The sequence below is a fragment of the Cavia porcellus genome, unplaced genomic scaffold (assembly GCF_034190915.1).
Source record: "Cavia porcellus strain 051 isolate PalLab524CR breed Dunkin Hartley unplaced genomic scaffold, mCavPor4.1 scaffold_16, whole genome shotgun sequence".
Lineage (NCBI taxonomy): Eukaryota > Metazoa > Chordata > Mammalia > Rodentia > Caviidae > Cavia > Cavia porcellus.
In genome coordinates, this window is record NW_026947499.1 from 17,482,308 (window position 1) to 17,554,396 (window position 72,089).

The following is a 72,089-nucleotide window of genomic DNA, read 5'->3' on the forward strand; positions in this document are numbered from 1 at the left end:
TCAAGTTCAAGTCCAACCTGCACAATTTAGCGAGACCCTGTTTCAAACAAATTGTTGAGGATGTAACTCAGTGCAAAGGGCTTGTGTCCGATCTCCCGTAACACATACTAACAAGACTCCACATACCTTAATGCTTACAAATCACAGGGAACAGTGAATCTACTGCTAGAGATCTGTGCTAAGGAGATGATTATGGCTCCACGTAGGCTTGAATCCAAGGATGGTCACGGCAGCTGCACTTAGTTACACTGGCCTCAGCAGGGATGTGCTTAAAGTTAGTAAGTGGTAAGGTCACCTGGATGATTAATAGATGAGAGGCACGGTGGGCAGGAAGCAGGGAGAGCTGACTCCCCACTCCCATTCCAAGAAACTTCGGAGCATCTCTGAGCCCAGCAGGTGGCGCTCAAGGCCCAGTTAATCAGGTGGGCGTGGCACTGGAGCCACAGCAAGGATAAAACTAAAGGAGAGGGTGCTGAGGGTCTGGCATCAGCCCACTAAAGGTGCAGTGCATCTTGCTGAGAGGCCAGGCTGGTTCTTCCGTTCCCCAACCCCTTTTGTGGCTGTTTCTTGATACAGGGAGAAGTTTTCTGGAGGAGTTTGGCTGTTACAAAAAGTTTTGCGCCTCCAGCTCTGTGACTGTGAGATCAGTGAAGACCTAAACAGTTACCTGGCTGAGGAGGTGAGCTTTGGGGGCAAAGGCTAAGAACTGTAGAGAAGTCAGGTCTCAGTGGCTCAGGCATGGGTATAGAGTGCTATTTGGGTCCAGGAATTCTGTGCTGTGTGAATGCATGTTACGTGGGAAGCACTCAGTTGTTTATCTGACTTACAGTAGTAACCCGACTGTCTGAGTCTATACAGGGGGAGAAGAACAAGAGTCGACAATTTCTCACATTTTGGGGGACAACTTTACCACAACTGTGGCTTTTTCTACAGAGATGCTCTTGTGTCATCACACAGGCAGTCAATCCTGTTGATGTGGTTGGAAAAGGTGTTTCATTAGTAACCTTTTTCCTTATTGAAGTAGTGGTTGAAAGACTTACCAGGGAACCTGTGTTCCTTAAGGGTTTCCTCTCTGCAGGTCATCGTCTTTAGCACTGCAATGTCTGGCAGAGCCAGGACTCGAGCCCGGGGCCGAGCGCGCCATTGGAACATTGCCCAAGCTGAGGCGCCTGGAGCAGCGGCAGCGAGCCCTGTAATGTTTCTGCTTGCTTTATGCAAAATTTTCCACTGAGAACAAAAATGCCTAAGTACACTTCATTCTTCCTTGAATGTTCTGACCTGCTCCCATCTATGGCTTGTGGAACTTTGCCGATTCACTCATCTCCTTCAGGCCGGTTCCACGTCTGTGCCTCACTCTACTTGTCCATTGCCCCTATTAACTAATTGGTGCAACCTGGTCCCTTTACAAGCCACCTTCCCAGTCACTCCTGGTTCTCTTTGTTCTATGTTCTACTTTTTTCCATTTCCCTACCAATTACCACACAAGATGAAATGTCCTTTCTTTTAAAAAGCTTATCAACACATTTTATTTTTAGTACGTTTGGGATGCATAATGAATACACTCATTGTATGCAGTTGGGACACGTATATCATATCACACCTTAATCCTTTTCACGTCCCTCCCTCCACCTCTAGATCTCTACCATTTGCAAGATATCTATTTCTTTGTTTCCTGCTATCATTTATTTTGCTCTGTAAATTATATATACTTTAGGTTTCTCTAAACAGAAAGGAGCTCAGTCATAAAGTTCTAAGTTGGGTTTATTTGTAGGAAAATACGAATCTTGAAGCCACAATGCTAAGTGAATTAACTAGACATTGAAGCTTAAGTGCTACATTATTGTTATCTTTATTTTTATTTGTTTTTGTGAGAGAGGGTCTCACTCTATGGTTCAGGCTGGCCTTGAACTCGCTGTGTAGCTCATGCTGGCCTCAAACTCACTGCGATGCCCCCGCCTCAGCCTCCCCAGTGTGGAATTGCAGGCGTGTGCCACAGTGCCCAGCTACAATGTTATTTTTAAAAGTTGACTTTTTGTCACCGGAATGTGAGCATTTCCAAGGGAGATCCTTTGCTTTATTGTTTGGTGGTACAGTCTGGATGCTGATTGAACACACAGGGGACACATCTTTATCTTTGCAACACGCAGGCTCAGCAGGCTGCTTCGCCGCAGCCTAGACGCCAGCCACCCCGAGAGGAAGGCCGAGTAGCTGCACCTGAGCAGCCTAGAGGAGCAGAGGGAGGAGTCCAGCCTCCAGGTGAGAGTAGAGAAGATGTTATGAGGGGCAGGGAAGAGACGGCACAGCATAGAAAATTCTAGGCAGAGAGCCTCACTATTTCCATGATGGTGGTGGGATGGGCAACATGCTCCACTTGCAACCATTTCCCTTTTTGTTATGTGACTGTCGATGTTTTATCCGCATACATCTGTAATGTTTACAAAAAGACCACATTGCTGCAAGCGCAGCAGGCGGCTGCTTCATTCCCCTGGCCCACTGGTGACCTTTGGCTGCAGGCAACAGGTCCATCCTCGGTAGTTAGGACCGCAAGCCTGGCAGTGGTGCGCACTTTGTAGCGGTCTTTTGCACAGGGCCCTTCATTGAGGTGTCTTAGTAGCTGCATGTGAACTTCTTATTTTTCCATGTCAGGGGCGCGGTGATACTCAAACATGTGCTTGCAGGTCCACATTTAGAGGGGATGAAGCAACGCCGGGCACTAACACAGTAGCGTGCAAGGAGCTCCGAAATCTCGCGAGTGTCGGGGCTCTATGTACGCCTGCGCACTACCCTCCGCGCCTGCGCACTAGTCATGCTCTTCCGACAGTGGTGGGAAAGCTGCTGGACTAGGAGGCGGGAACCCGCGGCTTTGGGAATTTACCTTTCCGTGAAAGCTGAGGAACAGTCTTTATTTAAACTTCCTCAAAACAAATTCTCCACGAATTTTAGGTTGTGACAAAGGGCATAGAATACCTTATGAAAAAGGAAGGCTAAATTTTAAACGGACAAAACCCTTTAGATGTACAATAAACTCGTGGGGTGTATTAAAATTAAGAAATCAATAAATAAGCCGGCCCTGTGACACAAGGTTGTAATTCAGCCCGCTGGAGGCTGAGGCAGTTGGGTCACAAATTTGAGCCTAGCCCTGGAGATCTGGCAACTGAGCAATATCCTGTGCCTGTTTTATTTATTTTTAATAGAGCTCGGCATATATAGTTAAATGTGAAGGCTCTTAAATCTCCAGTACCGCACAAAACAACCCAGTAAGATTCAGAAATACTGAATTTGATTGATTGTAAACAAGACATTGAATAAAAAGTTGATCGTAGTCTTTTTTTTTTTTTTTTTTAGATCTAGCTAAATTTTCAAATTTGTCCATGTTGGGCTTGAACTTTCCATCCTTCTGCCTCAGTCTCCAAGAGTGCTGGCATTATAGGTGTGTGCTATCATGCTGGCTAGTATGTGATATTTTAATTCCACAAGAGAAAACTCTGAAACTTTAATGCTGCAGAATTTTGAACCAATAGTGGGAGTGTAAGAAGATAGATTCTACTTCAGTGTGCCTTAAGTATCTACTTTAGTCTTGTGGTCTTAGGTTTGAGTCCATTGTAATCTTTTAAACTTGTTCAACTGTTAATGGAAGTAAGAATACTCACCTTGCAAATTAGCTTAAGAATTAGAAATAAGCCTGCCCTGATATGTACATAATAGTATTTTTTTTGTAATGCAAAAAAGAAATGGTGGTCATTATTCATTAGCCCATTCAATATCATTGTTTCTCAAATTTAGATAATATATTTGTATATGATAAGCCTAAACTAACTAGGAATCCTGGGATGTTATTTTTATGGCTTCTTAAATTGCATTTAAAAGCTGCTTGACCATCTCAGAGCTTTCCTATCTTGTGGTGTTCTTACAGGTGACAGGGGCTTTAGGATCAGATGAGTACTTTGGCTCAGCTGTTGTAATTTGCCAAGGGCTTGGATAATATGAAACTTTTGCTCTCACCTTTCTTCTTACAGGAAAACATGTAATAGAACAAAACTTTAAGAAAAATGTAGGCAAGTATTTTAATAATCAACTGATACAAAACCCAGAACCCATGAATGCATAACTTCAAACATACGTTCATCACTTTTTTCAGAGCTGTGATTAAATACTGTCAGAAAGTACATAATGTGTAGCAAATGCCAATAAATGACTCTAATTTTCTTTCACTGGAATTTTAATATGACTGATTTTGATTGCAGGATGTATGAGGAACTAGGTGAGAATTTGATATAATTATTTTAAATGTAGTTAGTTTTTCTATTGTAGAAACTCACATTTTTAGTGTGGTATAAGATCATTACATGCTAGGAATAATAGCTTTCAGAAGTAACATTTTAAGGAAAACCGTGTTTGTAATCCAATCCATGACTCTTAGCCATTCAGGGATAGGAATTTGTAGATATATATTTGCTTTCACAATGCTTTGCACACACACTCAGATATTTTCTCTTAGAATAAATATTTAAGCCTGTGTAAACATTAAAATAGAGTGCAATGAAATAGAATGAGTTTTTCGCAGTTAATTCTCAGTATAAAGCGTAGATCGGTCCTTCTACAAGGAAGGACAGCTTCATGGCACTTTTTGAGATTTGTTAATCATTGGTGCTTTCTAATGCATGTGAGTGAGCGGTATGGTGCTGTGGAAATGGGCTTATGACGATGGAGACCCAGCACCCTGGTTTTTAAGAATCTTGTACTGCGAGCAACTCGTGGTGAAACAGGACAAATACAGCAGCAGGAATGGATGAAGGGCCAAGGCATCCCTTGATGCAGCCTGCAGGTTGCTTGGGAAAGGTTTTTTGGTAACACCCCCTTTGCTGGTGACCCATCACTGAAACGTTTGGATCTTTTGGTGTTGTCTTTTCTCTTTCAAATGACTTTGCTCGGTTTTCTTTAATAGTTGGAATTTCATGTTCATTCTATTTTTTTTTTTAAACTGTATAACTTTGTGGCTTGTATGTTCTATGTAGGAGGGCTTTCACTTGCAGCTAATTTGCAGGCATTATCTGTGAGGCCGGGGACTCCAGCTGGAATTTTTCAGGACCTTGTGGTGAATACGAGGGAGAAACTGAGACATGTTAGGCACTCAAAAACAGGTATGCTGGCCTTCGTCAAACTTTATGAAGCTATTCACTATAAACTTCTGACTTAAAAATAACTAGAGATTCTGTAAAGCTTCATATCATTGTGCGCAGAGGTACCTCATTCTGCACGTTTTTGTAAAAACATTCTGTTTTGTAGAAGTTATAATTTGTTATAGAGTTATAGATGGACTACATATTTCTTTGCCTTTTACAGGCCCTCAAATAGAATAACCCAGTTCTTTGGTTGCCCTGGGATTTTTTTTTTTAGAAAAATAAACTTTGTCACACATAGTGTTTTGTTTTGTTTTGTTTTGTTTTTTCTTCAGAGGGCTTGGATTTTTGAGCTACTCTTAGGGTTAAAAACATTTTAATCTTGTGTTTAAACCCTCTTAATGTATGCTTGCATCTGAGTGCAGCTAAATTTATAGACATTCTAGCTGTCTGATACGTGCAAAATGTTAATTCGTTGTCTATCTCCGTATTTGATTTGTCATTGGCTGTCAGTATGTGTCCAAATTGTTTTGGCTATCATCACTCACTGTTACTGACATGTACTTCAATTTCTCAGGTTCTGAAGGCAGCATGATAGAACTGCTTGCAAACCATTTTCAAGTTAGTGATACCTCAAGGATGGCATATAAGTACAACATTGTCTATAAACCATTCATAAAAGACAGAGATCTCCGTGAAAAGTTACTTTTTCAACATGCATCAATATTTGGAGAATATCACATATTTGATGGGAACTCTTTATTGTTACCTAGAAAGCTTCAGCATTCTGTTAAGTAATGTTGTTTGACATTTTCTTTCCTTTGTTAACGTCTCACCTACACATTTTGTGAGAAAGCCTGCTCCCCCGTGGTGATGGGTTGGATAACCAAGTGCATGGTGATTTATAATTGAGTAGAATTTGTTTTCTTGGAAGAACATTTGGACCTTTTTTGTTTTAATTTTAGAATATGGAACTCATCAGCCGAACCAAAGAAGGTGGCATTGTGAAGATTACAGTCTGTTTTTCCAGAGAGCTTGGGACTACGCACCCAGATTGCATACGCTATTACAATATTTTCCTTAGAAGGTGTGTTAGTAAACTCTGGTTCCCTTGAGATATCATTGTATTTCATGATGTTTATGCTTTTTTATAGTCTCTGTGTTGAGAGTGAAGGGGTTTTGAGATGAAATGATATTTGGGTGATGTACAGATTATTGTGCAGTGGGCTTATGCAGTGGTTTGTCCCCAGGATTTATCCACTCTGCTCACCTGTACTTCCTGCAGCCCGTACCATTGGGAAGGAGTAGCAGATGTCAGCTATGATCAAATGTGTAAAATTTAAAAGTAGGACATGTGATTTGCAAGGGCTATCTTAAATTAGTTCTGGGAAAAGTATAAAGTATGCATTCTGTTAATCTTTACCTTTTTTATTTTATATTATGAGAAAAAGACAGATAAATTGAGGTAAAATGAACCTTTGTAGATTATCAAATAACTTATCAGGTACTTTGTTAATTGACAATATAAAAACAGTTATTGACAGACTGTTTTCCTAGTGTGTGCTTTATATGTGTTAACAAATGCTTTATAATAGTCACTGTCCTTTTAATGAATCTCAGTCTTTGAATTTCTAGAATTCTGAAGCTGATGAATTTGAAACAAATTGGTCGCAACTATTATAACGACGCTAACACACGGACATTCTTCAGCAGCAGGTTTGTATGTGGAAAATGCAACATCCTACAGGCTTAATTGTGTAATATTTGAGAAAGTTAATCCTTTGGAGTGGCATGATGTGCAGATGATGAAATGCTATGCTTCAGCCATAAACAATGATAGTTCAGTTTATTGTAAATTTAAAAAGATGAACCTTAAAAACTCTACAAGAAACTTAAACCTTAAAGTATTCACTTTTTGTGTAAAACATTAGGTTTTTCAGTCTTTGCCCAAAAATATTTTAGTAGTAATTAAATATAGGTATCTATATTACTTTTTCATCTATATATTACATATAAAAGTTATAGGTATGTATATGTATGATATATTAAGCCTGTGGGTAATAGGAAAGAGTTTAGCAAAGATGATGTACTACTTATAAGTAGTCTTTATTTGAGGATTTTTCAAAGATCAATTATTACTTAAATAAGGAATTGTAATCAGTTGGCTGTTTAAGTACTGATTTTAGAGCCAGAGCTCAGGACCTAAAACATTTGATTTTATGTTAAGATCTTGGACTTTAAATATTCTCAGGTAATTTATTTTGTTGTAGCTTGGAAACCATACCTGGTTATGTGACTTCTATCCTTCCATATGAGCAGAGTCTTACCCTGTGTTCTGATACTTGCTTTAAACTGCTCCAATCAAGAACTGTTTTTGATGTGATACGAAAGAAATTTGCAAGAATCCCTCGAGATAGATATCAGCAAGAGAAAATATCTCAAGAATTAATTGGGTTAGTTGTTTTTACAAGGTAAGTCAGCTTTAAAAAACTACTGATTTACTCCCACCTTCTCCCCCCAGAAAGATATTCCTGGAATCACTAAATGTGGAAGTTGAAGACTGTAGGTACTGTGAATATGGCAGAAATCATTTGATAATCTCATCTACTTGAAATATTTGAGAGAGGAATTTGTGTTTGGTTGTGGGCTGTTATCCTTACAGTCTGTAATGTTTGTTCCTGTATTCTGAACCATTGCTTGCATGTGACAATGTGTTTTGAATTTCCTTTCCTTCTCTTATTGTTGGTATCTAGCTATTTTAAAAAATCAGTGCTTTCTTTCAAACCGTTAGTAACTTTACGCTTGGAGAATTTTTTACATTTAGTTTCTCTTCTATACCAGAAACCTTAACTTGTTTATTAATAACCAGTTACCTAGTCAAAGCAATCTTAAAAGAACAGAGTTAGTTATTTTCTAACTTCAGATTTTATTACAGTACTATAGTAATCAAGGCAGGGTGATATTGGCATAAAAATAGACAAAGACCAATGTAGTGAAGAGTATGCTCTTGGAGGCATTTAATATATATGTACATATATATAAAATGTATATATATATGTACATATCTGCAGTACATAATGACTGCTTTCATTGTGGGTTTTTGGTTTATGTATATGACAAATTTTTAAATGTACCCTTCTCTTCTTCCTCCCTCTCCCCTCCCTTCCTCTTGGTCCCATTCCCCTCCAGAAGATTTATCTCCATTTTTAGTTTATCCATTTTTTATTTTGCTCTTTAATTTGGTTTTGTACTTTTATATGTCTCACATAAGAGAAACCATACAGCATTTAAGCTTGTGTGTCTGATTCATTTCACTTAACGCTGATGTTAATGTGCATTCATTTTCCTACAAATCCTTTGTAGCCGAGTAGTACTACTCTGTGTATAAATATCACATTAAAAAAATCCATTTGACTGTTGCTGGACGTATAGGCAACTTCCAGGACTTAGCTATTATGAGTTGTGATTCTATAAACCTGGATATACATGTTTCCTCTGCCATGCAGAAACTTTTTAATCTGATATGATCCCATTTGTTGATTTCTGGTGTTATTTCATATACAGTTGGGGTTCTATTTGGAACCCTGCCTATGCCTATTTCTTTAAGAATTTTACCAATTTTGTCTTCTAGCAAAGTAAGTGTTTCTTTTCTAATATTTAGATCTTTAATCCATTCTGACTTCAGTATTTTGTGGGAGATAATGGGTCTAGACTCAATCACCTGCTTGTGGATAGCTGGTTTTCCTAGTTTCATTTGATAAAGAGGCAGTTTTTTCTCCAGCATGTATTTTTTGCCCCAAAGATTAGGTGGCCAAATGTGTCTGAAGTTGTTACTGTATCTTGTATTTTGTTTCAGTGATCTTTGTAATGTAATTTCATGTCCAGGATTGTGATGCCTCTTCCTTTGCTCTTGTTACTCGGGATTGCATTTGCTATTGTGGGTCTTTTCTGGTGTGTATGAATTTAGGGCTTTTTTCTAGTTCTATAGGAAATGCTTTTGGAATTTTGACTGAGATTGCATTAAATCCATATAATAATTTTGGAAGTATGGGCATTCTGACAATATAGGTTCTGCTTATCTGGGAAAAGAGGAACTCTTTTCATTTCAGTACCCTCTTTGATCTCCTTTTTTAGAGTTCCATAGTTTTTGAAGAGATCTTTCATTTCTTTAGTTTAATTCCTAAGTAGTAAATGTTTTCTTGATGCTATTGAGAATGGTATTTTCCTAATTTCTTAATGAGTTCACTATTGATGTAGAGTAACGCTACTATTTTCGTGTGTTGATTTTGTAATCTGATACATTGCTGAATTCAGTTATTGTAGTTTTTGGGGTCTTCTATGTAAAGAATCATGTCATATACAAATAATAATTTGTCTTTCTTTCCTATCCATATCTTTTTTATTTATTTCTCTTGCCCGATTCTTTTTCTGGGTAATTTTTCACATACTGTATTGAGCAAGAGTGGTGATAGAGTAATCTTTGTCTTGATCCTGATTTTAGAGGGAAGGCTTTCAGGCTCTCCCATTTAATATGATGTTAGCCATTACTTTGTCATAAATGGCCTTTATTAGGTTGAGGTCAAGTCCTTCAATATATATATATATATTCTTCAGGGCTTTATTTTTTAATCACAAATGAGCGCTCAAGTTTGTCAAAGGCTTTTTCTCTATTGGGCTGATCATATAATTGCCTTGCTTCTTTTTGTGTGGATTGTTACATTTGTGCATATTCATGTGCTGAACTATCATTGAATCCATGGAGAAAAAACTGACTTGCTCATATGATCTCTTTGCTGTGTTCTTTTGGTTAATATCTTGCTGAGAACTTTTTTCCATCTATGTTGAGTAATGAGATTGGCCTGTAGTTCATTTTTTTTGTTTTGTTTGTTTTTTGATTGGAATCATGTTTGGTTTTGGAATTAGAATGATGCTGACTTTCAGGAGTGACTTTGGAAGTATTCCTTTCCTTTTGAGAAATTTCTATGGTTTCTTTCGCCACTGATTTGTAGTTTCAATGTACAATGATCTGATAGTATACATGGAATCATTTTGATTCTTTTGTATTTATTTAAGCAGGCTTTTTGGAACTAGTATATGGTTTATTTTGGAGAAAGTTCCTTTTGTTGCTGAAAAGAATGTACTCTTTTGGGTAGAACACTCTGAAAATATTAAGTTCATTTGTTTGAAGGTGTGATTCACCTCTGATATTTGTTAATTTTAAAAATTGATCTATTTGTGATAGTGGGACATTGCAGTCATCCACTATAATTGTTTTTGTTGTATATGTGATCTTATATGTCCAGCAGTGTGTACTTTATGAAGTTGGATGCCCAGAATTTGAATTGTATATGTTTATAATTATTACTACTTCCTGTTGAGTTGCTCCCTTGCCTAATGTGTAGTAACCTTTGTTGTCTCTCCTGATCAGTTTTAGCTAGATTATTTTGTCTGAAGAGAAAATTGCTACCCCTGCTGGATTTTTTTTTTGGGGGGTCCTGGTGCATGGAATATTGTTTTTTCTATCTTAGTCTTTTGGGGCTAGAGAACTATCTTTAATACAACAGACTTTTTAAAATTTATTTTTGAGACAGGATTTCACCATGCAGTTCAGGCTGGTATTCATTTCACTCTGTAGCACAGGGTGACCTTGAACTTGCTGTGACCCATCCTGCTTCAGCTTCCCGAGTGCTGGAGTTACAGGTATGAGCCGCCACACCTGGCTAATGCAACACATTGTTGGATTCTGTTATTTGATCCAGTCTTCAATCTGTGCCTTTAACTAGGGAGATGAGGCCAGTTAGATTGAGAATTAAAACTAGAAGCTGTCGACATACTCCCGTTATTGTGTTACTCTCTGTAGTTGACTCCTTGTATTTTTCCTTCCTTAACTACCACTTTATCTTGCCTCATGTATTCATTCTATCTGACTTTTTGGCTTCACTGACTTCATTGTCTCCGTGTAGGATATTCCTGGATATTCTTTTGGAGCACTGGGTTAGTGTCTATGTACTCTTAAGGAGTACGTTGTCCTGGAATGTCCTTATTTCTCCATCAATTTGGAAAGATACTTTTGTAGGATATGTTAAAATCCGTGGAGTTTGTTTACTTTTAGGGTTTGAAACATTTCACTCCAAGCTCTTTTGGCCTTTAAAGTTTGTGTTGAAGCCTGCTGTAACCCTAATGGACTAACCTTTATATATGATTTTTTGCTTGTCTCTTACAGCTTTTAAATTACTGACATTTACAGTGAGGTCATAATTTGTATGTCTCACCACTGGGTGGTGCCTACTGGCTTGAACCACTGGTGATTCACTCATCAGGTGGCGTGTGATAGTCCTGTCGGGTACGTCAGCGTGCATGTAGCGCTGGTGGTTCAAGCCAGTGGGAATGTGTTAAGATTGTCCTTTTGTTGGACATCTGGGATTTGACTGTGATGTGTCGTAGGGAGCTTTTAATTTTAATTTTATTTTTTGGAGACAGAATCTTACTATATAATTCTGGCTATGTAACCCAGGCTGGGTTCGAACTCAGTGATCCTCCTGCCTCAAGCTCCTAAGTACTGGGATATAGGCATATATCTCCTGGCTGGGAGCTTTTTTATTGTAATTATTTTGTATTCAGGAAGTCTGGCTTACCTGTATACTGAGATCATTCCTCAGATTTGGGAAGTTTTCTGCTATGATTTCTGTAAACAGTTTTTGTTTTGTCTTGTTTCTTTGAGATAAGGTCTTGCTGTGTAGTTCAGGTTGGCCTTGAATTCACTGCGTAGCCAGGGCCAGCCTTGAACTTGCTGTCATCCTCTGCTTTAGCCTCCTAAGTTCTGGGATTACAGGTATACACCACCGTGCCCAGCTGTTGACAGATTTTCATGTCCCATGTATGCTGTCTTCTAATTTCTAACTCTAATTAGCCTTATGTTATTCTTATTGTTATCTAGTAGCTGTTAGGTGACTTTTTTTGTTATTTGCCTTCAGTTTCTGAAACTCTGTCTTTACATTGGTCATTGCTTATGAATTAAAAATCTTTATGGGATTTCTGTGGGGTTCTATACCTCTGCTGCTTATTCATGTTTTGAACTGTTTTAATCAGTTCTTCCTTTTTTTTCTCCCATAACCCACATTTATCAGTTTGTATGTTACACTCACTGTCTTTTGTGTTATATTCCCTTTGAACTCAGTTTCTTTACTTCCTCTTTAATCATTTCACATAGTTTGGCTGTCTAGTGTTTGATTTCCTTTGTTTGGTGCCCTTGGATCTGCTTTCGGAGAGTTGGGATCTTTGGGGACATATCATTGTCTTATTTTTCATGTTCATGTTCATGTTTTTGATGTCGAGGGTTGAGGTCAAATGAGTTTTTTTGTTACTTGGTTCTGTTTTCCAGTGATGTGTTATTGGCTTTATTGGTCCACAGATATTATTCACCCCTCAACATGTTCAACTTAATTGGGTTTGACCCTGTCACTGTGTAGCATGAAAAGAGTTTTTATTGGTTATAACACCAGCAGGTCTGACCATACATTGATCATGTGTGTGAGGCCCTGTTTTCACACTTTTACCCTTTATCAGTGCCTCTTGCAGTCTAATATACTGTTATTGGCATTTAGTCTGTGATAGGGAGAAGGGAAGGGAAAAAGAGGAGGATGGAACAAAAGGGGTAAGCATAATAGGAGGACAGGCAGATAGAAATATTAATAGGTAAAAAATAGATGGGGGCCGGGCACAGATGTGCACACCTGTAATTCCAGCACTTGGGAGGCTCAGGTAGGAGGATAACTGCAAGTTCAAAGCTAGCCTAGGCTACACAATGAGTTCAAGGCCAGCCGGGACTGCATCATGTGTTCTTTTTCGTCTTCCTCTTGGTCATCTTCATCTTCTTCATGTTTGTTCTTTTGAGGCAGGGTCTCATTATGTGGCTCAGGCTGGCCTCAAACTTGTAGCTATCCTCCTGCCTCAGCTTCTGAAGTGCTGGAATTACTACCTAGCACAGTTTTCTCAGAAAATATAGGAGTAAACTGTCTTGATTTTGGGTTAAATGGAATCTTCTTAGGTTGGACACAAAAAAGCATACATGTGACAAAAGAAAAATTACATAAATTTGATTTTACCAAATTAAAACTTTTGTTTTAAGTTACACTGTCAGAGGACAACTGACAGAAAAGGAGAAAATTCTTGCAAGTCTCTAAAGAAACTTGTATCTAGAATATAAAAAGATCACAATTCAATAATTAAAAGAATTCCATTTTAAAGAATGGGCAAAGGATCTGACTAGATTAACTCCACAGACCCTTCTCATAAGGAAATACTAATGACCAATGAGAACACTTAAAAATAGCCAGTAGGGAAATGCAAATGAAAATCAAAGGAGATTCCATTTCACATCCATTCAGATAGTTAAAATAAATAAAGAGCTATTAACAAGTTGATGGGGGCTGGGGGCTTAGCTCAGCAGCATAAGCACCTGCCTTGCAAGTAGGCGATCGTGAGTTCGATCCCCATTACCAATAAAAAGGAAAAAGACGGAAAAAAAAAAGTTGAGGATGTGGGAAAAGTGGAACCAACCCTCATATACTACCAGTTGGAATATAAAGTAAAGTTTCTTTGGAAAACAGTTTGTGTTGATTCAGATATTCCACACCTAGGGATATATCTAAGAGAAATAAAAACTGTCTACCAATATTGGCACATGAATGTCTATAACATGATTCATAGTAACACGGAATGTAAAGAATCCCAATATCTGTCGACTGGTGAACAAAATGTAGTGTATATCCATGTAATAAAATGTTATTTGGAAACAAAAGGAATTAAATATCAACGCTTGCTACAGCGCAAATGAATCTTTAAAATGTTATGTAAATCAAAGAAGATGCAAGGTCACATGTTGTATGATCCAATTTATACTAAATGTGTGACTAGGCAAATGTATAGACACAGAAATTTGATTAGTGACTGCATTAGGGCTGGAAGGCTTGAGTAAAATGAGTGATCCTTTATGGTTATGGAGTCTTTCCTTGAAAGACAAAAAGTACTAAAACTGGGGCCAGGGATATAGCACAAGTGCCTGCCTGGCAAGTGCAAGATAATGAGTTTGATCCCCAGGACCGAAAATAAAAGTACTAAAACTGTGGTGAATGCACAACTCTGTGGATATATTAAAAACCAAGGGCTTATTCTCTTACTTGGTGAGTTATATAGTATGTAAATTACATCCAAGCAGGCTAATAGAATTTAAAACTTATTTTGTGCTTTGTTATAAGTAAGTCAGGAATAATCTTTTACACTGCAATTATACCACAGATACAACAACAAAACCCACAAGGTGGCTGCTGTTAACTGGGATCTGAGTCCTAGAGATACATTTAAAAGATCAGATAGCAGTGAAATCACCTTTGTAGACTACTACATGCAGGTATGAAATTTTGTTTAAATATATTTTGTAATCATAACCTTTTCATAGTTAGTTTAAATTCTTATGTCTTATTTAGATGCCTTCAATATGCAAGTATTAATATTTTCCTTTTGGGACTGTGGCTTGAGTTACATTTATTTGATATATATTGAGTCATGTAATTGATTGCTTTGTGTGTAGGGTGAGTGTAACATAGATGGAATGACCACTTACCATCTGAAGTGATCTCAGTTATGTTCAAAATGTTATGTATAATTCATGGCTTTTTTTTTGGTACTGGGAATCAAACTCATAATCTCATGCTTGCCAGGCAGGCACTGTGCCGCTGTGCCCTATCCCTGGCCCCATGGCTTCTTTACTATTAAATCTGAGTATTCATAGAGAAATAAGTATATTTAGATCAATAAATTAAGATGTACCAGTTGGTAAGTGATTTTCTAGTTTTGACAGATGAAAGTAAGATTATTAAAACAACAGATTGCACATGAATGATACAGCAACTTCTGTTTTTATATAGGAACCCAAATTTGGTGACTTGGAGCCCTCAAATGCCAAGCTCTGCCACATACCAAGGAGATGGTTGCAGTTAGCACCTTCTCCTCCTCTGTGTGCCATACTTTAGTACTTGTACCTTTAATGAAAAAGCATTAGTGAATGCCTCCTGTGTAATCTAGATATCCATTCTAAGACCGTTATCTCACCTCAAGGAGCTTGTATCCTTGTAGCAGGCAGCGGAGTGGCAAATAAGGAAGCTATTCTGATAACTGTAAGAGATATGATGGAAATTGTCTGGGACCAGGTGGTCAAGGAAAGCTTTTCTGTGAAGCTGATAAAGGTGTGTCTAAAGGAATGAGTGAGCTGCGTGCAGATCAAGGAGAGAAGAATCAGGGCAGTGTTTCAAGGATAGGCCTGCTCTGTCCCTGTGTCGCACAAAGCTGGTATGTCCTTTAGAGAGCAATGGCAGAGTTACAGGGGTGGGCTGCATGAACAGGGCAGGGGTTGTGCCTTTACCGGAGGGTGTGTGTGTGGGACAGCTCATTCCTTTGGACATTCCCTTATCAACTTCTCAGAGAAACTTTCCTTGATCTAGTCTAACATCCAGACAATTTCCATAATATTTCTTATAGTTATCAGCACAGTTCTCTTATTTGCCTATCTTAAGATCTTATGTAAAATTTTGTGCACTGAGTTAAACTGAATTTTATTATCAAATGGTGTGATGTAGATGACTTAAGAAGGTCTTTTACAATTATCACTTATCTAATGTAGAGAATGGGCCATGTATACGTAAAAACCGGAGGCAGGAATTCAGTGGGGAGGTTGTTAAAAGGGTTTTGGGTAGATGATACTGGTCTGGGTCTTTTGAGTGACAGTAAGAGGATAGTATAACCCTTTGGCTTCACGTGAGGGAATGAGTGGATGGTGGCATCATTTTCTGTGATGGGAGAGTCTGGAGGAGCTGGCGTGGGGGTTGTTTTGGACCTGATATGTTTTCCTGAAGTTGCAAGGTGCATATTAATAATCATATGCCACAAGAAGGCTCTAGGACAGGGAAACAGGGCTAGATCCCAGCTGCCTTTAAAAAGCTATCTCCACTATAAGAAAAAAATGCAACCTGCATTAATATCATAAGAGTAGAAGATAGTACTCAACTTAAGAAGAATAGCTGTGAACACGGGATTTGAAAGCTTCTTGTTTAAGGTGGGAACTTTTCATGTGTTTGAAGGACAAATGATGCTAGAATTCGCGTTATAAGTTATCATAGGCAAGGACCTCGTCGCAGGCAGCATGGAAGAGTCTAGGAAGGGTCACTGTTTTGTTTGGAAGGAAGGTACTTTGTTCAAGAATTGCACCCAGTTCTGTTACTTTTTTCCATCCAATAAATCATAACTTTACTAGCGATAGAAACAGGACAAATTTCAAACCAAGATGCAGTTATACTTAGGAACATCAAAACAAACAAACAAATCCCCCAAAAGCAAAACCAGAAAAAACCCAGAAGAAAAAGTCCTTTCAGATGGTTACATTGTCAGTTTTCTAATAGACTTGTAGTGTCATGACTTCAGGGCTTAGACCACCTCTGCCCTGGAAACATTTTCTTATGACATACCAATTCTATGCCATTAACTTTCACATCTGTTTCATCAACCTTTTCCTATTGTACAGTTGGAGTCTCTATGTGTTCATGAATGTTTAGACAACTTTGAATTTCTTGGCACCTGCTAACTGTACTTGCTGAGATAAATCCTAAATCTTGACTTCCCTCAAAACTGTGTAGGTATATGAAGCTGGGCTCTAGTAGACATCTGGTTTTGTGGTGACAAAAAGGATATTATGTTCGCACATATTGACTCTAGTAACCCCTGTAACCTGCTAAAGACCTAGTTTGGACTTAAGCTTCCATGAGTTCTCTTATTCTGACTTTGTTTTGATCTACTTATTGGTTCTTCATCGATTTCTGCTGTTGCTGCTAGCTGGGCTTGTTGTGTGGTTGCTCATTTGAATTTTGCTCCTCGAGCTCTGCTACTGACTCATCATGGTCAGATTCTGTTCTAGACCCTGTCTCAGTCAGGGGTGGTGGCAACTCCTGCTTTGTAGAAGGAATAGTTTCTGTGGCTTTAGTCGACACTTTATGTGGAGAATCTATTGTTGTCTTTTTTGCAAATGTCTTGTCTTGCTGGAAACAGGGACTGAAAGTAGGGACAATAATACAGGAGAAGGATCGGAATAGATGTGTAATTGGAAATTTAAAAGGTGGCTGGGTTTCTCCCTATCCCTTTGAGGTAAGAGTCCTCTTTAAAAATTTCAGTATGCTTTAGAAATTCTAAAGGCAAGCCTGGTGAGAGCCACATATTAAGTGTCTGTCACCCATCTGTATATACAATTTAGAGGAAGGTAGCACAATGACTTGAATGTTTTGTGTGACCCCTAGAGCATTTGGCTATGTACAAGAAAAACAATCGCATGATCCCTGGAACATTGATAGTAAGACAATTTTAAAAGAATATACACATTCTTATGCCTGGGGGAAAAGCTCTCACTAGCATGTGTCTGGGCCTTTATGTAATTCCCTAAGCGAGTATATGTGTCTATTTATGTGATGTTATTTTGGTTTTGCTGATGGTCATGGAAGATTTCTTGCTTCTTTCGAACAGCAATATAATCAGATTATCACTGACTTAAATCAGCCACTCTTGGTCAGCCAAGGGAAGTGGAGAAGGGGCCAGAGGAATATATCACCTGAGCCTATACTGCTGGTTCCTGAGCTCTGCTACCTGACAGGTACTGCTGACATAGGTGGTCTCTAAAGAAGGCAGCCCCTCTTCACAAATCAGATTTAGTTGTGAAAACGTTCAAGCTTTTCAAAGAGGTCTCCCTGACCCAGAATTGTATCTGCTACATTGGTTGGTTGATCTCTGCCCCACCTCTGATACCACAGTTAAGTCTTTTCAAATATAAGTTTATTCTCACCTGTGCAGCTGTATTTTTTGAATTTTTAAAGGGCTACCAGATGACGTGGAGCAAAAACCTAACGAGATGGGTAATTTGACTAAATTAATGAAGCAGCCTCCTGAGGTTAGGAAGACAGAATCAGAAAACTTTGTTAGAAACGTAAACAAGTAAGTGCTTCTTTTATGACTGTGTTTATGCCTGTGTGTCATGTTGCACTCAAGTCAAGACCTGTGTTTATCCCTTTGACGTCTCAAATTCTTCTATTAAAAATTGGCTGTTTCAAAGAAAATGGAATTCTTTTTTTGGGAGGAGGAGCAACTCTAATTTTTCAGCCATTGCAATGGTAGAGAAGTTGGGTGGGTAATGAAACAGAGGCTCAGTTGCTTGTGTGAACAGGAGAAAAAAAGACAACATTATATCAGTGTTTCAGGGAGTTTTATCTGTGGGACAAACAATAATGACCTTCTGGTTCAAGACAAATTGCCCTCAGCTAACTGCTTTTTCTTATTTAGTTTGAGCACACTGGAAATATTTTAATTTTCAGAAATTTGACAGAACAAAGTGACCTTCAATGCTGGAGTCTGAGTTTTGATACCAACTGTTTGTCCGTCTTGGGAAGAGTTTTGGGAGGTGTAAAAGTAGTCCAGCGTAAGAAATCGGTAAGAAGGATTCAAGGTTGTGTTTGTCATAGTTGGATCAAATAAGTCCTGCAAAATGAAATGGATTTGGCCATGTGAATAACTGAATCTTGCTCTCCTTTTAGACCATGTATTTTTTTCTATATGAGAGGGCAGACAGACATTGAATAATCATGTGCATAAAGTGCTCAGCATGTAATAAGCCATGATACACTATTATCTAGTTAGTATTATGGATATTTGCTCACAGATTTTTGGAAGATCAATCTTTCAAATGTACCCTTACAGATCAAATACTAGAATCAAACAATGTTAAATACAGGAATCCGGGTTAAAAGAAAAACTGTAGATGATGAAAGTCTCAACAGTATTTGAGGAAAGATAGATTCATGAATTGGTCAGTACTCAGAGCAGAAGTTCTGAGAGCTCCATGCCAGCAGTCTGGGTGGCAAGTTCACATAGGCTGACATGGAAGTAAAACAAAATATATTCAATTGGATAGGGTGGGAGGATCCTAGCTGGAGGTTAGTTGGTGGTTTCTGGTTGATACAGTTCATAGTTTATTACCTTGGGCTTTGGTTTGCCTACTTAGGAGTTAAAACTATGGGAGTTGTCCTACTCTAACAGTCTTGAAACTTCTTAACACCTATTACAGATTTCCTGTTTTACTAATTCTGTTTTAAGTATTGAATCCAGTCATTATTTGGGCTTTCAATTGGAAATAGCACAGATACACAATGGAAAAGGACCTTGAGTAATTGATTTAAAAACAATAAAATGTTTTACGTCTTGAATTCTTTTCCAGTTTGATGTTAACCAAGAGCTAGCAGAGTGGATGAGAGAATCAAGAAGTACATGGTTACTTTCAGCAAAGTCACTAAATAAGTGGGTGCTACTTTACCCCAAGGAATACGAGCTCCAAGCCAAAGCCTTACAGCACAATTTAAAAAGAGTCAATGATCCCATGGGCGTAACTGGGGACGAAGGATATTTGTAAGTAGAGCAGAAATTATTTCCAGTGTGAAGCTGAAACAATCGGATAGATGTGCTAGCAATCTAAGTGTGGAGTCACCGAAACATTAACTTTCAGGAATAATTTAATGAAGCTCTGAAACCTTGTAAATGAAGTTTAATCTTTGCCAGGCAACAAATATTAAAATGTCATTTTGTGTTCTATGATTTGTGGCTATTATGACATGTGGAAAAAGACATGAAAATTAACAATTTTTAAAAATCTTTTATTTTGAAGGTAGTAAAATGCAACAGGACAAGATGGAACAAAGCCAGTTTAGACAGTGCAGTGAAATTGGTGCAGAACCTCACAGCAGGTTACCAGAATAACAGTAATAGGTTCCATAGTATATCTCCTTATCTTCACAATAGTTGTTCTGTCAAAATAACATATCAAATAACTTATCAAAATAACATTGAATCAAGCAATACTACTAATTAGAATAAAGAAAATAGTGAAAACAACATTTGCCTTCAAAGAGATGGTAGAAAGAAATCTCCCTTATTTGCTATATTGAATATGATCAGCCTCCCAAGAGATGCTCAGATCTTTGGCTCCCATTTGCTAACCGGGGCGGGGGAGGGGGGAGATGGGATGTTTGATTCTCAGCCTGGCACTGGTAGGCTCATGGCCATGTATCAGGGAGGCGAGCTGATTGCTTGGTTTCCCAGCACCCTAAGTTTCAGCGCAGCGCCGATCTCAGGAGACGCTGGTGGTTCTCGCCCTGGGGCAGCCGCAGCCTGCCACAGCACAGCTGCTTACCAGGGGGGCTGAGAATTAACAATTTGAATGGAGAGTATAAAGAACTAGGTCCCAATCATATTTTGAAAAATTAAAATTCTTTTTTTAAAAGGAGACTTCAATTCTTAGAGCAAATTTAGGTTCAGAGCCAAATGAAGAGGAAGGTAGGGATTTCCCATATACCCCTTGCCTTTCAGGTGTGCATACGTTCTCATTATCTTCCCTTGCCTGAGTGGTACATTTATTGTCTCCACTGTTTTGCCTCCTGGAATGTCATGTACTTAGAAGTACACAGTATGTAGCCTTTTCAGATTGGCTTTTTTAGCTAATGTGCATCTAAGTTTCTTCCACCTAAGTTTCTTCACGGCTTGGCAGCTCATCTCTCCGCCTCCTGCCCTCATCCTCCACGTCCCCTTTCCTCCTCCCCCGCTTCTTCCTCCTATTCCCCTTTCCCCTCCTTCTCTCCTCTCTTCTCCCTTCCCCTTCTTTTCCCTCTCCCTAGTCCTTTTCCCTTGCCCTCCTTTTTCTTTCTTTCTCCTCCTCCTTCCTATTTAGCCTGTCTTCCTCTTCCTTCCTCTTCTTTCCTCTTTGTCCTCTTCTTCCTCTGTCTTCACTTTCATCCTCTTCCTCCTCCTTTTTCAGTCACTTTTATATATTGCTGATTGAACCCAGAGTTTCAGGTGTGTTAGGTACCTGAAGCATTCTAACGCTGTTACCCAGGCTGGTCTTGAACTTGTAGCCTCCTGCCTGAGCTTCCTGAGTAGCTGGGATTACAAGTGTGAGTCATGGTGCCCGTCCCAGCACTGTTAGTACTGAATACTATTCCACTGTCTATATATGTACTACAGTTTATCTATTCATCTACTGAAGGACATCTTGGTTACTTCTGAGTTTTCATGGTTTTGAATAAAGCTTCTGTGGATATAGGTTCTCAACACCTTTGAGTAGATACCAAGGAATGCAATTGCTTATGCCACTGAGCTATATTGCTGGTCCTGGAGCTTCTTTTCATATGTTTACTTATTTATCTTCATCTTAGTATCTTCCTTGGAAGGTGTTTGTTAAAGTGTTTGGTTCATTTAAAACCAGATTGTTGCTGGACATCATGGCAAACTCCTGTAATCTAGCACTCAAGAAACTGAGGTAGGAAGATCATCATGAGCTCAAGGCCATCTGGAATGCACAGTGAGCACGAGGCCAGCCTGAACTACAAAGTGTGAGACCCTGTCTCAAAAATACACAAAAGAATCAGGTTGTTCATTAGTTTTAAGAGTTTTTTTTTTTTGATACCAGGGATCAAATTCTTTTCTTTGTTTTTGTTTTTGTGACAGGGTCTTGTTATGTAGTTCAGGCTGGCCTTGAATTTGTGGTGAATCCCCCCTGCCTCAGCCTCCCAAGTGCTGGGATTGTGGTATGCACCATCATGCCTGATTTAAGAGTTCTTGGTATGTTTTGGATAATAGTCTTTTATCAGGTGTGACTTTTGCAAGTATTTTCTCATAGTTTGTAGCTTTTCTTCTCAGTTTCATGGCAATGTCATTTCTAGAGCAGTGATTTTTAATTTTAATGAAGTTCTACTGATATTTTTTCATGGACCATACCTTTGATATTATACCCAAAGTTCCTGCCATAACAAAATCATGGAGGTTTTCTCCTATAAAACTCCAGGAGTTCTATATTTTTGTTATATTTAGGTTTAGAGTCCATTTTGTATTAATTTTTGAGAAGTGTTTAAGGTTTGTCTAGAATTTTTATCTATTTTTTTACATAAAGTTGTTCAATGGGCACCAGGATCATTTTATTGAAAAAAAATATTTTTACTTCATTGTATCATCTTTGTTCCTTGACTCTATTTACACGAATCTGTTTTTAGCTATATTCTTTACCTCTGATCAATTTGTTTATGCTCTTACCAATACCACACACTGGGTAGTTTTCTAGCAAGTCTTGAGATTGGACAGTTTGGTCTTTGTTTTTCTTCAATATTATACTGGTCGAGTTTTTTGTTTTTTGGTACTGGGGATTGAACTCACGACCTCACAATTACCTGGCAAGTGCTTGAGCCACTGAACTAAATCCCTGGCCCTATTCTGGTTGTTTTGAGTCTTTTGCTTTTCCTTTCAATCTTTCAAAATCCTTTTGCCAATATCCACAAAGTAATTCGCTGTAGTTTTGTCTGGGTTATATTACATCTTTAGGTTAAATTCAGAAAAACTGAGATTGTGATAGTAGCATCTTTCTATTCATTAACATGGGATATTTGTCCTTTTAGTTCTTTTAAAGTATATTTCCATAGAAAGTATAGCTTCCCACACTTGATCTTATACTTATTTTGATGTATGCCTAAATATTAAATTTTGGGAATGGATGCTAATATAAATGATACTATATTTTAAATTCTTCTCAAATTCTGTTTTGTTAATTGCTGGCATAAAGAAATCAATTGATTTTTGCATATTAACATTGTATCCTGTAACCTTGCTATAATCCCCTGTTAGTTTCAGGAGTTGATTCTTTCAGATTTTTTTCATAGACATGGCATCTACAAACAAAGACAGTTTGTTTTATATACTAATCTACTTTTGACTTCTACATTACATTAATAAAATTTTCAATTTAAAAGGAGTATTGAGGAGAGGGGATACTTCTGCTTTTTAAAAAAGTTGTCTGGTTTTTCTTTTTCATAACCCCTTATCTTATTAAATTTCTGATAATTCCAACATCCTCTATTATCTGGTTCTGAAGTTTGCTCTGTCTTGTGTATTTTGTTTGTTTGGTACCAGGGATTGAGCTCACGACCATGTGCTTGCAAGGCCGGTGCTTATGCCACTGAGCTAAATTCCCAGCCCCTGACTTGTGTACTTTTTAAACTTTTGGTATGCCTTGTAATTTTCCCCATGACTAGATGTGATTTACCATGTGGGAAAAGAATGTGCTATAAATAGACCTCTAATCATGTGGCTGTAAGGTGTAGGGAACTGCAGTCCTGTAATTCTCATTTGCTTAGTGAGATTGTGTCCTGGACTGTAAACTTCATAAATGTTTTACATTTTACTCCTTTGCTATGTGGGACAGGATAACTGGTTGATACTATGTGGGTATTTCTTTTCTACCTTATAGAAGGCTGGAACTGACTAGAGTTTATATTTCCCTTTCCTCATGTGGATTAGGATTAGTTAAGTACTTTCTCCTGAAGACAGGCCTTGTTAGGAAGAAAAGAATGCTCTGGGAGTATTTCAGAAGGGAATGTTTTCTTCCCTTGGTTAGGGGCAGCAGGAAATTTTTTCTGACATCTTCTGTGAAGAACTGGTTGATTTTTTTTTTTGTAGAGCAGTGGTCCCAAGCCTTCTTGCCACCAGTGGCCAGTTTTGTGGAAGACAGCTTTCCACTGATGGGGCAGAGCAGAGGGAGGAGGGCTGGGTTGGAACGATTCAAGTGCATTACATTTATTGTACATGCTATTTCTAGTACATTGTAATATATAATGAAGTAATTATACAGACTTAGCATACTGCAGAATCAGTGGGAGCCTGGAGCATGTTTTCCTGCAACTGGGTGACCCCCTCTAAGCGTGATGGGAGACAGTGTGTTGCTTGTGTCAAGTCTACTCGGTAATCTCATTTTGGATGCTGTCCCCGCAGAAAATTCTCTTTCACAAAGGTAGGATAGTGTTTTGGAAATGAAAGATGGCTTTTTAGTGCTTTTTGTGGCAATCGTAGGCTATTTTACCTGAACTTTAATCCAGAATAAATGGAGATTTGAAGTTGTCTCAAACATTTTTCATGTGTGTGTTTAAGACTAAATCTTACTATATCATTTCAGTCTGGACTCAAACTAATGTCAGTCCTCCTGCCTCAGCCTCCCAAGTGCTGGGATTACCATGTCTCCCTCTAACATATTTTCAAGTCCATCATTTTTGATCTCTAGCAGTTGATCCTCTTCTAGCACAAAGTCAGTTCACCTGGATTATTCACAGTTGGGCAATAGGTCCATTCCTTCCCAGTTTAGGGGTCTTTTGTGCTCAAAGTCTTGTGAAAGCTAAGTAGGCATCATGCACTAGCTGGGAGAAACCTGGCTCACTCACTTTCAAAATGTCTGCTGATTTCTAGAACAGGTCAAAAATCCCAATGTCCAGTCATCATTCCCATAATTCCAATTTGACTTTGAATGAATCCATATTAGCCCCCTTGCTTCAGGTATTAGAGAGGACTTGACTGCTCCACATTCTTCTCAGAGCTGTGCCAACAGATACGAGTTCAGGGCATGCACTTTAATGTGGTTATAACTTCACATTTTAAAGGATATGCTTTAAATTAAGGTGATATTTTTCTGCTAGCCAATATTTCTCAATGGATGATAGTGTGTAGACTCACATTTGGAAGCAATCTCTTGGACTTAAGTAGTAAAATAAAAAAGCTGTCCAGTCATGGCAACCACTCTGTCTATGCATACTCCAACATAAAAGGCTAATTCAGTTTTCCTGACTTGTAATCATTTAGAGACTTGAACAGTTTTGCAACTGTGGTTGTGTTTGGCAACAAAAGTACACACAATTTATCCTCATGTGTGTCCTGAAAATTATATTGCACAAAAACAACTATTTTGTCAACACTGATAAGACTCAACTTGGGTTACATACCGTAGTGATTCATTAATTCTAACAATTGTGCCTCAGTGTCTTCTGTTTCAATTCATCTAGTTATAGTAAAAAGAGAAACACGTACCACCTCTTGAACCACAGGCTCTCCTACTTGTTAATGACAAATGTCCTTAGCAGCAGGTGGAATCAACTCTTTACCCAGAGTGAAGGGCTTAACTCGGCAACACGGCTATTAAGAATAGTCTGTTAGAGCAGAGACTTCACCAAGAGGTAGCCTTCAGTAATTGCTTCTGTTTTTTGTGTTCACATTTTTCTTTTGCACAGCTCCAAATGACTATCTTTTAATGCAGGGTACTTGGTCTTCATGCAGCAAAACAGTTTTGAAAGTTTTATGGGTTCGTTGGGTATCTCTTCACTGCACATTACACAAATAGGCTTGGAGAATGTGTATCACTTGTTGCAGTGAACCTATAATTTAAGAAAGACTCTTGGTACTTTAAATCAACCTCCGTCCCTTCCTTCCTTCCTTTCTTCCTTCCTTCCTTCCTTCTTTCCCCCTCCTTCCCTCTTTCTTTTACTCTGTCTCTCTGTCTCTCTCTCTCTCTCTCTCTCCCCGCTTTCTTTCTTTTTTTGAGACAGGGTCTCATACATAGTTCAGGCAGGCCTTGAACTCACTGTGTAGCCTAAACTGGGCTCAAACTCATGGCAGGCCTCCTGCCTCAGCCTCCTGAGTGCTGGGATTACAGGCATATGCACCCACACCATGCTTTAAATGCCACTTTCTTTTTGTTGGCAGTGTTAGGGTCTTTTACTGTATCACCTTTGGGTCTTTCTCCTTATTCAGAGAAGCTCTTCAGGGACATTTGACTTTTTTTTTTTTTTCTTTTGGCTAAGGTTAGCCTGTGGGCTTACCAGAACTGTGACTGAGACAAGTGTACAGTGGGGGATTGAGGCACAGATGGAAGTGGTAAATAAAATAATGGGCAGGCCATGCACAGACTGAAATAAGCACTGGATTCTGACTTTGAGATGCCAGCAGGTGCAACTGTATAGTTGAAATACATCTCATTAGCTCTACTAAATAGCCTGCCAACAGGTATAATTTGTCACTTGCCATTCACTAATAGGGTTTTGGTATGAGTCTGCAAGCAATTGACTTACTATACTTTCTGTGTAGTCCCACTGCTCCATTAACTCTCATCTGTATTTGTGGCCACTCCCCAGGACTAGCATTACCCCTTCAGCTCTCGCTCGGATCACCGGCCATTTGATTCTCATAAGGATCATGCAACCTAGATCCCTTGAGTGTAGTTCACACTAGCATTTGTATTCCCTGTGGGAGTCTAAGACCACAGCTGATCTGACAGGTGGCGACAGGCGGCGACAGGCAGTAATGCAGCTGATGGGGAGTGGCTGTGAATACAGATGAAGATTCACTTGCTTGCCCTCTGCTTGCTTCTTGCTGGCTGGCTTGGACCTCTGTCCTACAGGTAAATCTTGCCAAACTGTGGAGGCCTCTTGGTGACTGTCAGGATTAAAAACCTGGCGTTTTTAATCCTCACAGTTGTATACTTGGAGCCTCCAGGGTGTCGATCACAGTTTAAGTTGGTTGGTTTGGTCCTGGAACCATTTCCCTGGGAGCTTTTCTCCGAGTCTTCCTGCTCAGGTGAGATGTTCCTCCCCATGTTCACCTGTTTTTCCTATCTTGGAGGCAACAGTTTGCCCTGTGTCCTCACCACTATTAGGGATACTAGAAGAATTGTTCAATTTTTTTTTTGTCAGTCTGTTGGGCTTTTTACTTGGTATTGTGACTGAGTGGTGACTTCTAAGCCCCTTACAAAGGGAACATGAATCTAAAAGTCTCTTTTTTTTCTTTAAATAAACTTCTAGTTTTATTTAACATCTTGACATCTTATATTTCATTCATTATGGTAAAGATTTGTGTTTCTTTATTCATTCTCTTGTGAATATTGAGAATAAATTTATTTTCTAGGCAAGCAGTAGATGACCCTAACTCTTATATATCTACATTACAAAGATGTGTTACCTCACAAACGACCATGGTAAGTGTCTGCTTATTATTTGTGCATTCAGTAATGGTTGTTTTAAAACTACATTTTTTATGTATCTTAGAATTTAGGATGCTTCCATTGGTTTACTAAACTTGTAGTAAATGCAGATATACCTCTATAACATAGTGAATTTCATCTGTGAGACTGTCATTCTCTTTAAATCCTCTCGCCTTATTCACTGGGATGGATAAATAACCACGAGAAAATACAGCCTCAGTGGCTGGCATCATTTGAGTCCTCAGTTCCCTCTTGCCATAATCCCTGTGATTATTGCCTTCTTAGACCCATTGAGTCTTAGGCAGGAATATTTCTATGCTGTCATCCAGCTTGACTGTGTCTTCCCAGGAGATGAGATTATGTTATCCCAGAAGCTGAAACTTTAGGTGGTTCCTAGGCAGTAACTGGTAGAATAATATTAAGGAGAAAAAGAAAACAAGTCCTCAGAAGTAAGGATTATGAAAGTACTATATATGCATCAAAATTTATATGAATCAAGTAGATAATGGGCTTATACACTCTGAACATGCCAAGATTCTTGAATTTAAAACACTCAGAACAGGGGAAACCACAATATGGATGCAACAAATAAAAGGAACAAAGCAAAATCAGAGGCAATATGGAAAACAACAAGTTTAAAACTGGTTCTTTGAAAATATTAACTTTTACATCCTCAAGAATGAAGAAATGAAAGACTAAGGTTAAACATTAGGAGCCAGTAGAGTTCATTAGTGTAGTCACTGGAGATGAAAGAAACGTGCAAAGAACACACAGTTACTGTGTCTTAGTAAACTGAAATATTGAAATAACTTACAGGAAAATACAAATAACTGATATAATGAAATATGGGGAAATAGTTCTCTTAATAAGTGCAGATCATATACAATTGAAATTTCACACCTTTTCTAGTGAAAGTAAGAAAACTTAATATGTTGTGAGAAGTTCTTTAATCTGATAAAGAACGTCTACCAGAAATTTCTTACAGGCATCGTGTTAATTACATTTTGCTGAGGTGTCTATTGAAGTCAGGGTCAGGCCACGTGGGAACCATCTTTCCTAACTGCTTGGTGGGCTTGCTGGAGGTCCTTCCCAATCTTTGAAGCCTTATAAGTCAGGTGGTTTCCAAGCCTGTTCTCTCAGCAGTAAAATGGGCAGAATAGTAGCTGTATCAGTGGGTGCTTGAAAGAATTAACTGAGTAAAGTAAGATACTAGCAAGTACCCTACATATAATGATCACCCTGCAAGTGATGACTATCCTGATACTGTATCTTTCTATGTCCCTAATACACCCTTGTCACCCCCTGGGTAAGTTCCCTAAATGGAATACTCAGGAAAAAGTATTTTTCAATTGAAGCAATTGGTGCACATTACTGAATTGACTGTTTGCAGCATTTTTCTTGTACACACCTTCACCCTCTAATGTAACTCTAGACCCTCCACCCTCTTAGACTCCAGTATTATCTTAAATAGACTTTAGTTTGTTGGCACTGTACCTTGAGATGGTCTTAAGACTTTAACATTTGCTTGCTTTCAAGGTAGTTTGTGTACTGCCTGACAATGAGAAATACAGGTATGATGCAATAAAAAAATATCTGTGTATCAAATGCCCGACTCCAAGCCAGTGTGTACTAGCAGAGACCTTAGAGTTTAAGAAAACTTATATGACCATTATTACAAAGATTGCCCAGCAGATGAACTGCAAGATGGGAGGAGCCCTCTGGAAGGTGCAAACAAATGTATGTATGATTTCATTATACTCTCTTAATTTATGTTTAGTGGAATTTAATAGTCTGTGTTTGATCTAATGATTAAGTTTTGTTTATATTCTAACTCAATTCACTACCTTTTTCTTTAAAATGAAGTTACGGAAAACAATGTTCGTTGGTATCGATTGTTTCCATGATATTATAAACCGGCAGAACTCCATTGCGGGATTTGTGGCAAGCATCAATGAGGAATTAACCCAGTGAGTAAGCTTTGGCAGATACGCGTTGCTAAAGTGATTGTCTTACAGTATTTGGCAGACATTTAGTTGGTATCTGTTTAGTTTAGTTGATTCTTAGATAGGTAGTCTCCTGACTTCCTGGCAAAGTGATGTTTCCAAAACATTTTGCATAGCTAGATGGCTGCAGATCATTTTCTTTGATTCCCAACAGACCACAAATGTGGCAACCAAAAATCCTAAAAACTTACCTGTTTCTGTGTATTTCTTTGGGTCATACAATTGGCACCACGTTGTCTCCTGGACTGTCTTCTTCCAAGTCTGTGTAAGTGTGGCAGTATCTATTTCTTTGTGATTGTAGCACAGAGGTCCTTGTGATTTGCTGGCTGTTGGCTTCTGGCGAGTCTCAGCTCATACTGTTTTCCATGTACCCCTCCACCTTCTTACCACCCAGAGGCCCACCGGTACTGGACCTTGGTATCGTGATACATTTCTATGTAATGCACCTACAAATAGAGACATGCCTCTATATTCTACACTTCTTTTTTCTTCCAGAGCCCTTCTCTCTTTCTGCTCTTAGAGCAGAAACCATGTTGATATCTTTAAATGAGTCTGTACCCTTTTGAAGTTTGTAGACCTTGTGTATTACATGACATGTAACTCTGGAAAATCATTGTTAATGATGTTTGTAGCCTACTAGGGTATAATTTTAGAGTGTTCCTTTTTTCCAGGCATGAAGTAACTTTTATTTGTTATAGACTCTGAGAGAAATAGAAACCTTTCATTTTCCTTGGCCCTGCTGCTGATTCACAGGTTTTTATGTGGCTTTTTAGAATGTATTTCTGGGTTACAGAGTTGTGCATTCTTGTATAAATGTTTCTCTATATAAAAGCAGTATTTTAATATGTTGTTATAACTGAAGGTAATAACTAGTAGTCATCATCTCTCAGTAAACTATAAAGGCAAAAAATTCACAATAAATCTCAAATAGGTTGGTAATTTCCCAGATGGCTTTTTAGAAAAGTTGACAAAAATTTATCATCGTGAAATACACTAATGGCTATTTTATTTCCATGAAGTTTCAAAAGATTGTCAGTATATTTGCCTATAATTATGCACAAGATCTGAGTCTTCATAAATGAAACATATTATAAGCCAGAATTATTATAAATTATACTGGCTTTATCTTGTCTTCCTCTTCTGGCCCATTAGTATTGGTTATTAAGCCCACAGTAAGGATATTTTTATTTTCTTATTTCCTGTGTGCCTATTTCTTTAAAAATTTTCAGGAAATACTATTTTTATTGAATTTTACAAAAAATTGCCAAATAAAGGGATTTTGTTGGGTTCTGGAGTTCTTGAAAGACGAAGTAGATAATGGAGGAAATTTTAATGTTTTCATAATTTCTAATTATTGCATTAGATCATGCCTTTAAGTGTTTTTGGCAACAATTATTCATAAATTTACTGTCACATTTTTGGTAGTGAATGGGTTGCTCAAAATCATGTGTGAATACAAAACTATATGTATTTGTTCTAATAAAGTTACCTTAGTGGTCATCTTAAAAATACAAACAAAAAATTTCTGATTTGTTTACCTAGATTGTCTAATGTACAACATGAAATAATATCTACCTATTAGGGAGAACATGTGATATTTGTCTAAGTCTGGCTTAATTTGTTCAATGTGATGATCTCCTGAGCCAAAGGAAAAAATTTTGTTCTTCATGGTTGAGTCTCCATTATGTTATATATGCTACGTTTTCTTTACCCATTCATCTGTTCATGGGCATAGGGTTGTTTCCGTATCTTGGCTATTGTGAATTGTGCCACAATAAACATGTGTTTTCAAGTATCTCTGTAGTATGCTGAATTTAATTTCTTTGGATATATACCAAAGCGTGGGCTAGCTGGATGAGATGGTAGCTCTATTTTTTTTGTTTGTTTGTTTTTGAGAAACTTATTGCCATTAATGTTCTCGCCATCTGTATAGAAGTGTTTGTCTTCCTCAGTTGCCTTTATTTTTTGTATTCTTGATAGCCATTTTGACTGGGGTGAGATGAAATTTCAATGCAGTCATGATTGTGTATTAAAGGTGTCAAAAATTTTTGCATACATTTGTTGGCCTTTTGTGCTTCCTTGAGACATGTCTGTTCAGTTTGTATGTCCATTTATTGGCTGGGAAATTTTATTGTCTTAATTTTTTTTTTTTTTTGTCTTTTTGAGACAGGGTCTCTCTAGGCAGTTCAGGTTGGCCTTAAGCTTACTTTGTAGCGTAGGCTAGTCTCAAATTTGCAATTATCCTCCTGCCTCAGCTTCCCGAGTGCTGGGATTACAGGCATGAGCCATCACGCCTGGTTTGTTAAAACTATTTTAGATATTGATGCTCTGTTGGAAAAGTAGCTGGCAATGGTTTTCTCCCATTCCGTAGGCTCTCTTTGCTCTGTTATTTGTTTCTCTTACTGTGCAAAGAATTTTTAATTTGATGGATTTTCATTTGCTGATTCCTGCTATTTTCTGTGCTATTGTAGTCCTGCTGAAGAAGTCTTCTCCCATGCCCTGTGGCCAATATTTTCCATATGTTTTCTTTTTTTTTTTTTTTTTTTTTTTTGGTCTTTTTTTCTTTTTTATCGGTACCAGGGATCAAACTCACGACTGCCTGCTTGCAAGGCAGGTGCTTATGCTGCTGAGCTAAATCCCCAGCCCCTGTATGTTTTCTTTTAGGAGTTTCAGATGTTCAAGTCTTATACCTAAGTCTTTGATCCATTTGGAATAGATTTTTGTACAGAATGAGAGGTAGGGATTTAATTTCATTGTTCTGTCATTGGATATCCAATTTTTCAAGTACTGTTTGTTTTCTCTCATGTGTACTTTTGACTCCTTTGTCCAGAATCAGATCACGATAGTTGCATGGGTTTGTTTCTATGTATCAATTCTGTCCCATTGGTCTGTCTGTTTTTATGCTTGTATCACTGTTTTTGTTATTATGGGATTTGTTGTGTAGTTTGAAATTGGATATTATATTGCCTCTGGCCTTGCTTTTTTGTTTAAGGTTGCTTTGGTTTTTGTGTTTCTATATAAACTTTAAGATCATTTTTCTTAGTTCTGTGAAACATGCCTTTTTTTTTTTTTTTTTTTGCGGTACTGGGGATTGAACTCAAGACCTTGCACTTGCCAGGCAGGCACTTATGCCACTGAGCTAAATCCCCAGCCCATGTCTTTGGTAGTTTGATGGGAATTGCATTGAATCTGTGTGCACTGCTTTTGGTAATATGGGCATTTAAATAATATTAATTCTGACGATCCATGAACATGGTAGGTCTTACCATCTTGTGTCTTCCTCAGGTTCTTTCTTCAGTGTTCTGAAATTTTCATTTTAGAAGTCTTTCACCTTTTTGGTTACATTGATCACAAGTATTTTTTTAGAAAATATGTTACGCATTGTTTTGATTTTTCTCAGTTCATTATTTGTATACAGAAAAGTTATTTTTTAATATTGATTTTTATATCTTGCTACTGAATTTAACAGCTCTAAAGATCTTTTGGTGGAGTCTTCAGGGTTTTCTATGTATATGATATTATCTGCAAACACAGCTAATTTGATTTCATTTCCTATTTGTATTCCTTTCATTTCATTCTGTTTAGTTTGAACTTTAGCTATTGCATAGGAGTGATGACAGGAGGCATCCTTTCCTTGTTCCTGATTTTGGCAGTGTTTTCTTTAGGGAAGGTCCATCTTTAGTCTCATGGTTGACATCTTTTTTTCTAAGTCATTCTGATTCTATATAGTAACATTGTTTTGCTCTGCCTTCTCTTTGGAATTAGAGGCTAATATTGGCATTCATATGGAGAAATTATTATTCATTGGCTAGGTAGTTTTGAGCAAAACTTTCCATGTCCAACTGCTGGTAATTCAGCAGTGAAGCAGAGCCAAAACCTTTGTTGTATTCCATTGAACTTAAATCCTGATAACAAAATAAAAAAAAATTCCATAATGTGAAGTAGTCAAATGAGCTTGCTGTGAGGGAAACAACCACCCAGTAAGGGAATATAAACTTGAGACAAGATGTGATTTTACTGGACATTTTGAAATGGTCACAGTAATTGTCATCAATTACAAAACAAGCTGCTTCTTGCAAAAATTACTATGAATGAACCACTGCTTGAGACATTAACCACAAGGCAGGAATGTCCAGGAACACTGAATTTTCATTTGACCACATTCCTTAGTGGGTAAGACTACAGTAGTCCTGCACATTGAAAACATGAATGATTTGTAATGTTAGTAAGTGCTTTCATTTGCTTTGTGTACTTTTGAAAAATCTTACAAATGCCTAAGATATTAGAAGAGAACATTACTTTTGATCTCTATAGGGATGTAAAAAAATTTGTTCTTAATTGGAAACTTATAGTGACTTTTCTTCTTGGTAATAAGCTAGTTCAGAATTCAAATGATGACTTTTTAAATTCCAACAGAACCTTAATTATTTCTCTGTGAACAGGTGGCACTCCCAGTGTATCTTCCAGGAACCTGGACAGGAGATTGTGAATGGGTTGAATCGCTGTTTGGAAGGTCAGTGTCTTAAGGAGGTTGGCATACCCACTCTATAGTAATAGCTCTCTGTAACTGGACATAATGCCCTCAGAGACCATCTAGTCATGGCTGAAAACATTTTTGTTGCTACAGCTGGGATAATAATATAGCTGGCATTTAATCAGGTAGGTAGAGGCCAGATAGTGCTCACTATCCTACTGTAGATAGGCTATCACCACTAACATCACAAAGCATCACCTGTCTCAAGATTTCAGTAGTGATGTTGTTGAGAAGTCCTGGGCTAGACTGAGGCTGTAGGAAGAGAAACTGTCCTGAGAGCTACAGCATTGAATGATGAACCTAGACATTATAAAAAATAACACAAGGCAGTTTGTTCCAAGTTGTACTTTACTTAAGTGTGTTTTTTTTTCCTTTCAGCTGCCTTAAATTCCTGGTTTAAAAATTTACACTACCAGCCAAATTCCGTCGTGGTTTATCGAGATGGAGTAGGAGATGGTCAGCTTCAGTACTTACTTGACTGTGAAATACCACAGCTTGTGAGCCAATTAAACAAGCTTAAGTAAGTATAGAAATGATCAAGTTCAGACTTTGCAAGCTGTATGTTTTAGTCTGTGAGAAAGATCTGTTTGGAGCAGGAGATCCGATCTCGTGAGTGATGAGAGGAGGAGCCTAGTGCAGACAGTGGGCCTCAGGGGGTGGGTGGGCAGAAGCCAGCGCTTCCCCCATGACGTTGTGCTTCCCTTCAAGTCAGAGTTCAATGCAGAATGAACATGGCAAGAGCAGATCGTTTTCCCCAGGTACTTAGTGGATCTCTTCTCATTTCAAGTCTCTGTATAGAAGGGCTCTTCAGCCTTGGTGAGTCAGAGGTGTGTGTCCATCAACACAGGTTTTGAGGAAGACTCTTCCCTTAGGTTGTGGTTGGCTGTGAGCAGACTTCTCATTTGCTGCTTTAATTAGGAACGTGAGGCTAACACTGTGAACACAAGTATGTGGAGGACTGCTGTCTACAGAATTTTTAATAAGTCCTAAGAGTGTGATGTTCTGACACCTTGAACATTTGTAAGTAAGCCTGAGTAAACATAGTGACATTTATTCTGATTTTTGAAGAATCAAGCTAACTTTCATTGTGGTGAAGAAACGAATAAACACCAGGTTTTTTACAAAGTCTGAAGAAATGTTTAAAAATCCACCTTCAGGAACTGTTGTTGATGTGGCGTTAACCAGGCACGAATGGTAAACCACTTTTATTTTTATATATGCATCTCTAACCTTCTTGCTTTACATCGAGAAAGGCACTTAATCTCACTTATCCCACCTTAAAAGCTTTTTCTGGTTTTTGACAATTAATCTGATCCTTTTAAGGAAATCTTGGCCAGGAGACTTCATTTAGATTTAGAAATTGTGATTGATCTTGTAGTTAGGTTTCCCCATCGAATTTGTTTCTGTGATCAAATAAGGGTTAATTTTAGGGTGGTCCCAAAACTAATTATCAACATGAAAGTAGCAAGTTTACGTTAGCAGATTTGAGTCATTACAAATCAAATAGTACGGAATATGCCCTACTAAATTGTTTGTTTAGGCCAGATGTGGTGGTGTATGACTGTAATCCTAGTCCTGTGGGAGGCTGAATCAGGAAGATTGCAAGTTTGAGCCCAACTTGGGCAACTTAATGATTTAGTGAGACCCTGTCTCAAAAATTTTTATAAGGGCTGGGCATATAGCTCAGTGCAAAGGCTTCGGAGTTCAATCCCAGCCCCATAAAAATGTTTAATAGCCTGGGACAATATTTTATTTTAAAAAATGTTTGCTAATTGTATTTTATTTACTATTTTTGGTACCAGGGATCAAACTCATGACCTTGTACTTGCCAGGCAGACACTCGTGCTGCTGAGCTATATCCCTGGCCCAAAATGTTTGCCAATTTTAAAGGCAACAGCATTAAGTTTTTCTTGTGACATTCATCCTCTTAGAATGTGAAAAAGGGATGTGTTACTAAGGTATTAATAATAGAGTAATTCTATAAAATATAGAATTTAGTTGTCTATTGCACTGTTATACATGGACATAATGTAATTTGGAACAGTGATTTAGGAATTTTCTTATGAGAAAGGAATATACCATGAATAACAATCAGCAGAAAAAATGACAAAGACATTAGTTACATAAATTTTTAGATAATGAAATAGTTGCAGACATTCTATATTAAAATATGTATAGAGACAGGGGGATTAAAAAATGGAAGGAAAGCCATTAAAAAGATAGCTGAGTGCTTTGGGAGGCTGGAGGATTGGAAATTTGAGCCCAGCCTATGCAATTTAGTAACTTAGAAGAAAGACTCTGTCTGAAAAGTAAAAAGAATTGGGACATAACTTTGTGGGAGGGGCCTGAGTTCATTCTCCACCACCACAAACAAAAAATAAAAACCCCAAGAAATTTTGAATTAAAATAGCGATCAGATTTGGGTATCTAATAAAGAAACATAATAAAAATGAAAAAAAAAAAACCCAGAGGAATGCTTAAATAACAGATTAGACAGACAAAAACTAGTTAACTGGAAAATACATTAAAAATTCTGTGATACAGTGGAGAACCATAAAGACGGGTGAGATATAAAAAGCAGGTTAAGAAAAATATAAAATGAGATTTGCTATATATCAGTAGAAATTTCAATAGGAAATATTATGTGAGAATGGGGAGTAATTTCAGGGTGAGATTTTTGAACTCAGATTAAGGAATCATGGAATTTAAACAGGATCAGTAAATATAAGCCTACACTTAGGAACACTATAATAAAACTTCAGAGAAGCAGGCATGAGCTATTTTAAAAGCTGCCAGAGGAATAATATATTTTAAAGCAATAAAACATTACTCAACAGTAGGAACCACACAGTGAAATGGTATCTTTAAACTGCCAAAAAACTAATTATCAAACTGGAATTTGATACCTAGCTAAGCTATCAAGGGTCCCTTTGAAAGACCAACATGCTCAGATAACCATATATGTGTATATGCTAATTCACCAGACTCACAGAAACACCACAACCTAAAGGTTGTGCTTTACAAAGAAGGAAACTGAACAGTAAAAGAATGCGATAAAATAAACCGTACAGATCGGTGATGTTGGGAGTAGCAAAAAACCTTGGATTTTAAAACGATTACTTAAAAGGCATATTTAAACTAGGTGGATCTAGAATACTGGCTATAATAACTAATTTGCAAGCTGTGTGAAAAAATGACTACAGCCATTGTGGCTACTTTTTGTAGAGTCTCAGCAGTCCTGAAGGTTTTTGGGTCATTAATAACTCCTAAGGTCTCTGCTAGCTCAGGGTTTTCTTGGTTTGTCACCTAAGAAGTTACCAAATGCCACATTCTTCCACCAATGTAGATTACTTCATACCACATTGTTAAGAAAAGGACTGAAATTTTTTGATGACCCAAAGAATTGGGGGCAGGAAAAGGTGAAACCTGAAGCTGCATGGACCTATTAGCTATTGGGGACTTGACCTAGCCCCCGGTCTCCTAAAACGCGTTACAGCCGAGGCCTAAATAAAAGGAGACAAATATTATGGTTTTGGAGGATCCAGGAAGGTCAGAACTCTCTAGGGGTAAAGACCGTGAGTTTTTCCGGATAGCTCGTCTTTATGCCACAGATTTAGGGGTGGTGGTGCAGGAAGTGGAGGGATGAAAGCTGAAAGTCTGCAGCAAATTTTGCTAATTAAGAAAACTGTTAGATCTGTAATGTTGACAGTTTTATTGCTGTGGAATCCTTTGAACAAGATTGCAGGTTACTGCAGCCTTAGCTCGCTTTCAGAGGCGGTAAATTTGAGCTTTCCAGTACATCCACTGTGTTCAGTGGCTTAACCCTTGAACAGTCAGAAATTAAGCAACAAAACTTAATGGAGATTTGCATAAACTCTGCTATGTCTTACTGAAAGAAATTTCTAACTCTGCTTCTAACTCTGGAACAGGAGGCCACGTGGTAGTCTGCCAATGCCAAGTCCAGAATAGTTAGAAAAGGTAGCTGATTCCATGGAGGCATTAGATAAAGTTGCCCAGGAAAGAGAAGATGCTTTAAGGCTTCTCCAGACTGGTCAAGAAATAGCTAGATCTGATGCTTGGAGAAGAGGCATCTTTGGATGAATCATTTGGCACAAGTTCAAGCAGTGGCCCTATACCTTGGTACCGAAATAAGAAGCTATTCTTTGCAATCTGTTATGTAGATCATTTGGTCAGACAGAGCTGAAAAACAAGCCCACAAGAAAGCAAGAAAGAAAAGGTTGGAGAAAAAGAAACAGTTCTGCATGGGAAGTTTCTACATCTTGCTGAAGCTTAGAAGTCTGTCTAAAACAAATGTCTAAACTATTTTTTTCTTAAAACATTTAAGATTCTTCAGTTAGTAAAACTGGTAATTAACTTTAGACATAAGTCAATTATGCAGGCAAGAGTTGTGGGAAGGAAAACATGACATTTATAGGAGCAGATGGTGGGAAGTGAAGTCATATAAAGAGGAGCAGAAACACTGGCAGAAAAGCACTAGAGAAAAAACAAATGAAAACTAGGATAAACATAAACCATCACCTAAGAGTGCATGTAAAAATAAATTCAAGGTTTATGGTAAATGTCAAGACAAATCTCAGCAGTTTCCTAAATCATTTGAAGAGTTTGATGTTTCTGTGATGCTTAGGGAGACATAGGAAGCCTTTGTTTTTGGGTCTTTGCCCAAAATGCAGAGACTACATTTAGTAAGACCAAATTAAATGTGTCAGTCTTGGCACTTGTCCTGGCACAAGCACCTTTATTTTGAGTCTGAATACGTTCTTACCTGTGTTAATGACTTAGCTGCTCTTGTGGATAAGCTTCAGCAGATCGTGGTTTGCCACTCAGACAAGCATCTAGATTTGAAGAGAACTTTGTCTATGGAACATATTTCTGTACCTTAATATATTAAATGTTTTTTGCTCCCAATGCTAGAGATTACCATGTCCCTTTTCTTCTAAAATAAACTGATACTTACCTGTTCTATAATTTCAGGTATGACTTTTACATTGTGAGTCAGACCTCAAAATATGGTACTGTTACTCCCACTCATTATAATGTTATCTATGACACAGTTTGCTTGGACCCAGATACAGTACAGAACATAACTTACAGACTATGCCACATGTACTTTAACTTCCCAGTAAGTATCGTCTCATTGATTTTTTTTTTCTGACCTATAAAATGTATTGTTCAACATTGAGCAAAATTTGAACTTTTGCATCAATATCTATGAAAATTTAAGCCTAGCAAATGTAGATGTGCAGGTAAGTATAAAGTGATGTAAAGTTAAATAAACTTCTGCTTTTCTTCTTCTTATGAAAGGGCGCCATCAGAGTTCCTGCTCCTTGCCATTATGCCCATAAACTGGCTTACTTCGTGGGGCAAAATATTCAACAAGCGCCACATAACGCACTATCAAACAGTCTCTATTACCTTTGAGCTACAGAAAGACCTGCTATGATGTAGAAAACCACAAGTGGTACAATGATTGTTTTTTTTCCTTTTGAAGCGGAGCATCTGAAATGTTTTCCTAGATTTGCAGCTAGACTATAATAATTTTCCATTGGAAATAGGGGAAAGTTAAATAGTGTCAAAGAGAGGGCAAGGCAGAGAAGAAAACCATGCGAGTATCTAGCAGGAAATCTCAAAATGGTACTTAGGACTGCTTTCTATGCCACAAATTCCACACAAGGAGACTGAGTGTGACTGAGAAGTTGTTTGTTCAGATGTTTGGGTCAATGTTGAGAAAACCTCGAATGAGCTCCCTCCAGCTGGATTTAGTGATGTGGTCTATTTTCACATTGACTTCATTAAGAGCGACTTTCCAAAGAGTGGAGATAAGGAGACAACTGACAGTAAAGATTTCTGTCTTCCAATTTACTTTTCAAACGTTAAAAAGATTTTATAACTAAATGTGCCAGGACATTTTGCATTATAAACAGTGCCACTCGGAACACTGAAAAGATTAGTCAACCCAGGGTTACCCTGGTGATTTAAAAATTGGCAGTTTAGGGACATGGAAACATTTTCCATAAGACAGAAAATTGAGGACTCTTAGCCTCCTGGCTTCTGCTTCAAGTGTGATGTTGTAAAGTGCAACATAATCAGAAGAATCTTGGGCAGTTTTTTTTTTTTTTTTTTTGAGTCAAGGTCTTGCCATATAACTGAGGCTGTCTTTGAACTCGGTGTGTTTCAGGCTGGCCTCAAACCCAGTGATTCTCCTGCCTCGGCCTCCAAATTCTGGGATTACAGGCATGTGCTCTTGGGCAGGTTTTTTTGTTTTTGTTTTTAGATGAAACCATCCGCTTTTCTGGAAAGCAGATACATTTTTCTGTCCATTTCAAACTGTCTTTAAATAGACTCCAAACAGTGTCTGAGAACTTGGTTTTCATAAGTTGAATGGTATTTTTGGGAGGGGATGGGACTAGCTTCGAAGATACTAGAAAGCATGTATTTGTGAATTTATTTGTTTTGCTTATATGTTAATGAGTTTATAATTGCAACTTGAACCTGTCCTGTATGAAATAAAATTAAATCATTTAAGAAAATACAATATATAAATCATACCAATAAAATATATAAAAATATATAATCCAGGTCAAATTGCACTGAACAGTGCCACCAACAGTGATAAATGATGTAATAGAAGTGGGCCATGATTAAAGATGTGCCATGGAAGTGTTTTTTTTTTTTCTTGAGGTTAGAATTTGATTTATGATACTACTTTCTAGAAATCTGAGGAAATAATTTGGAAAGAAAAAATGGAAAGTTAACTAGTGAATGTTTTCTTAAGTGCAATATGTACAAATATCACTTCTTCCTAGTACTGTTAAATGATGAAATTCAATAAAATACTCATGTTAAAATCACAGATTTGAGTCTTACTAAAGGAAATGTGATTTTTAGTTTTCTTTTTGTGTTTATGGGTATAGGAATTGAATCCTGGGCCCTTACCCTGAGCAACATACCCCACCTCCCTCCACCCCTTTTTTAGTGATCAGGTCTTGAGTCACTGTGTTGTTCAGACCGAGCTCACATTGATGATCCTGCTGCCTCACACACCGAGGCTGGCATTGCAGGTGTGTGCCACTGTGTCCCTCTTTCTTAATCTACTGATTACAGAAAATTGTTATTTTTCTAGGAAAAAAAAAAAAAGGAAATGTTGCTCAGACCAGAGAACTGTCTGATTAGCCTAGTAGTGTTTTACAAATTAGGTGAAGGAAATTTGAGTATTTAATATTTCCAAGAAATCTTACTGATGTACCATAGGGCCTTAGTTTCCCATTATGGAGTAAGGCTTGGGAGTGGGAATTAAGAGTTCAGGAATTTGGTGGCCTGTGTAGCCATACAAATAATGTAAGGGAATGGATTTTCTGCTGTGACAGTAATGAGTAAATGTTATACACTTGGCTTCCAGGTTAGTGAATTCTGCATCCATGGTTCAACCACCCGTAGGCTGAAAGAGTATTTGGGAAAAATCGTACACTTGACATACACAGACTTTGTCATTATTCCCTAAGCAATCTAGTATAACAATTACTTTTGTTGTGTTAGGTATTATATGTACTTTGGAGGTGATCAGAATATATGAGATTGCCTAAGTTATATGCAAGTACAGCACTGTGGATAGCAGATTTGAGTATCTGCAGACTTTTTGTCTTCAGGGGCTCTGGAACCAATTCTTGCAGATATCAAGGGATGACTGAATGTCAATTCTCTTCTCCCACTGGTGACAGCTCAAATATTAGGAAAGAATATTGGCAAGTATCATAGGTATCAAGACAAAGAAGAATCCTGGACCAATATCTAGTATAAGGAAACTCAGAAAGTGACCTTGATATTTGGGACTGCTTTTTTGCATCACAAATGCCACAGACAATTGAGTGACTGAGATCTTGGATTTAGGTAAATTTATTGGTCTATGTTGAGAAAAACCAGAATCCAATACCTACCTGTATGGAGGGTTGTCGGTGACTTGCACACTCATTTAAGACCATGCACCACATACTATTGGTTAAGCTGAAAATAGACAGATCTCCAGAAATCAGACTGTCAGTCCCCCACCATCAGCCTCTTTCTAACATTTATCTTTTGCAATATGTAGTACTCAGAGATAACCATGTGGGAGAGGGTCAGAAGTCAAAACTGAGGGCAGCAAGAACCAGCAGAGGTGGAACCCTAGAGGCTAAAGTGATGTGAGTTGTCAACACAGTGTGTTCTAAGAAGTGAAAGGAAGATCTCATGAGAAAATTGTGGCATAACCATGGTTGACCTCTGCCTCCACATCTCCTATGCAAACTAGTATCTTCTCCGTCTTTCTTGATTTCTTCTTCATGCCATACATATAAACTTGTTTTCCTTTATAAATTTGTTTTCTCCCCCCATTAGGTTTTCCTTGATTTGTTGGTTCCAGGGTCTCTTGAAATAGTGCAACTGTTTGTGATACTTTTCAGTAGGATGTAATGGTTTCTTTGGATATTTCTGTCTCCATGAACCCAGCAGCAGAGGCATCACACATAAGTGACAATCTCACACTTGGCTACTGCTGTTGTCTTGATGAATTAATCTCTTTTGTTATTAAATTATTCTAATATTTTTCTGAAATCTACATCTTATACTATTTTGCTCTTAAATGTTTCCCAAAGGCTCATGTTTCCAAAGGACATGGCTTGGTGCCAGCCTGTAGCACCAGTTGGAGACGAAACCCTTAAAGGTTGGGGCTCCTGTGTAGCAGGCTGTTACATCACTGGGGGCAAAGCTCACGTAGGGGATAGTGGGACACCAGCCCCTTTTCCACTGTCTGTGTTTTGCTTCCTGACCGTGACGTAATTAGTTTTGCTCTGGTGCATGCTTCCATTGCAGTATACTGACTCTCAGATGCCCAATGGGCCCATTCAGTCATGAACTGAACTCTCTCAAACTGTGAGCCCAGAATACTTTCTAAGTGTATTTTTTTCTAAGTGTATTATCTGAGTTATCTGTTACAGAAAGCCAACTAACACATCTTATTTTCATATAGCTTTTCTTTGAATTAGCTTTTGCATACTTTCATCCTTTTACTTTAAATTATCTATACCTATCCATCAGCTACCTAAAATACAATCTTGTAAACAGTTTACAGTTGGCTTTGCTTTCCTATTAGTGTGATGATTGTGCTCCCTAGATTCCAAGTCATGCCAGTTGCCATATTTCACAAGGGCATAAGTCTCTTATATTAATGGCTTCCCAGTTTGTCTTGCTTACTCAGGACCCAATCACTATTCTTGGAATTTGTTGAGGGCTTCCCAGCTGTGTGAAGCTTCTCTAGGGAGAGTCTAACAGTGTCCTTCACTGGTCTTTAGCCTACATTCCGGCTTTGTCTCAAACTTAAATCCTTGAGTGTTTCCTACTTTAATATGTCTCCAGAGTGTTTCCACTGAGAGTGTCTTCCTAGTTGAAAGGCTTTGACTCCATCCTAATACAGACCTGTTTGAGGCAGTACTGCTGCTCAGTGGAAAGCCTTGTTGTATGCCCTCAAGTGTCAGGAGTCATGTTTCCCATGGGAAACAGATCTCACTCACTCACCAACTGTGGATGCGCTCGTGGCCCACAAACCCTCATTTACTGATGCCTTTTTCTCTTTCCATCCACATGAGGTTTTCCTCAAGGATGTGAAGTGTCCACTCCTTGGTAACCTTCCTTCTCTATTACTTTTTGACAGGTGCCACAAACATCCACATGTGCTGCCAGTGTCCTTGCCCTTGACACCTCTTTGACCCATGAGCCCACCTACCGATTAAGCTATAAGGGACCCAGTTGTAGTTTGTTCTGTTCTAGTTTGGAGGCTTTCGTCTACAGTTGGCCTGTTGCTTTTGGGTCTGGGATGAGGCAGCACATCATGGTGGGAAGAAAGGAAGTCCATTCACCTTAAGGTGAATGGTAAAGATGATTCTGGTGTTCCATGGTCACCCTGGAGTGCACACACCCAGTAACCTCCCACTAGGCCCACTCCTTAAATGTTTGCACCATCCCTCAATGGTGCCAAACCGAGGACCAAGCCTCAGGGCTTGCAGGACCAATGCATGGGCTTTCTGGGGACATTCCAAATGTGGAATACAGCATTCTGAAACTTTATTCTTTTTTCAAGGTTGGCTGTTTAGGATTTCTTGTTCTGTGTGATTTTCAGAGTTGGCTGTTCTTTTTTTTGGAGACAAGGTCACCCAGTCTGACCTCAGACTCATGGCAATCTTCCTGCCTCTGCCTCCCAAGAGCTGGGATCACAGATGTATGTCACCATGCCCAGCACAGAGTTGTTTTATTTTAAAGAGAATAAAACAAAGCAAAAAAAAGCAGATCAGAACAATGCAAACGACACAGGACTTCAAAACAAGACAATAGGAAATAAACAGTGGCTACCATAATGTCTGTTGTTTTCTTTGAAATAGTTGTGCATACCTTGACACACAATAAATTCAAAGCAAACAAAATAGTATAAAACTAATCAAAAGAATGAAAGCATTATGGGCCTTGAAAACTAGACAATAGGAAATAAAACAATGGCTACCATAATGTCTCTTGTTCTCTTCAAAATAGCTGTCCATACCTCCAAACACACTGAAATCAAATAATAGAAAATAGACTAAAATCAATCAAAGAATGCAGTATAGGACTTTAAAACAAGATGATATAATGAAGAAAACTGGAAATTCCTAAAGAGGCTTGCTCCCCCTCTTGGGAGTGGAGTAAGAGTTGGGACTGAGCAACCCTGGACAGCACCTGCAGGAGCAAAGGATCAGCCTGCCTACCTCACAGCACCCCACCACCCGCTGAAGCAAGCAACCTGAGAGGCCGGAGACTTACCTGTGGTAGAGAGAGAGACACAGGAGGTGGAGCGAGGACCAGGAGGAACTAACTATACGTGAGACTGAGAGCAGCCCCTTGTCTCTAAGCCTGGCACAGCAGTCGGGGGCGGGGGGAGACTCTGTGTAAGGAGAGGCGGGCCTCTAAGGGACATACAGAAAGTACTGGATAAAGACTCTGGCCCAGCCGCCCACATCCAGCACAACTTGGCAGGGTTACCCAGTAGTTTTGGGCTCTTGGTGGACAACAGAGAAATTTTACTTTGTATTCTATTCTATTTTCTTTTCTTTTTTTTTTTCTGGTTTGTTTTTTTGTTCCCTTTTGGTCTTTTATCTATATTTTCCTTCTAATCTATTTGTCTTCTTTATTCCTGCCCTCAATTATCTCTCTTGATTTAATCATGTTTTCATTTCTTAGTTCCTTTTCTCTCTTTATGGAAACAAAATACCCAATGCCCAAAGTTAGAGGAGGAAAGGTATATTTAACTCATAGTGTACAGAGGTTTCAGTCTATAATCTGCGGGCTCCAAGGCAGGGTGGCATGTCAGAGGAAAACAGTCCATGGCAGTGAAAGACAGCAACAGCAGCAAGAGATGAAAGGGGGGAGCAAGCCCCTTTCCCTCCGTTAGATTGTATGATGGCTACCTGCTTTAGGTACAGCACTCACACCCCTAATCCCAGGACTAGACAGAGAACCAATCACAAACTCTGGATTTAGCTGTCTCTGAAAAGCCTGCCCATCGTGACTGCATGAGACTTGGGTGGGTACACAGACACAAACCATAACATTCCACCCCTGGCTCCCCAAAAGCTCATGTACATCCCTTTTTGAAAAAGGTATTTAGTCCATCTCTAAGAGTTGCTGAAGTCCTAACAGTTTCAGCATTGATGAAAAATGACGCAAGATAAACATTTCCATTCGAAAAGCTACAAATGGCCCTACGAAGGAATGGGACCAAAGCAATCCAAAAATCCAGAAGGGCAAACATTAAGTCCTGTATTTCCACATGGACCTTCAAGACAATCTGTGGCAAGTTGTGAACTCCAAAGGGATTGAGTGGTCCATCCCATGACACTTCTGTTGGTAGTAGCTTCCATGACTTTTCTCTTAGGTCTGTTTTGCTCTCTCCTCGTAACTTTCCTTAGATGATCTGTGTTTGTCTTTTCCAAACTTCTGGGGTCTCCACTGCATCTTTAGCTTCACACATAGACAGCTTCACATATCTCAGGCACACTGCCTAGCCTCCAAGGGTTTCCTCTGAAAACCTAATCCCACAAGTCCTACATTCTGCATGTACCTAAAACCAGTGCCTCATGAATGATGCTAAGGTCTGCTACCAATAGGAGCAGTAGCCACGCTTTCTTCTCTCTTGGCTTTAGGGACTCAGTTCCTGAATCACTGAGCACTGTGAATACAATTCTGAGGAACAAATTCTCTATTCCACTGCCATTTCTGAAGGATGGTGTGGCGGCTGCCACTCTGGGACATGGTACTCTTCTCCTCAAAGAAGGTTTTTCACTTTTGCAACTTTGAGGCTGCAAAGGGTGAAGTCCTGGCATGCTTCTTGTGATGGTCTCAGGGCATATTTTCTATTCTCTTTTTTCTTTTCAGGAATCAAGATCTCCTCTGCTCCATATTTGTACTCCACAGCTTTATTGGAGCTTCCTTTCTGATGAATCTGACAGCATTTAAAATCATTCTGTTGGGCTATTTGATCTTGATTCTCAACATAGATCTGGCTAAAAGCCCCTAGCAGTAGCCATACCACCACCTCAACATTCAACTGCCTTGAAATTTCTTCTGCAAGATTAGTCAGCCATCCTTAACGTCAGTCTCAGATGAAGTCTCTGGACATGACCAAAATGCAGACAAACTTTTTGTTAAGCCATAGTACACGTCACCTGAAGCCAAGCAGCCAATGCAGTCCTTACCAGCAGAAATCTCATGAGCCTGGTTTTTATTGGCAGCATTTCTATCAGCCTTCTGGTCTGAGCCCTGACCAAAATCTTCTATACAGAATAGCTGAAGGATGATTTCCAGCTCTACTTTTTCAGCTGGCTTCTCCAAACCTTTTCAATCTCTTCCCATAAACCATTTCCAAAGTCTTCTGAACTGTATGACTGTGTATAGTCACAGCAATGATCCCACTTTTGATACCAAATTCTATTTTAGTTCTTTTTCTCTATTTGATGAGACAAAATACCCAACACTGAAAATAAGAAAGTTTTATTTAGCTCACAGTTTGTAGAGGTTTCAGTCCATAACTGACTGGCTGCAAGATGGGGTGGCATATGGCAGAGGGGCAACCATTGATGGTGGTGGAAGACAGCAAAAGCAACAATAGAGCTTAACAACATGTTTCTGCCCCTTTTATATTTTATCTAGACTTCCTGGATTAGGGCAGTGCCAAACCAATCAGTGAACTGATCTAGCAATCACAGATCCTTAGTCCCATTATCACACACTCTAGATTTAGCTGCCAGTGAAAAAAATCTAAGACTATGGATAGGAAGAACGTATGTAGTGAAAATGGCCATCCTCCCAAAATTGTTGTGCAGATTTAATGAAATCCCAGTCAAGATACCATTTACATACCTCAAAGAGTTAAAGAAAATAATGCAAAATTCATTTGGAACCAGTAGAGACCTAGAACAGCAAAAGCAATTTGGGGCTACAAATGCAACCAGGGAGTTTCAAAATCCCTTGAACTACAGAGCTACTGTGATAAAAACAGCATGGTACTGGCAAAAAGCAGATCAGAGGATCAATGGAACACATTAGAAGATGCAGAAGCAATTCCAAATACACTCAGCCACTTTATCTTTGACAAAGGAGTCAAAACACATTCACTGGAAGAAAGCCTCTTTAATAAGTGGTGCTGGAAAAATTGATTTTCCACATGTTCAAGACTAAGACTCGACCCATGTCAATCACCACGCACTAAACTAAAATAAAAATGGATCAAAGGCCTAAAGTTAGAAACACTAAATCTACTAGAAGAAAAACTAGGTAGAACTTTTGAAGACATGGGTGTAGGCAGAGACTTCATTTACAAAACCTAGATTGCTTAAGATATTCTCTGAAGAATAAACTAGGCTCTCACCTTATTTAAAAGCTTTTGTGCAACAAAAGAAATCACCACAGAGTGAAAAGACAACCCACAGAGTGGGAAAATTTTTCCAACATTGCTTCTCAGACAGAGGACTAATATCTAGAACATATAAAGAACTGAAAAACAAAATAAGATCCCCTAAATTCAAAGACCCAGTCCAAAAATGGGCATCTGAAATGAATCACACTTCTCAAATGAAGAAATGCAAATAGCAAATAAATATATGAAAAAATGTTCAGTATCACAGATCATGTGAGAGTAATGCAAATGCAAATGAAACAACACTGAGATTCCATCTCTAGAAAGAATAACTATCAAAAAATCAGTAACAAATCCTGGAAAGGCTGTGGGGTAAAGGGAGCACTTCTCCACTGTTGGAGGAAGTGTAGGCTGGTGCAACCACTGTGGAAATCAATGTGGGGATTCCTAAAAAAAAAAAAAAAAAAGAGCTAGGAGGTCCCATTTGATCCAACTTTTATTTCCCTTGATGTTTTCCCCAAAGAATGAGAGCATCATACCACAGCAATGTATGTGTACCCAATATTTAGAGCAGCAAGATTTGTTTTTTTTTTTTATTTAAAGAAAAGGAAACAAAAAAAATACATGGAGATTAAAAAAAAGGGTAGAAATAATACAAAATTACAAACAAAAGGTAAGAAATTGCCGGTTGATAAGTTACAAATTGTCATCTTCGAAATAGCTGTTCAGGTTATAGAATTAAAGTATTTAGAATGACATTCAAAAATGTGACCCTACAAACCATTCTGCTCTATGATCGAACAAAAGCTCTGTAATATGATTATCAGTCCTACACATTTGTTTTACATCTCAAAGAGGGTAAGATTAACCGTATCAAAACAGAACAGAACATTTAAAAAAAAATAAAAAACAATTTAAAGAAATACAGATTTCAAAGCAAGTCCACTGGAGATCTTCATTATCTAACTGTCTCTAGCTTCTTACAAATAGTTGTCCCTATCTTCACCCACTTTATATACTTATTGCATATTATAGAACTAATCAAATCATTACAGGATGATGAAGTCTTTTTAGGTCCTCAAGTTCCAAATTAGGGAAGACAATAGCAACTACCATTGCATCTCTCATTCTCTTTGTGATAGCCGTCCCCATCTCTGCATATGCTGAAGTTGAACTGAAGAAACCAGTCCAATGTCATTCTAATCAGCAAACAATAGATTGCTAGAATTTATATTATAATGCTACAAAATAAGCCTCGGGTTTCTCAGCGTCTCTTCCTCAGAGTATTTGTTCCTTATATCTTGCATTATATAATCTGTTCCCGTAAATAATTTAAGAAAAAAAGAAAAAAAAAACCCATGTGTGAATTTCTACCTATATATCTATCCTCTCTGTATTATAGGGAAAACCAAGTCATAAAAAGACAGCAAAACAATTTCCTAGAAAAACATGCAATGGATAAGACATATAAAACTACAATATAAATGATCTTCCGTAGCTACTATGTTTTCTCTTGTTATTTTCAATAGATTTGTCCACAACACTGGCTTATTATAGTTAAACATACTATCACCTATTTTTATAAAAACTTAACTTTGACTGCATTGTAGTATTTGAGAGCTGTTACTGATTCATACCAGTATGGATATCCTTTACATCTTGTCATGCTCAGAGTAGCTTCCTCTACTTTTAGGGTTGATTCTAACAAGCATACCAATTTCAAATAGAATCAGTCAAGGCCAACCAATAGTCTTATGACTCAGATACAATTAAGATCAGTCATAGTAAGACAATGTAAGTAATACAGGATTTCAGCCTAAGTCAATAGGAAAGTAAGGATAGTTACCATGGTATAACCTGATATTTTTGGTTCTAGAGGTCTGTGTCCTCGAATCTAGCAGCAAGATTTGTAATAGCTAAATCTTGGAAACAACTCAAATGCCCATCAACCAATCAATGCATGAAAAAGACATGATTCTTTTGATATAATAGAGTACTATTCTGCCATAAAGGATAAACTTGAGTTAAATGGACCACACTCAAATAAATACCCACGTGTAAATATTGCACTGTCTCAGTGGCGTGAGAAACTGAAAGTGTTAATAAGAAGCAAATTTTAAAAGAGATATGGTGAAATGGGAAGAAATTGTTCTAAAGGAAAGGATGATTAGGGATGAAGGAGGAGGAAAGGAAGAATGGGAAGGGAAAAAATGAGAAAAGGATAAAACAGCAACAAAGGGGGAAGAGGGGTTGAAGGGAGGGGAAAGAATGGGTGAAAAAAAGACAAATCAAGGTGTATCGTGTCCAGGATGTATTCCCTAGATGAATGCAATTATTATATAGACCTAAGTTGTACCAATAAACTTAATTAAAAAAACCTTGGACATGAATGTTCCTAATTGCAAATAGCCAAAATAATCTGTCCACAAATGGGAAAAATGTGTCATAGAATCTTAGAAACAGTTTGCTTTTTGAAACAAGCCAGACATAGGAAGCAATGTGTTATGCAATTCCATTCATATATAGTATCTCAAACAGGAAAATCTAGTGAGGCACAAGGTACATCAGGGCTTCCAGGATGGGGAAATGGTGGGGGACATTCACTGATAATGAAGCTTACTGGAACTAGATAGCGGTGATTACAAAAACTGTCTACACTCTAAAAACCACTAATTTACACACTCTTAAAAGTGAATTTTATGGAATATGAGTTAGGTTTCACTAATGAAATAATGTGAATTAGCATTTTTATAGTTTACCTATAAATATGGTGCACTGCATAAGCTGGTTCTGACTCCTGAATCAGTTGGATTCTCAGGAAGACCTCAGTGGAGTAGGCTGTGTGAGATGGTATTTGAGATTCAACTCTATTTGTTAGGTGCTCATTTTGATGCTGCTGAACAACTCCTGGGGACAAGATAGTATGTCCTCTGCACCAAAGTCAGTCCTGATGTGAAGGCTTTCAGTCTGTTATTATCTGTTTGTATTCTTCTTCATATTTCTGTAGTAAGGAATATACTCAAAGGACTTGGAGGCAGATGGAGAGAGAGAGAGGAAAAAAGAGGGAGAGAAGGAGGAATAGAGGGATGGAGAGAGAAAGAGATTTCTTCCACATAAAAGTATTAATAATTGATTCCTAGAACAAAGTTTGGATGTCTTTCCCCTGTTGCTAGATAGGCAGAACCATATCATCAAAATGGCCTTATTTCTAAAAATGACATAATGCAATTCCAATGAAAATACTGTTAGCCTTCTTTATAGAATTAGATTTATGTGGGATCAGGAGAGACCTAGACTAGCCAAAACAATCCTGAACAAGAGCAAAGCAAGAGGCATCACATTACCAGGTTGCCAGTTATACTACAAAGTACTAAAACCAGCATGGTACTGACATTTACTAGAACAGAGGATGCAGAAACAAACTCAGGGACCTATATAGTTAAATGGTTTTTAACAAAGGGACCAAAAATATGCTACAGGAAAGATAGCCTCTTTAAAAAATGGTCCTGGTTATCCACATGCAGAGGAGTAAATCTAGACACATCTCACACTTTGTATGAAAATCAAATAAAAGTGAAAGATATAAAACAGAAACACTAAATCTGCTGGAGGATAAAATAGGTAAAAACCTCTCGAAGACAGGTATAGGCAAAGATTTTCTCAAAGAACCCCAGTTGCACAAGAGGTAACACTGGCAAACAAATGGGATTATATTAATTTAAAAAGCTGCACAGTAAAGGAAACAATCAAGAGAATGACCTATAGAGTGAATGAATGACCTACAGAGTGGGAAAGTTTTTTGCCAGCTATTACTCAGAGGACTAATATCCAGAATATATACCAAACTCAAAAAAATTAGACCCCACAAAATATAAGACCCAATAAAAAAATAGGAAGCTGAAATGAATAGATATTTCTCAAAAGAAGTACAAATGACCAACAAGTACATGAAAATGTTCATTCATTACAGAAATGCAATTAAATTACACTGTTACGGCTTGTATCTAGATGTCCCCCCAAGCCTCACGTGGTCATAAGTGGGGCTTTTTCGAGGTGGTTGGATCTAGAGTGTGTGATGCTGAGATTGATTCATGATGCAATGCTAGGATTAAGGATGTGAGTAGATAAGATTTAAGGGACAAGAGAGGCTTGTCGCTGGTCCTTTGCTGGTTGCTACTTCATTGCTAGTTATCTTCTGCTTGTTCTGCATTGCCATGGACTGTTTCTCCTCTTTGATGTTCCCTATGCCACCCTACCTTGGCAACGACCAAGTGGACTGAAACATCTACAAGCTTTAAGCCAAATAAAACTTTCCTCCTTTAACTTTGGATATCAGGTATTTTGTCTCAGCAATGCGAAAAATAAGACATATGCTAAGATCTCATTTTACTCCAGAAAGAATGGCTATCATTAAGAACTCAAAAACAAATGCCAACAAGGCTGCAGGGAAAAAGAAACTCTTCTGTTGGTGAGAATGTGCAGTGGTGCAACCATTATGAAATCAGTATGGAGATTCTTCCAACAACTAAGAATAGAAATTCCATTTGAGCCATCTATACCTCTTGTGGGTATCTTTCTGAGAGAGTTAAAGACATATTACAGTGATACCTATATAATCATATTTACAGGAGCATAATTCATCATAGCTAAATTTTGGAGGCAGCAGATACGTCCCTCAGCAGTTGTAGAAAGAAAATGTCACATATATGTGTATGCACAATGGAGTACCACCCAACCACAAAGGATAAATTTGAATCATTTATATATGCATCTTAGGACCATCGTGCTAAGTGAAATAAATCAGCTATAAAAGGTTAAATATTGTTTTTCTTATACGAGAAACCCAAAATATAAAGCTCGAAATAAAAGAAGGGTGATAGGAAACAGAGAGGTAGACTTTGTGAGGATGATGAGGAGTCAAGGGAATGAGAAGGGATGGCTAGGAGCAGGGAAAAGTAGAAATAAGATGCAGTGTGTCTATGTACCAGTTCTCCAAGATGAACGTAATCGCTATGTACTGCAAACATATATGAACAAACAGTAACTTCGGATGTCTTTATCACTAATTGCCTACAGGAGCTGCCTCAATCAAAGTAGGGCCTAGGAAGATGGGTCATGCATGTACGACGCTCACCAGTCTGATTTGTGTAGGAATGGTTTGAAGAAAACCAGCACTGCACCGTGCTCACAGGCACAAAGTCACATGTGCCTGGGAGGAGTAGTTGGCCCTGTCCTTCTGAGGTCCCTGTTCTGTGAAAACAATAATAAGTAAATACAGGGAAAACCTGTCGATAAGTGACTGGTACTTCGTAAGTGCCGTCTATGCAACTGTCCTGTCCAGTGAATACATGTGGGGAAGGGTGAGCAGGACCTGTGATCCTGAGGACTTCTCAGAGAGGGGACATGGAAACAGGTCAGAGAGGCAGAGCCTGCCTTTGCCACACTGGCAGTGCTCATGAAAACAGTGTCATCTCTGACGGTGTAGGGTGCGGGGCAGGGGCTGGAGAGAAGCTAAGTGTCTTGCCCAGAGTCACATCTCTGAGCAGGAATGAATCTAAGGTAGAGGATGTATTTGATTCCCCCTGGATAGAAGTCCCTGAAGCCCTAAGACTACTAGATTCTGCCTCAATCCTTTTCACAAATCCTCTGGCCCTGAAGTGGTCACAGGGTGACCATAGATATCCTGGAGGAGGCACCTTGCCCCAGAGAAAGACTCATAGCCTGACTCAACGCTTGGCTGTGTGTGACTCCAGGGCAAAGCACCCTGATGAAGGACCAGGGAGTTCAAACACCCTCCTTTCCCGTACTCCCCCAATATTTGGCACTGGCCTCCTGTGGTCAGGTGACCCCCAACTGCCTTGGAACTTAGAACATTCTCGGCCAACTGTCCACCAACTGACAGTCTGACAGTTGTATAAATAGCTTTGTCCGAACTGCCCAAACCTAGATGCTAAGAAAAGTTGACTGGGGACCGTGAGGTAGCCTGCTGGACTGGGGCATAGACAGCTCAGTGCAGGTCTTCCAGCTCATTGTGTCTTACTGATTCAAGACTGGAGTGACTGCTGAGCAAGGGAACCAAGGCCTGGCTGAAACTGAGAAGTGGTTGCACTGCTCTGAGCCGGAACCTTCCTGCTGTTGCCCAACTTCAGTCCCTGCTGTGCAAACTGAGGTCATTTAAAAAAAATTTAAATGGAAGTTTTTGTTCTCTTCGGTTTCTGCTGGCCACGTGGCTTAATGGGCACAAAGCCTCATGGAGGCATTAGAAGGCAGGGGTCTATGACTGCCCTAGTATTTGCCAGAGGCCCATTTCTAGGCTGCAGAGCCTTTCTGCGGAGCACAGGCAAGCGGTTTCCTTGGCCGCAGGTCGCTGTTTTGGTATATTGTGCATTAGAGGTTGCATGGTTTATGACGTGTCCTTTGTCCTTGTTCCCTTGACTATGATTCTGGAAAATACATTCAAAATGGGGACAATTGTTGACATGTTTGTGGCAGAAAAGGGTTTGGAAAGGTATCTTTCCCCATTAGGCATTTCTGGTCTCTTGTTCCCAGGTGCCTCAGGGAGTGGCTGAATCAAAGTCCATCTTAGGCAGAGGGATCTTGCAGTTGGGTACAAACTCAGAAGTACCCATTGGGCTGCCCAGGGGCACAGCTCTATTGAGAGGAGGAAGGACAGTACCCTAGACCCTAGGGCTCGTGCCTGATGGGCTTGGATCCCACTCAGAATCCATGTATACCTACCTGGAAGAGGGACACCCCCACACCGCCTCCATCTTTAATCTGTTGTTCTGTAGTTGGAAGATGCATGGGGCCTGCTTAATCTAAGCACGTACATATGAGACCTATAGGGTGGTCCTTCCGCAGGAAACTTGAATGGCTACAAATCACAGAAGAGGAAAAGTTTTTTTCCAGCCTGCACATAGGGTGTGATGCTAGGAAGCATGCCTGTTCTCACTCCTGTGTTCTCACTCTGTGTCTGGTGGGCAGAGTGAGGACTCTCCCTGTTATTTTCCAATCTGTAAAGTGACTTGCTAGCGTCTCACACAGAAAGGGCTAGTGGATCTGAGACAGGAAATGTATTTTGGTCCTGGGGAGAGAGATCCCTGAACCCGAGTTTTCTGGATCATGCTCTGGACTCCTCAGCCAAGGACGTCCTTTGGTACGCTATCCATATGTTCCTATCAAGGTCAGGGGGGCAGGGAGTAGATGCCCATAAGAGGTTCCTGAAACAGAAGGGCAGGAAGCTGATGCTGAAAAACCTCCTGCCCCATTTCAATCCTGACCCAAAGTTACGCCACTTTCCTGAAAGGAAGCCCCTGAACATCTACAAGAGTCCACTCTGGTTCTCCTTCATCCGGATTTACTGAGCAGTTGGCCCAAGTGAGCCTCCTTGAGGGTAGGTAGCCACTGGGGGGACCAGTGATCTGCTCGGCTCCAAAGTACCCATTACTCGCATGGCACTGCTGCAGTGAATCAGTTTGAATTAAATGGACAAGCCCTAGGTGGACTGTTAACTGCCATTTAGTGAGGGCAGAGTGGTCTGCTGGGCTACTAGTTAATGAAGCCAGTATGTCACTGTGTCTGCTGACCACTGATATGAGCCGTTGCCTGACCAGCTGAACCAAGGTCCAGCTGAGCACTGACAGCAGCTGTACCTGTTCTGAGTGCCTCTCTTCCTCCTCACATCCTCCCTCAGCCCTCCTTTGACCCTACAGGGTCAGTGGGCACAGTCTTATTTGCTTCAAACCAACCACAGTCACATCCTGTGACGCCCACCTTTGAATCCTTCCTGAGGGCCACCCAGCCCTTACTTCCCTCAATTATTACTCCTGAGCATGATAATGTTGTCCCTTGCCGCTCCTCTCCCAGTAGCCCCCAAATAGCAGGCATCCTGTATTCATGAACCTTATAGTCTGCCTTTGAAACCCCAGATTTTTTTCCTGTGTAAACATTTGTGGACTTGGACTGCTTTACAATGGGACAGGATTTACACTTCTGCACTCAGAACTGAGTTCAGCCCTTAATTCCCCTTCTATCCAGTGTCTCTTGCTATATTGACAACCAAGATTTTCCTGATCCAAGGAAATAAAGGGAATGGAGAGGGGCATAAGGAAGGCTAACAGAGGTGACGGATATGACAGAAATATACTCACACATGAAAATGTCACATTAAAACCCAAGATTTGGTAATAAGTAATGGATACTAATAAGTTAAAACATTTTCCTGATTAAAGGGCACAAGGGGGAGGGGTAAAGAAGGTAAGGGAGATTTATAAGCTCAAAATATATGCATGCATGAAAATATCACACTGAAACCCAATATTTAATAAACTAGCAGGCAGTAATAAAAAGTGTCTTAGAAAAATTTTTTTCTGATTGGATGAAAGCAGTTTGGATGTACTCTCCCATATTCTGTGATGTATACAAGACCAGCATTAGAAAATGTACCAAAAAAGGGAAACCATCTTGAGAGAAGAATCAAACCTACCCACTGAACAACAAAACTACAGAATACATTTAAAATCAGCAGAGAAATTTTAGATGGGGTGGGGAGATAAGGCAGTGGGAAATACATTGGTACAATGGACGGAAGAACATTCAGAAGACAAGTGTGGTAGACATGAGCAGCAACAATGTGGGTTGAGGGCTGGGGACAGGCCAGATGCTCACATGTGAACTTTGCAGCTCAGTGACAGCTGGGTCACAGGACAGCATGTGCATCGGCACATCACCATGGTGACAGGCCAGCACTGGATTTTTACTAATTCCCCAAAGTGGATGTAATTGTTTTGGACCACAAACATACACGGAATAAGAAAAGGACTGAGATGTAGCTTAATACAAACCACAAAAAAAAAAAAAAAAAAAAAGTCTGACTACACTGCGTTGATGAGGAAATGTAACCTTCTGGCTATGAGCAAGAATCCTAATCAGTTTACTCTGGTAAGAGGTCTATATTAAATGTTTTCCCATTTGGGAGGTGAAATAGGAGCTTGCTCTATGTACTGTACTCTCCACTGATACTAAAGTAGCTACGGGAGGGGTGCATCCCATCAGGGAACAGTTGCAAACATTAAAAAAAGCTGTGAAGCCTATGCCTAGTGTGAGGTGGTGAGGTCCTTCTCTTGCCTCATATGTTCAGAGGCTCTTAGTCCTCATAGGAGCTGCAGGTTCTGTGAACACTTTGAGGTCCAGGAGTAGTTTGGGGAAATGAGATTCTGTTCCCAGAGCTAGTCATCCTGGTGGCAAGTTCAAAATCAGAAGTTGCAACTATGTCAGTGTGCAAAGCACATGAGTTCTCATCAGAGGCTAGCTGATTGGTGACTGGGGTGCCACGGGTAGCTGATCTGCCAGAGTTTAGGTCAGCAGCGGATGTGGGGTTGCTGGGTTCTCCTGATAGAGCTTCCATGTTGCTGTTAACAGCCCTCGAATTTGGGTAGAATTGTGACTCTTCTATTAGCTGTGAAACTTGTAGTCCTTATACTCACTGCACACAAACTGCTGGGCTCGGGCAGTGCTGCCTTAGAGGGGGGGGTCGGTAGACTCAGGGTCCACTGTTGGATGCCAGGCCAGGGGTGCAGATGCACTGGGTGGTGTGGTGTAAATGAGTCATGTGGAAAGGACATTCTTGGTTAATATGGATGCTGCAGGAAGGGACCAGAGAAGACATGAATAACCTGTGGCCCATGGGCTGGACATGTCTGGGCCACACTGAGTATGAAGAATTGTCTTGTGCTGCATCTGAAGAATATAATTCTACATTACAAAATTTCCTTGGACACACCTGGTAGTTTGGAGGAGGAGGGGATCTATTTGTGGATGTTGGGCACTGCCTTCCAAGGAGGGAGGCTTGAAGGGGGAAGTTCAGGAAGAGCTGTGGGGACTGAGAAACGGGAGGGACTGAAACTCTGACCCAGTGAATGGGATCTTTACACTCACTATGCCAGATCTCCAAACTGGGACTGGGCCTAGAGTAAGCAGGAAGAGGCAAAAGAGGAACGTGAGGGATTGTGGGTATTCTTGTTACTATTTGGTGTTGGTGGGGGAAGGCTGAGGGACAGACGGGGTTGGAGGCCCAGGAACCTGTGTGTCTAGTCTGAAGTGGTAGGAATGGCTAGGATCAATGGCAGGGACAGTGACTCTGCACTCCCTGCTACAGGGAAGGAAAAAGAGACAGGCTGTGAGCGGTGAAGTCTGCTTTAGCCTGTTTTATCCATCAAGCCCTTCAAGGCCATTGTATCTTCCAGACCTTGTTCTATTTTTGACACTAAGGTTCTTCTGTAAGGTGCCTAGATTTTCCTCAGTAACAATACAAGGCATTTGAGGATGTATGGTCAGCTCATGATCCCATAGTAGTGACCACATTAGCACCACTGGCATGGATACTTTTGTTTTTCAGGGACTGTGACCAGTAGCTGTGGGTGCGAGAGAGCTCTTGGCTGGAGAGATTAAGGGCTTTTCTCCCGGAACCACCTTCTCTGACCCTGGGAGAATGGAGCACTTCTTTGGCTGACTTCTCCAGCAGCATGGATGGATGAGGCTGAATCAGGCAGCATTGCCTGCGCATGCAGTGGCCTGAGGTCCAGGACACACATAGCAGAACTGTGTGATTGGGGAAGTTATGGGCATCAGAGAATTAGCTCACAGGAAGCACCTGTCATTCTCCCATAAATGTGTTTTCTAGGATCATGGCATGGGGATTTCTTTCCAAAGGTCCAGGGATGTACTCCATGGAATTGAGTTGTCTCTTGGTGTCCAAGGCCCTAGACCTTGCTATTTCCTCATTGCTAGGTGGACTGCTTTCCTGCTGATCCTGCCTCTTTGTCTCTTCGTGACCCTCATCTTCTTCTTGTTCAGCATCTTCTCGTTCCCTCTGTGTCCTTTGGGGTAGGAAGAGGAAGAGGACTGTGTCAGAGGCGCTGAAGTCTGGACTATCTGCCAAGGGGGTGAAGGCATCAGAGGACCTCTGCACGGGGGAGAGGAAGATTCATTCCTTATTACTTGGAAGAGTCTGTGCATGTAGGGCTGGGGAGCTGATCACACAGGCCGCCTCAGGGAGTTCCCCCAATGTGGAGGATCCTCAGACGTATGCAGCATACCAGAAAAGGGTGATGCAGAGGTCAGCTGACAAGGCACATGGCAGGGATCCTAGCTGAATGCCCTTCAGATGGGGCAGCTTCAAGAGCATCTGGGTCATTGTTACCAGGCAGAGGAGAGCTAGCTTGGGCAGGCCGGGGCCGGTGGGAGGGGTGGATCTCTCTAGTTACCCAGGAAGTTGCCCATAGGTTTTGATGTGCATTGTAGCCCAAGAGACGTGGAGAGCCTCTTTCCTTCCTAACAGCACTGAAAGCCAAGCACACACCCTAGTGAAGTGTCAACTGGAGCACATGATAGGAAAAAGGGGCCCATGGGGAAGTGGGCACAGAATAGCCCAGGGCAGCAGGAAACATGACTCAAGGATAAAGGATGAAGCTGGCTGACACCTTGCTACATTTTCTAGGAAGTTTTTTTTTTAATTTAAGAGGAAAAAGAGAAAAACACAAAACAAAACAAAGCGGTGTAAGGGTACACGTAATACAGAACTACAAAAAAAAAAAAAAAAACGTAACAGTAAGAAATCACCTGTTAATAGATTACATATTATCATCTTGGAAATAGTTGCTCAAATCACAGTATCAAAGAATACAAAGTGGACATTCAAACAGAGAAAGTTTATGAAGACATCTTGTGTTTAGAGATCCCACTATGTAGGGATCTCTGGGGTCCCCGAGTCAAAAAACAGTGATCTTCTGCCCAGAACCCCAGAGATGAAGGCTGCTCAGTGCGTGGCCACGAGTATTAGTGGGGGCACCCGGGGTCTGTGAGATGCATTTTCCTCTGTGGGGCAGGGAGGCAGGTGGTGCTAAATGCCCAATGCCAGGGCAACCCAGACTCTGCCAGGGGCCTGGAGGGACCGTCCAGGCCAGTCTGCAACTGTGCCTTGGAGCTTCCTACCATACTGCTGTCCTCACCACCCCCACCAGCCCTGCTCCAACCCTTTCCAACTCTCACCTTCTGCCTCCTGACCCATAGCATATGAAAAAATTTAAAGCCACCAGTTATTTCCACATAATGCTTTTCTTGGTCACCTTGTCCTTATGTCTGTGACTTCCAAGGAGGCTCTGTGGAGGTCATTGTACGTGTGTGTGTGTGTGTGTGTGTGTGTGTGAGGGCTTTTGTCTACTTTAGAATTGGAGAATCTGAGGCCCAGAAAATTCATTTCCAGTTGCATTTCAGATCTGGAGTTATCACCACCTACAGGAAGTCCTCCACCATCTTCCCCAACACGGTCAGCTTATTTGTTCTCATAGAATCAAGTTCTTTTGGAGAACTGGTTTCAATTTTTCATCATTTACCTATTTGCGTGGGCTAGTTTATGTTTTTCCATATCTTTGGACACACAGGAGATACTCAGGATTGTGAGTGCTGAGCCACAGTTTTGGCTCATGTGGTGAGGCATTAGTGGAACATGGAAGAGGTCTTTTTTTTTTTTTCTGCTTGGGAGGTGGAAAGTCCAGGGAAGCTTCCAGAAGGTGGTGACCTTGAAGAAGTTAGACATCTGAACTCCAGTTAGCCATTGATGCATCAGGGAGGACCCCTGGGGGAAAGTCCTGGAGGAGAGGTCACGGTGGGGCCACCATTGGGAACCTGGTTCTAAGTGTTGATGGAGAAAGGTGTCAGCCTGGGAAGGAGTCTGTGCCCTGTCCTGAGGACCTGAGTCACCTCGGAGGCAGGCAAAAGCGACGCTGCCTGCACTGTAGTAGCCCCTTATCTCAGTGGTTGCCTGGGTATCTTTGAGTCACCTCTTCTTCTACCACCTCACTTTGTCAATATAGTTTTTCGTGTAGCTATCTCACAAAACCTTCTGGAAATCTATCATACTAATCTTCCTGACCTCTTGTTTCTTAGCAACTAGTAGCAAATGCTGGTAAACTTATGGTGAAAAAAAAAAATTCTTGCACTGTTAAGTGTCAGGGTGTCCGACAGACTGGGGGCACTACTCATCCCCCTCACTCTTCTGCTGTCCCTGTCAGGTGCCAGCCAGCCAGCCAGCAGGTGGGGCTCCTCCTCCTGGAGGAGCTCCGGGCAGCTTCGGTGACTTTAATTTAGGCCTCCTTCCTAGGAGTCACAGGCCTTGTGCTGGGTACTTTGAACCAGGGGTCCCTCTGGGCCAAATCTGTTCATACGCTGAGAATGTGTACTTCTACGTATTGAAATACAAATGCATAAACACAAAACAAAAGACACCATACATGACCTAGACTGCATGTGTCTTGGAAATAGGTTTTTCAGATTCAGCAAATAAAAATAATTTGCCAGATTCAGCAAACAGAAATCCAGAATGCCCAGTTAAATGTGAATTTCAGAGACAGCCAGTAACCCGTTCGATACTACGTGCTGTGTAGTGCAGTGTGCAATATTTGAGTATAATATACTTTTAGTAGAAGTGATTCTTTATCTGAAATTGAGATTTATGGTTTGTAATGGTTGATACATTATATTAACTAGAGAAGTTTAAGTGACCCAGCAGGCGGCCATGGTCCTTACTTTGTAAACATCCTGAGTCTGTGTGACCAAAGGGCAGAGAGAAGGTGTGAGTACTGACCCGGCCCTGGTGGCGGTGGTAGCCTGCTTACAACGTGAGAGAGGAGAGGCTTGCTCTCCCGCCCTTTGCTCTTGTTGCTTTTGCTGTCTTCTGCCACCTTGAACTGTTGCTTGTGCTATGCCACCCTACCTTGGGAGCCTGCTGATTATAGACCGATACCTTCGCAGGCCAGCTAAATAAACCTTTCCTTCCTTAGCTTTGGATGTCAGGTGTTTTGTCTCAGCAACGGGGGGGGGGGGTAACGTAGGCAGGGAAAGAGCTATGTTTGCTAAGGACCTAGGAGGGGTGCCTACACCCGCTTCCTCTACCTTCATACTTCCCAAGGCCAGCTGCCTGCTGGGCCCTGTGCTGGGGCCTGCCACTCTCTTGCAGACATGTTGACCTGCAGCTACAAGTTTCTTAGCTTTCTTACCTTCTCTTGTAACTATCTGACTGTTCTGATCTGAATCCTGAGTGATTTGCTCTCTGGCCCTTGATAGAAAAGCTGTCCACCTGGCCTCACACCTGGCAGTGTGATCAGGAATGAAAGGAGGTCAGGTCACTGCCTACCCTGGAGCTCCGTAAGCACTGGTGTCAGTGTTCTGAGTAGAATCAGGGTGATCGCCAACAAATACTGAGCATTTACTGTGTGGCCAGGAGCTCACGGTCCTCATGGCAGAGACGAGCATTAAATAGTAAGCCCAGGGCTGTGTGAAGTCAGGCTGTGTAGGGTTCCAAGGGGAGGTGAAAGGCTGTGGTGATGGTACAGCATGCATGTAGCCTGGTATTTGGATAGCCAGAAACCCTCGGAGGTGAGACATGGGAGTGGACCCCTGAGTGAAGGGGTGTGGGCTGGGGCGCCTGGGAGCTTCCACCCACCCAGTATCTGCCTGCTGAGTGTGAGCATCCTGTGTGTGTTGTCCATGGACTCCTCACCCAGCAGCCCTGGATGATGTCAGTACTGTCCCCATTTCACAAAGAAGAAACTAAGGCTCGAGGTCATCCCACAAGCAGTAGAGCTGGAATCTGGCCTGGGACTGGGCTCTCCCAATGTCACGATCCTACTCATGTCACTGCAGTGACTCCCTGGGTTTGGTCCTAGCTCTGTTGTGGGTCCTGCTGGAGGGCTCTCTGCCCTCATTTTTCTTAATCCTCCTAACAGCCCCGTGTGGTGCTTTGAGAAATAACTGTGTGTGGGTTAAGACTTGCAGTCCAGGTTCCAGAGCTCCTGGCCTGCCTCTCAAAGGTGACCTGGAAACACCATCCAGCATGGATCACTGTGTACCCGGACAGACAGCAAGCAAAGCTGATGGGTGATCCCCAGAGTTCCCAACCAAGCTCTCATCTCCGTACCTTTGCTTCCACGGCACCCCCACTTTCTCCTTGTTGGTCGTGTGCATTTGCCAAGACCCCCACCATGTGCCAGGTGCTGTGCCAGGCCCCGGTGTTGTAGAGGTGACTGTTCCTGCCTCCATTGTTCTAGCAGGACTAGAGAAGTTGAGAGGGAGTCCCAACGTGGTGCCCAAGGCAGAATGGGGGCAGTCGGGGGAGGGCGAGAGGCCACGGGCATGGCTGGGAGGGCAGACCCTTGTAAGCCAGCTTCATAAACACAGGAGGCTCCCTCAGGAAGTGCTCAGCTATGGAGCCCACAGGTTGGCTCTCAGAGCCTGCCAGCTGTCCCTGAACAAGGCTTAGGATCTTTACCACTTTCCAGGGCAAAACCTCCCCTGACCCCAAACACTCCCTTGACCTCACTTTGGAGGGTGGATGGGTGCAGCAGCAGTGGAGAGCAGGCTGGGTGGAAGTGGGCAGACACGTTTAGAGACAAGGGTCTCAAGGGTGGACACAGGATTGGTGAATGGCACTAGACATGTATGCTGGGAAGGTCGGGGGCTGGATTCAGGGGCAGAAGTTATGTAGAGATTACTGAAGGCAGAGACTCTATAGAGGATGAGGGTCCAGTAGGACTAGGGGTCATGGTTCTTTTGGGCAGGGCATCCCAGAAGGATGTGTTGGGAGCCGCGGCTGAGCCTGGTCGCCTTACTTGGCGGACGTGAGGCCTGTAGGAAGGAGCAAAGCCTGAGCTAAATTACCCCTCCCATCGAGTGAGCCAAGTTGGCGCCTGCTTCCTGCCCCCTGATTGCCCTGGCGACTTAAACAGCCCGCGCAATAGATTGGTCTACCTAGCAACCAATGACGATGACCAATCAGCTTGCATTGCTTGCTGTTGCCCTATTGGATGATGAGTCCATATATATATATATATATGTGACCCTCCCTGCGAGAGGAGATAGAGGAAGTCCACCGGTGAGAAAGGACTGGTGGCAGAGCAGAGGCCTCGCGTGGCCCGCGCGGAGACAAAGACAAGGTTGCACACCGTCAGAATCTGTCGTGTGTTCTTCCTGCCGGCCGGGAGCGACACTGACAGGATGGGGGTCACTCTCTAGCCTGGCACCTCCTCCGCTTGGTGGATACATTAATGTCCCAGGGCCCTGGCTTTGTCCCCACATCCTGTCCCCCAGAGCCCCTGGGCCTGAATCTTAAGCTGGGAGTCCTGGTGGCTCTTCCCAGAAGGAAGGCTGGCCCTATGCCCAGTCTCCAACCCAAAAGCAGACCCTGGAAAGGAACAGACCATTTGTGTGTTGGGGGAGGGGGGGGTTGAGGAGAAATGTAGCAGCTGAGCAGAGGTGCGTTAATGAACCCTTGGACTCGGCCAGTGGGCAGCTTCTGGCAGGGAAAGAGCTATGTTTGCTAAGGACCTAGGAGGGGTGCCTACACCCGCTTCCTCTACCTTCATACTTCCCAAGGCCAGCTACCTGCTGGGCCCTGTGCTGGGGCCTGCCACTCTCTTGCAGATATGTTGACCTGCACCTACAAGTTTCTTAGACTGGCGAGAGGACTGATGCTAACAGTAAACGGGCCTGCCCAGGACTTGCCCCTCCAAGCGCCCTTCCTGTTGATAGGAGTACTCTGTCCCTCTTTTTGTCTCGTTCCCTCATGAGTAGGCCAGGTTGCTTTGTCCCTCTTCTAGTGATGAGGGAACTGAGGCTCAGAGAGGTTAAGTGTGAATGCAAGACCACACAGCCGAGGGCTGCAGCCGTGAACCGCTCTGGGTACCTGTGATTGCGGGTGATCCCCAGAGTTCCCAACAAAGCTCTCATCTCTGTGCTTTTGCTTCCACAGCACCCCCACTTTCATCCCTCTTCCTCACCTCTTGTGACTTCAAGGATCCTGAGGAATAAGGGCATGATATCCAGATTCTTCTCCCTCTGAGCACCAGACATATACGTGATTCTCTGTCACCGGCCCCATGTCCACACACCCTCGCAGCCCTCTGGGATGCCTCCCTCGCTGCTCACACCCACAGAGCCAAGGGCCCGGACTTATGAACATCTCCTCTCTGCCGCTCTTGGGGCCAGGCCTCCCTGTCATGAACCTGTGTGGGATCCTTCCCTGCTCGCCCCATCTATTTTGCCAGCTGCTGCACAGTGCACAGACGTGACCCTGTCCACCCTTGGCTCAGCACCCTTGGGTAAGGTCTGTCTGTCTGTCCTGGTACAGTGGAGCCCTCAACCACCTCTCCATCTCCCCTATTATTCTAGGTCTCAGCCGTCTTCTCGCCTCCCTCCCAGTCTCTGCTCCTCCTGTCCCATCTACCTAAATGTCCTCACACAAGGCCATCCCAGTGGGGATGTCCCCTCCTCCGTGAAGCTGCTGCCCTTGGCCCTGACAGAACGAATGCTTTCTTTATTGTTACAGCATAACGTCCACGGGGACCTGATGTAGCAACCGCTCTCATTGGCCGTGTACTTGGTAATGTAATGTCTTCACACAGCAGCACGTGTTTAACTTCACAAATATTCTGTGAAGGAACATTGCCATTGTGCCATTTTACAGATTAGGAAACAGAGGCATAGAGAAGTTCACTAACTTGCTCGGGATCTTGCAACTATACTCCCTCCCTAAAGCCAGCACTGACTGACCGTATCAGAGTTAAGTCTTATCTCTATCCTGCTGAGGGCTGAGGCCACATCTCCATCTTCAGGTCCCCTAAAAGCATTGTGTGGGAAGCTGGCCTGGGGCTTTCTGCTGGGAGCATGCAGGGTAACAGATGGCTGGTATTTCTATTCCCTGCCTTGACTTGGGCTCTGGGCTCCAGAGAGGAGGAGGGTACCCCCATGATGTGGGAAGCCCCTACTAGTTGGAGGAGTAGGGACTCCTTGCTGGCCAGGCTGGGATTAAAGAGTGTGAGGATCCACATGCATATGCAGAGGTTCAGTTATCCCATAGTCACTGTTGGTCAGTGCAGCCTTTCCCCCAGGACGAGACCCAAGCACATGAAGTCAGGGTCCACCCCCTGGGCAGCACCACCAGCATGGATACGGTGAGACTGTGGGCTCCTCCTCCTCCTCTGTGCCCAGCATCACTCCCCTGTGCAAGGGCAGTCGGGGCCAGGATGGCTGGGCTGGGTGTGTGGCCTCTTCCTGAGTCTTGGCTGCCTGTTGGAAGAGCCCCCTAGGGCTTCTCAGGTGTCAAGTGCAGTTTCCTCTTAAGGGAACAGAACCCGAAGCCTCACTACAGAGTGAGGCCTCACTAACTGCACTGCCTCAGTTAGTGCATCTAATCCAGATGTCCAGGGATTGTGTGCAATGTGCAAGACTTGGGTTTTTTTTCTCACTCAACTTTTCAAGGAACTGAAGATATTCTGATGGATCTACAGATGTTCAGGCTCCCTAACCAAGCCTGCCAACACTGAACCCCAGGGATAGGGATGCAGGAAGTGAGTGCTACAATATGGAGCCACTGTTTAGTTCAATCATGTGTTGTTTAATTGCCATGTGTTTTTACAGATTCCTTTCCTGTTGATTTTTCTTTCACACCACTAGGAGCACAGGCAAAAGCATGACTGATTTTTAACGCTTCAGAAATTGCTCTGTGGACCTAATACATGATCTGTTTTGGAAAAGTTCTTTGTGGCCAAATAAGTCTGCTAGAAGCCGACTTGATAGGATGTTTCTCTTGTGTGGCCCAATGGCAGAACCTGCATGTTGGTGGGGTTGGAGGCATCCCTGGCTGAGGCTGTGCTGCCACTGGGGGTGCCACGTTGCCTAGGCAGAGAGGAAGGAGCTCCCATGAGCCAATGGGAGGCCTTAGGAGGGAGAGGGTCAGGGGAGGTGTAGTGTCCATAGGTGTGACCCCAAAGTCAGTCGCTGACTGGGGAGCCCAGCCGGTAGATGTGCTGGCTGAGGTGCTGTCACTCTGAGCAGAGGCAGAAGTTGGAAGGCTGGTGAAGAGGGCTCCAGGATCTGTTTTGGGAGAGTCACTCTGTGAGATGACAGGGGAACCCACGCACACTGGGGACAAGGACATTATAGAGGTGCTGGCGATGGCAGAGCAGGCAGACCCGGAACCTGCAGCTGCTCTTTGAGGTTCTAGGACTCAAAGCGCCCATGTCCTCCCAATCTGTAAAAAACCCCAGGGTCAGCTCCTTTTGTTCTTGTAGGGAAGGCCCTCCCTGGCTGAAGACCCAGGGGAGACAGGCGATACTCTCCTGATATTCTTGCCAGCAGCAGGAGATGGAAAAGGTGTCAGTTGGAATCCTGACTCTGTGCCTTTGGAGTGTAAAGAGGGGCCTGGAGGACACTGGGAGGTGGACAGGAGAGCAGCTGAGTTGTGCTTCCTTCTGGACCCAGGATGCACCAAGGTGGCCACTGCAGCAGATGCTGGGAGGGCATCTGGGACCCAAGAGTCCTGTTCTTTCCTGTCTTTACTCTCCCCTGCATGCCTGCTGGACACTGTCAGGACAGAAGGTACAGAAGTAGTCCACTGGACAGGCAGGTGAGCATAGCAGGAAAGCTGTGTTGTATTGTTCATTTTGGGAGCCTGTGACTTACCCATCAGTGTGCTGTTGATGCGCTGCAATGCTGTCTCCTTCTCCTAAGCTATATGTTCCGCAGTGACTTGGTAACTCAGTTTCGCAGGTGGTGGCAGCATCAGAGGGTCCCCTTGCCTACGTCGCGGTAGGGGAATCTTACGTTTTCTTGAGCCAGCACTGTTTGTGGTGCACACACAATTCCTCCAGGATTCTGTCTGCCTTGATGTCGTGTCTGCCACCTTCTTGTACTTGGTTTTCTTGGAAACTTCTGGGACTGAACACAGAGACTGGAAGCTATTCTCCCTTGGATCTTTGGAGGACCCCGGGAGCAGCCTGGTGTGGGATATGGCCGGACACTTCCTGCGCAGTCCTGGTAACCCTCCAGGGGAGCTGTATGAGCTGGTGATAGCATTTCGCCGAGTGAACAGGCTCCCACAGGAGGATGGTGGGCAGGGTTCAGCTTTGTCTCTGGACATCTGGGCATGTAGGTTTCTAGGCAGAAGCCCAGGCCTTGGGACAAAGGAAATCAGGTCTCGCCGTCCTAGAATGGGCCTAAAAGCAGATAGTAGCCTCCTCGGACCCTCGAATTCCTTTCTGTGGTGGGCCTGCTGCTCCATGACCATGGTCTCTTTCCCATTTTCTGTCATGGTTCTTAATTAGCACTGCCACTATGCTATGGGTAAACATGTGTTCTGGGACTTGGAAAGGGGTGACTTCCTGCTCCTAAGCAAAGAGCCAATCAGTGTGCCCAGTACTGTGGGCGGAGCTCCACAGTGTTTAGAAACTGTCCACAAAGAGCACCGCTTTTTCTGAAGTTAGGCCTGCAGATTGAGGTATGGATCCCCCAGCGGGGAAAACAGTCTTCAGGGTTCGAAACAGTGTTTTGGAGATGCCTTTCCAAACTCCTACTATAAATAAGCCCAGGATGCTTGTGGGATGGCCGGGGCAAGTCGAATCAAGGACAGGTAGAAGGCTGGATGGCGTGCGCCTGCCCAGGGTGCCGGTCAGGTGCACTGAGGGTCCTAGGCAGATGGGCCCTTAGGGCAGGTCCATATAGTGGGGGGATGTTGGGAGCCGATGAGGCCTGTAGGAAAGAGTGAAGCCTGAGCTAAATTACCCCTCCCATCGAGTGAGCCAAGTTGGCGCCTGCTTCCTGCCCCCTGATTGCCCTGGCGACTTAAACAGCCCGCGCAATAGACTGGTCTACCCAGCAACCAATGACGATGACCAATCAGCTCACATTGCCTGCTGTTGCCCTATTGGACAATGAGTCCGTATATATGTGTGTGACCCACCCTGCTAGAAAGAGAGATAGAAAAAGTCCACCGGTGAGAAAGGACTGGTGGCAAAGCAGAGGCCTCGCGGGGCCCACGCGGAGACAAATAAAGACAAGGTTGCACACCGTCAGAATCTGTCGTGTGTTTTTCCTGCCGGCCGGGAGCGACACCGACAGGGGGATACTGAGGGACAAGGTTGGCCCAGGGTACTACTCACAGAAGCACTCAGGAAACATAGGATTCTGTTTTCCAGAAGCCAGGAGGTGCGTATCACTCAGATGCCGACTCCTCCACAGGTAAAATGCAAGTGACAGTTTGTTGCTAAAACAGGAAAGAAGCACAGGAAGGAAGAAGGAATGCAGGCATGTGAGCAAAGCTTAGAAAGCCACGGGCGTTTGCAACGCATCTGGGAGGAAGGGCTTCTTAAGGAAGTTATGGGTAGGAGCCCCAGTTGCTGGAGGGAGAGCCTGAGGGACTGTGTGCAAAAAAGCTGTGAATCTGTCCCTTGGACCCAACCTGGTTTTCTGAGCTCCTCTTCAGGCTTGAGGATGATAGGAAGAGGAATGAGCTATTGCAATTACAGCTGTCCCTTAGCCCAGCTGAGAGCCCCGGGTGCTGTGGGAGGCTCTGTCAGGGATGGCCTTCAACAGAGTGGGGGGCTGCTGAGGAATTCAGGGCTCCTACCTGAGCAGGTCTGGCATGACTTGAGAGCTTTTGGATCAGTGTGTGGCTGTCTTCTTACCCTTAACCTGGGAACCCGAGTGTACAGCTTCCAAGAAAGGAGTCCTGGCATTACTCAGAACCTGCTGGCTGGCAGCTGAGGTGTGGACCAGGACAGGCTAGGAAGCTGCTCAGGACCCTATGACCCACAATCCTATTCCGAGGCATTTTCCCAAGAAAGCTTTAGGTTGTGTTCTTACAGAAACCTGTGCGTGTTCTTCACTCACAGCTTCTAAATACTGAGGTCATTGCATTTTTCTTGAGCAAAGCACTGTATTTTGGTTGTTCCAATAATACTAGGTGCCCTAATCTTTTCACAGTCAGATTAGGGTTAATATTTTACAATCTAAATTTCCTTTATTCAGATTCTAAGTAAAATATAGAGGAAGCCTTGCAGACATATTTATGTAATCTGTTACATGGTTATAATTAAGAATAGTATAATTGGTGTACTCAAGTGCATTGCATATATTAAAAGAATTTTAATGGAAAAAAATAAACTAGCACTTATGCAAATACTGTTCATTTGTTCTTTTTTTTCCTTGAAGTTACATCCTTGTTATTTACCTTCACCTTGAAGAAATTCCTTTCACATTTTTATAGCATGGTTTCTAGTGATGAACTGAGTTTCGTTTCACTTCCATCTTTGTATTTATTTTGTTTGGTCTTCACTCCTTAAGGATGCCTGTGCCACATATAGCAGCCTGGGATGATTCTCTACCAGCACTGAAAAATATTCCTTCAATTTTGGCTGGTATGTTTTTATGAGAAGTCACACACCTTCACATTGGCATGTCCCTATGTTTAGCATGTCATTTCCTCTAACCACTTTCAAGGGTTTTCTTCATGTTTCCTGTTTATGGGGCTGAGCATGTGTCAGAGTCTATCCCGCTCCTGGGATTCACTGCTGCAGATACTTGAGCACAGCGTGTAGGGGTGGGACAGAAACAGGACAGCAGCCAGTGAATCCCAGCACCAACAATCACAGCAGATGTTTCTGGGGTGGCCAACTTTTTTTTTTTTTATAGGAGTCAAGGTCTCTTGTTGGGGAGGGGACCACCTTCAGAGAGTACTACAGGGTGTACTTCAGGCCTGGAGTCCCAGAGACACGGTCACATCACAGCACACACCCTATAGGACCAGCAGTTCACTGATGTGAGAGACTTCAGCAGGTCACTCTCTCCTGTGCAAACCAAGAAAAAAGCAACTCAGAAAATGCACAGCAGAGTTTGTGTCCCCTCAGCTGATGATTCACTGTAGGTATGGAGAAGGATCCAGAGTCCAGGGCAGCTCAGAGTAGAGGAGAGGTAGGGGCAGGATGTGGATAACCATTGGAAGGACTCATCCTCTGCATCAGGGAGGGGGCAAGAGAGGTCTGGGGAACCAGACCCAGCACTGGTGTCTCAGAGAGCAGTGCTCTGGGGGTGCCATCTCCACCCATAGTCTGGGTCCTGCTCCTTCTTGAACTCTAGGTCAGTACAAACCCGCTAGTGTCTTCTGTGTTTGGCCCCACAGTCAAGGGGCTGAGCCTGTGAAGCTGGGTTCTGTGATTGCTGTGGTCTATAGGAGTCACCTTGCCCTCAGACTGCAGAGCCCGTGGCTGGAAGCGACCCTCTTGGCACTGTTGCCCCTTTATGATGAGTATGCTTGGATGGTGCCTTTGTTCCACAGGAGCAGAACTATTTGGGGGCCGTCGCCCATTCCTCTCAGACTCCCAAGCATACCTTATACTTACGCTGTATTCCAGCATTATTTCCATTTAATCTAACCTATGTGAGAATTTAATTTTAAACATACACGTGAGTTTATCGAGCCAATCTTTATATATTCAGGAGTTTTGCCATTTTCAAAATTACAGCTATTGCTGGGCATGGTGGTGCATACCTGTAATCCCAGCACTCAGGAGGCTAAGGCAGGAGGGTCTCTTGAGTTCGAGATCAGCCTGGGCTATATGAGTGAGTTTAAGGCCAGCTTGCACTAATAATAGCAAGACCCTGTCTCAAAAAAATTTTTTTACAGCTCTTAATCCATGTGTCTACAGAATTTCTTTGTTAATCACCACACATTTCCTGAGCCTTCTGCCTGAATATTTTTACTTTTTGAGTTTAAATTGTATGCCGAGTTTATTTTCTCTAAGCATGTAGACATAGATTTTTGTATAGTGTTAGATTTGTTTTCTTTGGTTTTGAATGGCCATTACTCATTTTGATCAGGGATAAGATTAGACTCTAACCCCAAAATGTTTTTGTGGAAAAAACCCCCACTGAGATCAGGAGATCCAAGAGTCAAGTCAATATTTCTATGGATGGGAAGACCACCACAGGACACCACACAGACGTGAGCTGAGGTTGTCTCAGTATACACAGAGGATAGAATGGAGAAAAACCGTACGTTCTGTGTGACTTACAGACCCACCTTGTTGCATGGTCCCTGGAGCTGAGCCACTGGACAAATCCTGAGAATTTAATGTTTGACTTGTATAGTCCCTAGAAAAGCAGAATATCCCCAAACGTTTCACTGCTGATCACCAGGAATAATGACACGGGCCACTGGACCATGTGGTCAACCTTATGAATGTTTAAGCATGTCTTATTGCCATTTTAATATCTCAAGTTTTATATATTAAGCTTATGTCTAAAAGTACAGAGCACATTTTTAAGGCCACACAGAGAACAGTAGTCTCAAGTGCAAAGTGATCCCTTCCTCAAGCCACCTGACCCCCTGCCCCAGCCCCTGAGACTCCCACTCCTCTCCAGAAGGGTCAGACCCGGCTTTCTTGTGCGCTTGGAAATGTCTGTCACGTCCTATGAAGAGCTGCACTGAAACAGTTACCTAGCCACATTCACGTCCACAGAGTTCTGAGTCTGTTTCACGAGTGGATATTTCCATTTTCAACCTGGCAAACACCAGCCAGCCCAGATTGGAACCTTACAAGCCAGATTGTCTCCTTCTGGAAAAGCACACTAGCTCAACATCTCTGTGGATGGGGAGACTTTGCCTCAGGATGACACACAGATGGGAGCTGAGGTCATCTCAGTGTGCACAGAGGACAGAATGAAGAAAAATTCCACGCTCCATGTGACAAAC

General features: G+C 41.4%; 1 protein-coding gene and 2 pseudogenes across 2 annotated transcripts; 2 read left to right on the forward strand and 1 right to left on the reverse strand.

Annotated features, from left to right (window-relative positions):
• The first annotated feature begins 493 nt into the window (after positions 1 to 493).
• On the forward strand, positions 494 to 40,443 carry LOC100734945 (piwi-like protein 3). Of its 2 annotated transcripts, none has more exons than XM_063225782.1 (21): positions 494 to 679; positions 1,079 to 1,192; positions 2,148 to 2,256; positions 5,016 to 5,141; positions 5,698 to 5,909; positions 6,086 to 6,207; positions 6,756 to 6,836; positions 7,391 to 7,591; positions 14,418 to 14,529; positions 17,685 to 17,811; positions 18,032 to 18,149; positions 18,527 to 18,641; positions 19,426 to 19,613; positions 26,967 to 27,036; positions 28,579 to 28,779; positions 28,906 to 29,009; positions 33,488 to 33,558; positions 33,958 to 34,099; positions 34,648 to 34,773; positions 38,572 to 38,719; positions 38,902 to 40,443. In XM_063225782.1, the coding sequence occupies exons 2-21, from the start codon at positions 1,100 to 1,102 to the stop codon at positions 39,016 to 39,018; spliced, it is 2,583 nt and encodes an 860-aa protein (XP_063081852.1). In that variant the 5' UTR covers positions 494 to 679; positions 1,079 to 1,099; the 3' UTR covers positions 39,019 to 40,443. The 2 variants fall into 2 exon arrangements, with proteins under 2 accessions (XP_063081852.1, XP_063081853.1); XM_063225783.1 differs by having other exon boundaries at positions 5,698 to 5,741.
• On the reverse strand, positions 16,584 to 17,495 carry LOC106025253 (nascent polypeptide-associated complex subunit alpha-like; annotated as a pseudogene).
• Positions 36,230 to 37,898, forward strand: LOC106025254 (large ribosomal subunit protein uL29m-like; annotated as a pseudogene).
• Positions 40,444 to 72,089: the final 31,646 nt, after the last annotated feature.

Coding starts and splice junctions, on each gene's coding strand:
- LOC100734945 (XM_063225782.1), top strand. CDS start 1,100: ATGTCTGGCAGAGCCAGGACTCGAGCCCGGGGCCGAGCGCGCCATTGG. Junction 5,910..6,085: donor CTAGAAAGCTTCAGCATTCT/GTTAAGTAATGT, acceptor TTTTAATTTTAG/AATATGGAACTCATCAGCCG. Junction 6,208..6,755: donor TACAATATTTTCCTTAGAAG/GTGTGTTAGTAA, acceptor TTGAATTTCTAG/AATTCTGAAGCTGATGAATT.